The sequence below is a fragment of the Castanea sativa genome, chromosome 12, assembly GCF_040712315.1.
Source record: "Castanea sativa cultivar Marrone di Chiusa Pesio chromosome 12, ASM4071231v1".
Classification (NCBI taxonomy): domain Eukaryota; kingdom Viridiplantae; phylum Streptophyta; class Magnoliopsida; order Fagales; family Fagaceae; genus Castanea; species Castanea sativa.
Window position 1 is genome coordinate 34,561,554 of NC_134024.1, and position 68,516 is coordinate 34,630,069.

Consider the following 68,516-nt stretch of genomic DNA (forward strand, 5'->3'; position numbering starts at 1 on the left):
TAATAAGTTCGTGCACTTTTTGGACTTATGTTAGACTCGTCCACTTTATGGACTTGCATTAATTTATTCTTATGGGATAAACTTGTCCACTTACGGACTAAGTCATGAACCCGCCCACTTAATTATGGATCCGTCCACTTTAGTTATGGATCTATCCCCTTGTAGACTTGATAATATTAGGCCATCCTTGTGGGATGAACTCGTCATCTTAATGGTCGTAACCATGGGCCTGTCCACCTGTGGACTTAATAGTGAATTCGTCCACTCGTGGAATTCATATTGACTCATCCTCACACGATAAGGTTGTCCACTTTTGGACTTAATTACAAATCCATCCATTCGTGGACTAACGACTCCGTCCACTTGCGGACTTGTTAAGCATGTAGAATAAACATGTAGAAACAGATAGATACATTAGCTCTTTCTGAATAAACCCCTCTTATTATGATAATTGTATGTAGAAAATTGTTCTTTAAAGAAAAAAAACCGGCCCTATGGGCTTAAAAAGTACTGTAGCAAAAATTAACTAAAATAAATTAAAGAATGAGGAGTGTCGCTTTTCTTGTTATCATGTCTATTGGTAGTATTTTTGGAGATGCTCGGTGTTTCACGAGTGGTGCAATTTCTGTCCTTCTAGTGTTTCCAAGTGATAGGTGCCTTTCCTCAGCCATGACGTGATTCTGTAGAGTCCTTCCCAGTTTGGGCCGAGCTTTCCTTGTGCGGGGTCTCTGGCGGCACCCATTACTTTTGTCACAACCCAAATCCATGGAACATGAATTTAGATGCATGACTAACCTGCTGAACTTATATAACTCAATAACCATAATTGATCCAAAATAAATTAAAACTCCAAAGAAACAAGTGCTCTTAAAAACCTCTTACAAAAAAAATCTGAACTCCACAATTTGAAATCAATCTCCACTATATAAAACATGCATTACAAAATAAAGGTAACTAAAAATTCTATGAGTCTTTAAGTAATACCGAAGTCGTCTACAACTTTCACGCTCTACCTTGCACCTTACAAAACGATCCAGAGGTTCTATATTCCCAACTATACTTTAATTTGAAAATAGCAATTGATGGGGTAAGTCACACATCTAGTAAGTAATTATACAAAATACACAATAGAATAGAGTCAAGCAAAACACGAGTATTTTTAATTTTCACAAACTCATTCAATGATATCAAAAATAATTATTCCACAAAACATATAATGAATCACTTAATACATATATAATCACATCTTAAAACCATTTGGAATCACATACATATAATTGATCAGAGCACAGTGTCACATATACACATCACATATTCTCACATACAATCCTGTGAGTGGATACCAACATCTAACCCCTGTTGGTGAGGGATCAACACATATTATCACATACAATCCTGTGAGCAGATTTACACATATATTTGATTAATTCTAAAAATACTCATTTTGAGTCACATATCACCAAAAAAAAAAACAAAGTTTATACATCACAGAATAATTTTCATGATATTAACAATTATTCCAACAATAAAGGCATATCGAATATCTCAATATTAAAATCACTTGGTTTCAACAAATTAAAGAACAAGGACCTTTTTAAAGAACTTACTTTGAAACTCAATTATTTTTGGAAAATAGTTTAATTTAAAAAAAAAAATCATCTTTTAAATTAGATTTGGACATTTTTAACGTTATTTAAAATTCGAAGTATCTCTTTAAAATATTATTTTATAGTCAAAATTTCTCTTTCAATGATACAAAAATGCTTTCGATAAACTTTAGAAAGCATAAGCTTAAAAATATAACTTTTGAAAACCTTTAACATCTAAGAACCTAAATGACAAAACTTGTGCATATTATGCATAATTACTTACAGCACTTGAATCACTCTGAAAGTCCAGCTGAAACACCCTCCAAATAGTCTCAAAATACTCTTAAATAGGACCTATAATCAATCATGAAAATTACTTAATATCCTCCACAAAATATAAATCTTATTGAATTATACAAATTGACTCACTAAAATTATACTTTGCTTAACTAAATGATAACATTAATGCAAAGTATCTCTACTCAAGAATATGTTTCCTTGAATTTATCAAAACTCAAAGCCAGCAGCTAATACTTTAGGATTTAATATACGTCCTAAACAAAAGTAATACCTTAAACATGAATTAGGCTCTATAACCGTAACTTTGTTCTAAAATTCACACTATGGTTAAACCTAGGATTTAATATATATCCCAATGAAAACTGTGGGCCAAAACTAATTTGACTTGTTCATGGACTTAATATCTTTGACCCTCATATATTTCATATCTAAGCATTTTGAGATGCAATTAGAATTGGATAGAAGAAACAAGTCTACCATTATCCTTTGAAAGAATTGTAGACGTGTTGATTTCTAATGATTCATTTTGGTAGGGAATAGTCAAAGTCTAGGCAAAGACTACCAATGCATTAATCATCCATCAGAGAACTTGGACTTTGACAAAATGAGATTTCATGTGTGGGGTCAATTGCAATTTCTCTAGCAATTCATAATTAACCCTACGACATAGATCAACAGCCCAAAAGTTCCTATAAACCTTAAAGACCTTATAGTCCTACAAAACGATGCAGCCTTACTCATGCTTTAAATAATTTCGGCTGTTCTTTTAGACTCCGAACAATGACATTCTAGGATTCAAGAATAATTGAAATAGTGTAAAAATCTTAATCTAAGAAATTACCAATTCACAATCTACACATCACTAAAATTTTCCATGATCAAATTTTAACAAACTCATACCTGGAATAATTGATTGTCTCTTCAATTATATTTGTGCTAAACTCCAAGGAAAAACACCTCTTAACCTCTTTGATAAAACCCTTCCTATGAAAACCCTGATTATCTCTTCCTTTACCCTATAGTTCATATTAGAGATGTGGGCTTAGTGGTCAATGGGTTGTAGTTATAATTAAAGAAAACCTATGGCCCATCAATTATATTTTAAAGAAAACTTAATAATAATCTCAAATAAAATTATGTGGGGTATTAAAACTTTCCTCAGGACAAGGTCTCCAACTTTGAAGTCTCAGTGTTTGACTCGGGAGTTGTAGTATTTGGCCATGAGGTCCTAGTATCGTGCGAGTCTCTGTTTAGCTGTCGCCCTGACTTCGTCAACTAAGTCAAGCTGTAGACGTATGGCCTCATCATTCCTCCCCTCATTGTGATTGTTCACCTTGTAGCTCGTGAGCCCGACCTCAGCTGGGATAACTGCCTCACTTTCGTATGTCAGTCAAAACGGCGTTTCTCCTGTGGGGGTTGTGATGTCCCAATTTGATTGATTGTGTGATGTGTGTGGGTGTGTGATGAGTCTCACATCGGGTATTTACTGAGTAGATCTAGGCTTTATTAACAACTATAAGGAACCTTAATTATAACTAGTCCTTTTGAGGTATAGCACAGTTATGGCTAGCGCTTTTCCTTGGGTCATTACATATGATATCAGAGCCGGGCCGGTAACCCTTTGTGGGCTCAGAGAGACTACCCCACAAAGTGGGCCCCAACGAGGATGTTAGGGATTTAAGTGGGGGAGATTGTGATGCCCCAATTTGATTGATTATGTGATGTGTGTGGGTGTGTGATGAGTCCCACATGGGGTATTTACTAGGTAGATCTGGACTTTATTAACAACTACAAGGAGCCTTAATTGTGACTAGTCCTTTTGAGGTATAACGCAGATGTGGCTAGCGCTTTTCCTTGGGTCGTTATAGGGGTTCTAACTGTCGTCTTGTACGCCCATAGGACGCTGGGCAACTCCTCTGGACATACGCCCTTTTCCCCCTCAAGCCAAGTCTTGATGATTCGAAGAAAGAATCGGTTTGTGACTTCAACTTGTCCATTGGCTTGAGGATGGGCAAGGGAGGAGTAGTGGTTCTTGATCCCTAACTGTGAGCAGAAGTCCCTGAAGGAGTCGTTATTGAACTGCTTCCCGGTATCGAAGATCAAGACCCAAGGGATCCTGTACCTGCAAATGATGTTCTTCCAAACAAAGCTTCGTACGTTCTTCTCCATGATAGTGGCCAGGGCTTTAGCTTCTACCTATTTGGTAAAGTAGTCTATGTCAACTATTAAGAACTTTAGCTGTCTCATCGCTATCAGGAATGGGCCCATGATGTCCAAACCTCATTGGGCAAATAGCCACGAAGCTGTTATTAGGATCAGTTCTTTCATCGGCTGTCTAACGATGTTGCTAAACCTTTGACATTTGTCATAGGATTTGACATAAATCTGGGCGTCCTTTTGCATAGTCGGCCAGTAATATCCAACCCGAATCAATTTATGCACCAATGACCGCGACCTTGAGTGATTGCTACAGATCCCTTCGTGTACTTCTCTCATGACATACTTTGCTTCTCCGGGTCCTAAACATCTTAGGTACGGTCGAAAGAAACCTCTTATACAAGACGTCCTTTATCAAGATGAACCATGCCACCTGAATCTTCAGCTTTCTTGTGGCTTCCTTACTGTTAGGTAGTATGCCATCTTTCAAGTAAGAAACTAAAAGGGTGGTCCAATTACTTTCGAAACCTATTTCCTACACATAGATGACATCTATCAGTGGCGAAAGCTGAATAAAGGAGAGTACCTTGTCAGGGGTGATCATGTGTTCTGTCAATGCGGCCTTGGCAAAACGGTCGACTTGCTCATTCTCTCCCCTTGAGATTTGAACAATCTTAGCTTGTAGTTCGTTCACTATTCTCTTTTCTTGCTCCAGATAAGTCTTCATCCTCTCGCCCTTACATTCATAATCACTGTTTACTTGGTTTGTGATAATCTGGGAGTCATAATGGATAATCATACTCACGGCCCCTACTGCCTTGGCGAGATCTAGTCCTGCTATTAGAGCTTCGTATTTCGTTTCGTTGTTGGTTGTAGGGAAGTCGAGACGAATCATGCATTCGATCTCGTCCCCTTCTAGAGAGCGAAGTACAATGCCTGCTCCACCAGCTTGTCTGTTGGACGACCCATCAGTGTGTATACTTCATTGTGGATACTCTCCTGCCCCCTAGCTTTCTGCATTGGTGAACTCCGCAATAAAGTCAGCGACCACCTGCCCCTTAATGGTAGTACGTGAACGGTACTATATATCGAATTCACTTAACTCTACTACCCATAATGCCATTCGTCTGGTAGCGTCGGGATTGCTCATTGCTCACCGCAAGGGTTTGTCGGTCAAGACAATCACCGTGTGGGCTTGGAAGTATGGCTTGAGCTTATGGGCTGATGTGACTAAAGCGAAGGCGAGCTTCTCCAATGGTGGGTGTCTTTCCTTTGCGCCACTGAGAGCCCGACTTGTGTAGTACATGGGTCTCTACACCCTGTCTTCTTCCCTGACCAAGGCTGCGCTGACAACAGCTGAGGATACTGCCAAGTAAAGGAATAATTTTTCCCCAAGCTGGGAGGGACTCAACAACGGAGGGGACGAGAGGTAGGCCTTCAAATGCCTGCTGACACTCTGTTGTCCATTCAAAATATTTCTTCAGCGTGCGGAAGAAAGGTAGACACTTGTCTATTGATCTTGATACGAACCTGTTTAGCGCGGCTACTTTGCCATTGAGGCTTTGTACTTCTTTCACGCTCTTTGGGGGATGTCATCTCTAGTATGGCCCGGATCTTGTTTGGGTTAATCTCGATACCCTTCTGAGACACCATGAATCCTAGGAACTTTCCTCCTGTTACTCCGAATGCGCACTTGTTTGGGTTGAGCTTCATGTTGTAAGAGTGAAGGGTGTCGAAGGTTTCCCTGAGATCTTCTAATTGATCGTCCTCCCTTCGACTTTTTACCAGCACGTCGTCGACATAGACTTGAACATTTCTCCCAATCTGTTGTGCGAACATCTTGTTCATGAGCCTCTGATATGTTGCGCCCACGTTTTTTAGGCCGAATGGCATAACCTTATAACAAAAAAGGCCCTGGATAGTTATGAATGAAGTCTTCTCCTGATCTGCTTCGTCCATTTGGATATGGTTATATCCTAAAAACGCATCCATGAAGCCTACCTCTTATAACTTGCGGACTTTTTCCGCCACAGCCCGGTCTCTCTCTTCAACGAACACCCGTTTCTTCTTATGGATGTGTGGAAAGGAAGGCGACACATTCAACTTGTGCACCATGATTGACGGGCCGATTCCTGGCATATCTTCGTGGCTCCAAGCAAATACATCCCAGTTCTTTTTGAGGAAAGTTGTGAGAGCTTGACGGACCGTCGGACTAGCGAAGGTGCCGATCCTGGTTGTTCGTTCTAGTCGGGAATCGTCAAGAAGTATCTCTTCAAGTCTTTCAACGGGCTCCGCCACTGTTCGATGTTCTTCTATGTTCATGGCTTGGAGATGGTCGTCCATTACCATCATAGTTATGTAACACTTACGTGCAGCCACCTGGTCTCCTCGCAATTCCCCTAGTCCATAGTCAGTAGGGAATTTGATCATTAAATGGTAGGTTAAGGTTACAGCCTTCCACGAATTGAGGGTAGGCCGTCCTATGATGGCGTTGTAAGCGGACGAGCAGTCAACCACAAGGAACGTTACATTCTTAGTGATCTGTTGGGGGTTGTCACCTACCGTTACGGCTAAAGTGACGGTGCTATGGGGGAATACCCTCATTCCTCCAAAACCAACGAGCGGAGCATTCTTCGGAACTAGTCACTTTCGGTTAATCCTCATCTGCTGGAACGCCGATTAGTAGAGGATGTCGGCTGAGCTGCCATTATCAACCAGGACTCGGTGTGTGTTGTAGTCCCCCACCCGGAGGCTAACAACGAGTGCATCGTCGTGCGGGTGGTGGAGATGTTAGGTATCTTCTTTTGAGAATTTAATGACGAGATTGTCAATCCGTGCCATCTTGGGTATGAGGCCTGTTAGATGGACGTTTTGAACCATCCTGAGGTAAGTCTTACGAGCCTTTTTGGATGAACTAGAAGCCGCAATGCCTCCTACAATCATTCTTATATCTCTTATGGGCGGTCTAGGACGCTCATTCTCTCATCGGGGGATCTGCTCTTGTGGTGATCCGTTCTTTCTTTGCTAACAAACCTTTGCAACTTTCCTTGTCTTATGAGTGTTATTATTTTTTGCTTCAAATTGTACCATTCGGCAGTGTCATGTCCGTGGTCACGGTGAAAGCGGCATTACTTGTCTCTGGACCTCTTATTGGGATCTCCCTTCAACTTGCCAGGAAATGTCAAAGCTCATTCGTCTTTGATCTGCATCAAGACTTGGTTGATTAGCGCAGTCAACGGGGTAAAACTTGTGAATTTTCCCCCGGGGGGCTTGGAGCGCCTGTCCTCCTGTCGCTTTCCAGTCTTGGCCATCTTTCAGCCTCTATCTTGCCATACGTCTTCTTGTCTCTCCCTCTTTTTAGGCCTCTCTTCTTAAGTGCGCAACACGACTTCTGCGTTCATGTACTTGGTTGCCCTGTACAACACATCTAACATGGTTTTTGGGTTATTCTTGCAAAGGGAGAATAGAAACTTACCCTTTCATAGTCCATTCGTGAAATCGGCCACGAGTATCTTGTCGTCAGCTTCATTGATGAAGAGGGTCTCTTTGTTGAAGCGAGCTATGTAAGACCTCAACCTCTCGTTTTCTCATTGCTTAATGTTCATTAGGCATGCAGTGGACTTCTTATACCTATGCCCCCTATAAAGTGAGAGGTGAATTGGGCGCTTAACTCCTTGAAGGTACTAATAGAGTTGGGCATTAACTTACTGAACCAAATTCTTACGGGTCCCTTCAACGTGGTGGGGAATGCTTTGCACATGATCTCGTCTGGCACCCCTTGAAGGTGCATCAGGGTCTTGAAAGACTCTAAGTGATCTAAGAGGTCCTTGGATCCGTCATAATTTTCCACCTGCGGCATACGAAACTTCTATGGAAGGGGGAAGGAAGTGACGAACGCTGTGAATGAAAAATCAATTCGGTGGACCAAGTCATCGAGGTCGCTAGACACTCGTCCTCTAAGAGCGTTCATCATAAGGTCCATCTGTTCCTTCATCATTTGCATCTCAGCGACTATGTGAGACGGAACCGTATCGATGACAGATGGCCAGCCTGTGTCACATCGTTCCGGTCTGCTTGGGGCGTTGCTATCCTCCGGCCCTTCCTGGTTCCTTCTCTCAGTGCTGGTGCCTTCTTGGTCTTCCTCCTAAGCGTTAGCGCCCGCATTCCTTTGGCGCATCTATTCTTCCAAATCCTATTCTGTTTGATGAGGCGTTCCATGACGGCGGCTAGAGTTTGGACTTGTCTCTCGAGTGCGGTTGTGCGTGGTTCGTCTCCTTGAGCGTTGTTGGTGGTCGTCATTGAGCGAGTGAGTACCATGCAACTTTTTGTCTGAGAAGTGATAGTACTGCTTTACAAGTCGTTAAAGTTTCCCCACAGACAACGCCAACTAATGATACCGAAAATCGTCAGTGAACCGTACGATCCTTAAGTGCTCCAAGTAGTACCTGTACAACGCAAAGAGAAGAAGAACTTACGAAGAGTACCAGTGTGGTACCAGCCAAAAACCCTCCGACGGTCAAGTTAGAGAAATCTCTTGTTTTATAACTCTAGAGTGCCATAGCTAGGGTAAGTTATGCGTACCTTGGTTTGTGAGGGTTTTGGGGTTTTTATTGTAACGTAGGGTTGACATTCGTGCCTTGATTCAAAAGTTCTTTCCTTTTAGGAGAAAACCTCTTTAATTTGCGTATCTCCTAGAGTTCTTTCCTTCTAGGGATCTTCTTGATTATGGTTAAGCGTGAAGCACAAGATGTTTCCTTACACACACATGTGTGGAGATCAAGTAAGGCCACGTCAGATCCGTTGGAAGTTTGCTTATCCCCTTCAGCTTACCCCCGTCAGCTTCCTGTGTTGTCGTCATGGTAGGGTCGTCAGCTCTGGTGTGGAGCCTTAGACATTACGCTGTTGTCGTCTGTCATGAGCAACGCTGAAGACCTTATCATAACCGTTGTCTTTTGCCTTGTCATGGGTAAGCATTAATATTGCAATTTTACCCTTATCAGTTAACATCACTATGTTATCCCAAGGTTAGACTCGGATCCGGGCAAGGAGTGTAGTGATTTATAGCCACTAACTGAACTTGGCTGAGTTCTTCCCTTAAATATCTTGATTCAAGACCTAATCCCTCACAAATTAAATCCAAAACCCACAAACTCAGCTTCCTCACCTCTGCTGAATAATTACCAACCGCCTCCCTGTAATTTAAGTGGACAAAAAGTGGAGGTTTATCATTATCAACTTTAATTTTTTTTTTTTTTTTTTTTTTTTAAGTTGATGCTGTATTTATGTGAGAAATTGAGTATCAAGTTAAGCGGAATGTAGCATCGTAAAAGCAAAAAGATGAGGCAGATGATATTTTCGGAAATTATAAGGAAAATATTTGAAAGAACTGTTTGCAATACTAGCTAACATAAGTGAACAAATGAAATAAGCTTTGTGCATGGGTACAATCTTTATATATATATTCAGTAAAATCATGTTATATGAAAGAGTGTTACTAGGGGTATTAAAAATTTTAGTGCATAAACCTTACAAATAAATGTGTCACTAATCTAAAATATTAATTAAAATATTTAGGCTAAATTACAAATTGTACCCTCTAATTTTTAAATTTTTTTAATTTAGTCCTCTTATTAATCTCCTCCAAAATTTAGCCATTTAGAACCCCTCAAAAAAAAAAAAAAGTTTTGTTGTGAACAAAGTTGAAAGTTGATAGCGCAATTTTGATAGAGACTAACATAATAACTAAATTGACCAAAAACAAAATTGAAAGTTAGCTAAGGTCTTAATTAAACGAAATTGAAGTTATTAGAATGAATTGAATTTTGGGCAAATTATTTCTCCAAAAAAAAAAAAAAATTTTGGGCAAATTAAGTTAGACAATGCAATTTGTAACTTAGCCAAATATTTATTTATTATGTGTTGAAATAGAACCAATCATATTCATTGTCATAACATTTTGTAAGTTTTTGTAGTAAAATATATAGTATTTTTAGTATTTTCTTATGCCAAAACCATACGAGTTCTTCCATAACTCCAAGGATTTTGACATATGATTGCTCCAACAAAGAAAATGTATAAATCAATCAGTGCATATGCCACTACAGAGAGGTCATGGGTGCATATTAGTCCAAACATACCGATAATGAGGTGGCCTTTCTGGCCAAAATTGAATGTGTTCCTCTAGAGGATGACAAGGGTGTCTCAAAGTATCTCTCCAGTAGTGTACCTTCTCTGAATCATAATCTATGCTTGTGTATAGCCTACAACTTTGCTTGGGGTCCTCAGAATATAAGCTTGCCTTGTCCTCGGCAGTCAGCTCAAAGAACTCCTTGACCACATCAGTTACATCATGCACCAGTTTCTCTGAGGCCCCATGATTAATCAATTGTTTTTCAAATCCAATAAAATGAAATTTGTTTAGAATTCTAACAAAGCTAAACATGGTTCTAAAGTGACTATCAATATTGTAATATGAAATTTTCAGAGAAACAAAATGAAGAAAACCTAAAAGAATCCAAATTCTTGGCTAGCCTGTATAATCTGTTTAATCAGGTGTGCTCGATCAAAACTAAGCTCTCCTTCAAGATCAATGACTGGAATGGACTCACATAGAGGAACTTGTGTCTGTCCTGGTCTACTTTCTGGTGGTAATATGTAAGTTTCCGGCACAAGTTGCAAGTGACATCTGCCTGATATGAGCTTCTCCATTTTTGTCAAATAATGGCCTGTTTGGATGGAAGGGGAAGAAGTGGGAATGAAGGAAAGTAGAGTAGAGTTGACTAAAAATAAGTTAATTTTGTACTAAATCTACTCTACTTTATTCCCCTTCGCTCTTTCTCAATCCAAACGGACCATAAGTGCACTGCATAATTTAGCTTAGGGAAAAGTCAAAAGGATTGATTGCTAGCTAGCTTACTCTTGTAGTTGTAGAGATCTTTGTTTTTTTCAAGTGGACAAAGAAATAGGTATTCAAATCCTTTCAAAAGCATATTCTTTATATGATCTTGCTGACAATTTGTATAACAGAAAGCAAAAACAGCTGACAAGTCACTGTTGCCAACGCGAATAAATTAAAGAAATGGCTTCTACCCCTAATATTTAATCCTTCCCTCAATTTATTCTTGGTTTGGGATGCCTAACACAACAAAGACTGAAGCCAAATGGATTTTTTTTAATCTTTGTAAAGAAAAAGGAAATAAATTATAATAAATATTCTAACCAAGTTTAATTGGAAAAGCATCTTTAAATAATGTACTACACGAATAGGACATATATAACATGGAGGTCTTTATAAGAACAAAGCAAAGCTATCCTGCAGGGACAAGGTAATCATTGCAACTTGATTCGTTTTCTTAGACCTAAATTTATAGGCTTAAACTTTTGAGCTAAATGTAATCTCTATATATTATATTAGCTCCTCAATTAGAGTCTCCCCAAGGTCTTATCTCCCTAACAAGTGATCGCTAATGGTTCAAGATCAATTATTCATTAGTCAGTCTCACCAAGTAGAAAAGGAGGGCTTCTATGTAAGTTCCACCCATAGTTACTATAGTGTCACAAGTGACACGATAAAAAGCTCACACGTGAAGGGGGAGATTTGTTGATTAATATAACATAATTAGACCCAAACTCATAGGCCTAAACTTTTGGGTTAAAATGCATACCTATATGTTATGTTTACTCAATTGAAGTCTCCCGGTGTGCTATCTCTTCAACAACTCACAAAACCTTTGAAAAAAAAAAAACCATTATGTTAGATTGTTAGTTGTTGTAGCAACAATTTTGTTTTTGTTTTTGGATAGAAAATGAAAATTCAAACTAAGAAAGTCAATACCATATTAGTATCAGCGGGTATTAGATAAATATACCGTACCAGCTTAATTGGACATATTTTGAGTGTTTCAACCAATATTGAAGTTGCTGTTGGTACAATAAAAAATGTTAAAATATTTTTTTTTAATAAAAAACTTATTATTTAAGATTTTTAAGTAGAATTTTAATTCAGCTAATATATTGGTTAATTTACTTAGGCTAATATTTACGCTTATAAAATATGTAGATTTTAATTTCTTTTTTTGTTAATAAACATAAAAATTAATAAATTAATACTTACATAAATAAATACAAATACAAACACAAACACAAACATATATATATATATATATATATATATATATATATATATATATATATATATATAACGATAATCCCAAAAGAGTATATTGGTATTTAAATATTTCATTTTTTGGCCAAACTAAAATGGCCTCCGATTTAAAATTGGCTCCCGGTTAAAATGGACATTGAAACAGAATTATTAATTTTGAAAAGAAGTCCAATAATTTGAATGCATCTCCAATAATCTTTGGATCTAAGGGCTAGCTAAGTGAACACTTTTTTAATCCCTACAATAGGTCCATGAGCCAACCTTACCCAACCCACATACCACACGAGCTTTCAATATTCATTCATAAGATCAACTGTATAAAAACTAAAAAGTAGTTAAGCCCACTTAAAAACATCATTCTCGATGTAGCCCATGAAAATTCAATTCTAGTAAGGTTTGGACTTTGGAGGAAGGCATAGATATCCCAATTGGCCAATTCCACATCGTGCTCAGCTCCACCTCTCATATTGAAGGGGTGTTTAGTAGAATAGTTTGAAATGAGATTTTTATAATTTTTTGAAATTTGTGTGGGTGAAAAAGTGTATGAAAATGTGTGTAAAGTTGTTTAAAATATAAAAATGTAAGTTTGACATGTGTTAACAAACAGGCCCTAAAACACTCTTTAATTCTTAAATCACGTGACTGTTTTTTAGTCAGCCCTTAATTAGGTCTGGTAAAGTGGACCCGTTTTCTGATATCACTTTCGCCACCGCTTTAATTTTTTTTGTTTTCTCTCACTTCCCATCTTTGTTCTTCTTCTTCCACGGACCATGGTTTTGTTGTTTGTTTTCTTTTTGGAAGGCCATCGTAGAAGAAAGCTATAGGGGTGTTTGATTGGTGTTTTCAAACAATCATTTTCAGTTTTTAAATAACATTGCACGTATTTTTACACACTTTTTTACTCACACGTATTTCCACAAATGTTTTCAAATAACAATTTTCAGTTTTTAAACACATGTACCAAACAAACCCTATATCTTGGATATTTGCAAGCCTCTTAGCCCTTACAAAATCATATATGGCAGTAAGTTTTTCTTTCTTCTATTTTTTTTTAAATCTCTCTGGGTGTTATTATATAAAATTCTGAGCTGATCATACTTCTAGCATTAATATTTAATTTGATACTTTGAAAATCTAAATAGTATAATGGTTTTAGACAAATTGAATAATATATATATATATAGGTTGATGATTAAGGTGATGGATAATACTATATAATAATAGCACTAAAACACTAAGTGAGCGTTTGGATAAGCTCACGCTTTGCGTTTCTTGCGTTTTAATTTTTTTTTTTTTTTCCAGCTGAACGCCTCTTGCACTGTTGATTGTCTATAAACAATGCATTTAGGCATGTGAACAGTATTTTTTTTTTTTTATTGTTTTCAGTTTTCAGCAAAATAAGTAGTATCCAAAGATTCCAAACAGACCCTAAGTGCGTTTGGATACCGCTAATTTTGCTGAAAACTGAAAACTAAAAATAATAAAAATAATAACAAAAAAGTTACTGTTTGAACTCTGGTTATTGTTCATATGTCTGATTGCACTGTTTATGAGACATGAGCAGTGCAACATGTGTTGGACTTTAAAAAAAAAAAAAAAGGGCCAAAAATGCGTCTGCATGAAACGAAGCTAAGACTGAATGTCCATCAGTCCGAAAATTGATCCATCTGTTATATCTGAATCGATAGAAACTATATTGATAGATGACAAAGATGAAATCCATCCTATTATAAAAAGAAGAGGTGATTCCAAAATTAGGCATGCCAATTTGAGATATTGAGGAAGAAGCATATGATTTTTATAACAATTATGCTAAAGATATCCTGATAAATATGGTGTTGAAAGTTTTTTGGCAAAGCATTCACATCTATTTGCTTCACCTTGTAAGCGTTTATTCCTAAGTATATGAGGAAACTTGTGAAACTTAAAATGTGTTTGTTTAACTCTTTTTGTGAAAGAAATTTCTGATAAGAAATCTCAAAATATCCTCATAGACCAAGATCTTATAATGGCAAAAGCATTAGTTTCACAATAGCCTGAAACACATCATCGTTTATATGTTTAATTAGCATGTGTATCAAAATGCAACGAAATGCCTTAGTGATGTATTTGGAAGGTGTAGAAGTTTTACAACAAACTCTAATAGTTATGTATATGACCATAACAATGATGAGGATTTTTTAAATGCATGGGAGGAGATGCTTGATAAATAATTAAATATGGTCTAAGAATTAATAGTTGGATGCAAAGACAATTTGAGTTGAGGGGGAAATGGTTTTTGGTTAATGGGAGAAGTATAACAATATTTTGTACTAATATGTTTATGCTTCAAATAAGCGAGAGTATGAACAATCAAATAAAGAAATACATTCTCCCCTCTCTCCGTGTGTGTGTTAAAAATATTTAGTATTCTGAAGAAAAAAAAAATAGTTTATAATTATAATTTGCTGCATTTTTTTCATCACTTTTAGAGATTGGTTGATGACAGACATTATAAAGAGTTGAAAGTATTGATTTTCAAGCAACCCAAACTAAACCATCATTGGACTACCTTGTTGAAATATTACAGCATGCAGCAATGTTTATACCCATGCAGTCTTTAAGTTGTTTAGTCATGATTTATGGTTCATTTGGAATTGTGAATTACACAAGTGTAGGGAGGAGGGGGGCTATGACTACATATAAGAGTATTCCTCCTAGTAAATCTTGTCAACACATGATTGAAATTGATCATCGACATCTTCAATACATGTAGTTGTAAAAAGTTTGAATTTGTTGGAAATTTTATGTGCCCATGCCTCAAAAGTTTTATCTTTGCAAAAATGTTAAAAGGTACCTAATCACTATACTATTAAAAGGTGGACAAAAGATGCTAAGGGTGGATACGTGAAAAACACTTACATGTGTGTAGAACCAAATAACCAGAACGTAGATGTGTGTAGTCGTTACAAAAAGTTGTTTAGAATGTATTCAAATTTGGCAATAAGAGAGTTAATGACTGACTAGTCTTTTCGTATGGCTTTGGATGCTCATGAAATTATTTTGAATAAAGTAGATGCGAGTTTGGAAAATTTATCAATTGAAGAGTCTATTGTTGGGGCACCCGTATTAAATTAAAGGCTCAACAAGCTAATTAATGATAGTGTATAACTTATTAGTTATGAAGGAAATAAAATTAAAAGAATAAAGCTTAAAGGAAGACAAGGGGCATCTCGGAAAAATGTGAATTAAAAGCCACCTTCCATGAAGATCCAGGAATAAAGCTTAGGTGGCCTGAATGCATTTTTTTCTATGAGATTTCTCGTCTTTGTTTAAGTTTTATTCTTTTAATTTTATTTCCATCATAATTAATAGGTTGTACACTACATTAACTTGTTGAGCCTTTAATTTAAAATTGGTGCTCCCAACCGTAGACTCTTTTGATAAGTTTTTTAAACTTGCCTCTACTTCATTCAATGTAATTTCATGAGCAATCCAAAGCCATACAAAAAGATTCATTGGTCATTGCAACTCTTGTGGCCAAATTTAAATACAATTTAAGCAACATTTTGTAGCGACCTCCCCCATCTACATTCTAGTCATTTGGTCCTATAAACATGTAAGTATTTTTCCGCTATCTACTCTTAGCATTTTTTATCCACCTTTTAATAAAATAATGATCAGTAGCCTTTTAAAATTTTGCAAATACAAAACTTTTAAGGCATAGGCACATAAAATTCCAACAAATTCAATTTTTTTTTTTTTTTTTACAACTACATGTCACTGTAGATGTTGATGAATCATATTCGACCACGAGTTGATGAGATTTACCAGAAGGAAAAATTTTAAATGTACTCACAGCTCCCTCCTGTCCACACTTAGTAATTCACAATCCTAATTAAGTGAGCCATAATTCGTGACGAAACAACTTAAAGACTGCAAGAGTATAAACATTTGCTGTATGCTAGCTGTAATATTTTCATGAGGTATTCCAATGATAGTCTACTTTGAGTTGCTTGAAAATCTACTTTCAACTCCTTATAACATCTATTGTCAACCAACCTTTGATAGTAATGAAAAAAATGCACCAAATCATAATTATAAACTATGTATTTCTTCATTTGATTGTTCATACTCTCGATTCTTTGAGTGGTAGACATATCAGCAAAAAATATTTTTTTTCCCATAAACCAGAGCGCATTTCTTCTTTAACTCAAATTGTCTCTGCAACCAACTATTACTTCTCAAACCATATTTATCAAGCATCTTTTTTCCTGTATTTAAAAAATCTTCTTAATTGTCATGGTCATATGTACAACTACTAATGTAAAACTACTACACCTTCGAAATACATCACCAAGGTGCTTCACTGCATTTTGATACATATGTCAAACACATAAATGATGATGTGTTTTAGGACATTGCAAAACTAATAATTTTACCATTGCAAGATCTTGGTCTGTGAGGATAGCATGAGGTTCTTATCGAAAATTGCCTTCATAAAATAGTTAAAACAACCATGTGATAGTTTCACAGGTTTCATCATATAATAATGCAGCACCAAAAACTGTCACCCCCCTAACCCAGACAGGGTCTAGGCTCATGGTCAACGTTTACACATTATTGATAGAGTTCTACAGTCCCCTCTTTGGGACTAGAAGCCCCTTTTCTTCCCTTCTTTTATGACGGCTCCTTCTTTAGAATTTAATAATATACTCCCTTATTAATTAGGAGCTATCAAAAGTGCATTGTCTCCTATTTGAGATTATCCCTTGCTAAGGACTAGTTATGGTATGATTGTCTCTTGCTAAGGACTAAATATATCCGACACTGAGCTCCTAATCATGATTTGTCATTGGGTTTTAAAACCAATTCTCACTATGTTCATAGAAAGTCGGTTTCAAGACAGTTCAGTTTCAAATATACTTTGTAAATCTTTCCAAGACACATTGTTTCCAACTATTGCAAGTGCAAATAACTCATATCAAATCATAACACATTTCATGAATGGATTCAATAATTCTTTCTCAAAATAAATTAAGCAAGTCAAAACCATACGATTTTAGAGATGCATTACCACACATATATGAGGTTTAGCTCAACCAACGAGATTTTCAAAGAAGCAAGTATAACAAGTTTTATTAGCAAACATTTATAGAGTATGAAAATAGACAGAGAGTTAGACGTGGAAGGGCTGCTAGGGGGAGATCAAGGTGGACGGTAATGATGATTTTGGCGAGAAAATTGAGTGGTAGAGGGAAGCGAAGTCAGTGAAAAACTTTTGATTCTCATCTTCGTCGTGCAATGCTCCAGCGAAGTCTTCATTGGTGCCGCCTCCTCCAACGAAGTTTGTCTTCATTGGCTTGGAATTTGATGAGGAGAGACGATAGGATTTAAAAATATATTATGACAATTTTGTCAATTGAACAAATTATTGTATTCCCCACCAATTAATAACGTAAGATCACCCCCAATTCATAAGGTAATGTGACATATTTTATAATTTTAGATTATCACAATCCAATGCACAATAAAATAAACTAGACACCATAATGTTCACATTACAGTAATATAACCTTAATGTGATTAACATCACAATGAACCAAATTACTCCTGAAAGTTAGAGTGATGCAAGTCTTTTGCTAACTAATATTTCTTCGAAACGTTAGACAAAGGAAGTTAGTGCTAAGCTAGAAGAGAAAATAAATAAAAATAGATGTGTGTCTTAATATAAGAGGTGAAGTACCCCTCCGTGGGCCCACTAGACGCGAACATTAATGATTAGTCTCTGGTTGAAAGTTTTGAGGAAACACTATGAAAAACCAAAAAAAAAAAAAAAAAAAAGTACGATGTGAGACATAGAGGCTGGGACGGAGGACATGCGTTTGGTTTGGAGTGACTGACATGGCAACCATGCCTTGAACAAGTACATGTGATGCATAAATTTAGGGATTGACTCCATTCAACCACGTGTATGCTTTCAATTGCTGTTTTGCTTTTATGATTGATCATGGAAGGATGACCATGATTTTACAATAGACACCCACAGTCCACAAAACACAAATCCAATCAATAAAATTTTGGGTATAACAATCCCTTGTATTTAAATTCTGACGTTCTCATCGGGATCCACGTTTTGGTGCAATGCTCTCGAGGCACATGGTGATATTAACCTAGCTTTGATACCACTTGTCACAATATAAGGAATTGTTGGCCGGCTACATCTACGATATACCTCAAAATACTAATCAAGTTATAATTGGGTCACCCCATAATAACTTATATATCATAGTTTGACCTAGTAAACACTTATGTGAGACTAAGGCACACCAGCACAACACATACTTACCCAATCTAATCCACATTATATGAGGTATTAGTCTTATTAAGTAAAGAAGAAATACTTTTACTCTAGTTTAGGTACCCACTCTACTAGTAGGGTGTTAAATAAAAGTAAATGCAGTAGTATGTCCAATCTAGTAGAGCTATATATAAATGAAAAGATCCCTAAGGGTTCAAAATTAATTTTTATAAGGTTGATAAGGTACTCAATACCTGGCTACTAGATCCCAGCATAACTCGTGCTTGGGAAGGATTAGCATAGTACAGGTCTAACGTTTGAATCTCAAATCATGATGATGATGTAGTTCTTCAATTAAACGTATATTGTCTCTCCTCCTTTTTTATTATTATTATTTTTTTTTTTAATTTTGTTTGTAATAGGTAAATAGGGGGGAAGGGGGAATGGCTAGGCATGACAAGAGGTGCTGGAACCAGATATCCCTCAAACCCCATATATTGCCTCACCTTAATTGTATCTCGTGCATATATATTGACATGGTAATGTGCTATGCGCTATAAATTGTTATATATTGAGATTTCATGGGAACAGACTACTGCAGTCTAAAACAATTCAGGAAAATAGACGTAGGCACTTCCACAAACTGAAAGAGAGAGCTCCAATCTAATATTTCATACTTTTATAAATATTTCAATCGAAGGACATGATTGCTCTCCATCACCTGCAATTTTTTTTTCACTGCCAACCTTTTGTATGCATAAAAAGAATTAACACCAACCTTGAGGCCACCTATTTTTAGGATCCCACATGCCCCTGCCTCCTGGAAACAATCTCCTTTTCTTTGGATTCAAATCTAACACAATCAGCTTTTTCTTTCATGGGAACTTTAGCTTTGATAAAAATCCTTTCCTGCTGCTGCGACTTGGCGTGGGGGTGGCGTATTCATGAATAGATGCATAAGTATCAGGCTGAGCTGGGAAGATCTCATCACCGGTGCAAATTGTGTTGAGCCTTAGGTACCTCAGTTCAAGTGACTCCTTGGGAATGTTTCTTGCTAACAAGGGAGAGGCACCACCCCAGTTATTAGTGCCCAAAGATGGGTGTTGGGGTGTTCTAAAATCCTGTAGCTCTCTTTGCCTCATTCCTGCCTTTGTCCTTGCCCTTTCAATCATTATGCTAGCTCTATTATTTATAGCTTTGTTATCTTTTTGTTGTACATATATATGGGAGAAATTTCCAAAGCCCCATTGGATTCTTCTTCAAAGTTGCAAGAGTTCAGTTAAATTAGTGGGGAGAGAATCTACAGAGAGTTTCTAGTTTTATAAAATTACCATTCCACCCCCAATATATACCTGCTAGCTGGTAAAGTATATATAAACCCCCTGCAAAAGCCAAAGGTTGGTGTAATGATTTCTTTAGTCTCATGATATATATGATGTAAAACTCAACATGTTGGAGCCACCTCCAAGGAATTCTTCCTTGTAGACTGAGGGATTACACACAGCCGGGCTCAGGAAAATAGTCAGCTGCAATAAAAATAATGGTATAAAGACCAGCACATAAATTTGATTCGCATTTCATATTTACTTCAGTCACACCAAGTAGTGCCGGCCGATTTTGTCATTTACAAGGTAAAGTGAAGACAAAGATGCCGTACGGTTACTTCAAGAATTTAGATAATTTAAATGTCCATTTCTGTAGATATAAGTTCAGATGCTAGCCAACTGGAAGCGAAGAAATAATATTCACCTAATTGGTTGATTCCAAAATCTGATATAGCATTGGTGCACTTTGGCACTGCATATATTTTGGTCTCAAATTTAAGGATTGAAAAACCTAGAACAATAATATATAGACTCTTAAAAAATAAAAACTTGGGATATTGTTGTGCGGATTTTGTTCCTTTGTGGGTGAGTAACAGAAAAAAATGGTAACATGGCTCGCATCCTTTTAAATAAAAAAAGAAGACAGCACACAATACTATTCTCTCTTTCGAAACAACATACAATCCTATTTTCTTTCCTTTATTTTCTATTCTCCTTATTCCACCTCCAACCAAACACACCTAAGGGACAATGTTTAAGATTGTTTACACATTCTCAAATACCCAACAAAAATCAAAAAGTGCCAATCCAGTCTTTTCACAAATGGAAAGGAGGGTGAGAAGACAACAACCAACATGAACTATATTCTGATTCTCATTAAGAATTTTACTCTGTTTGAAGGGTAACTTAATTGCCCCAGCCATAAGGTATGAAGCAATCAAATTTTCTAAATACTTCACCAAAGAGCTGTGCTTAATTAATGGGATGTATTTCAGTGGCACCCCAATTATCTGCATATTTAGAAGAAGGATAAAGATAATTCTTTAAAGAAATTTTACATTAGAACTAATTTTTAGGAAAAAAGTTTCTCTTGTGGTTTTTTTTTTTTTTTTAATTATGTTGAGTTACAATTTTAACCCCATTTTTCATTTTTTAAGAATAAGGATTATCTAATTAGATTATGGTTGTTTTTGACATTTTTAAAAGTTACAACTAACTTTCTAAATCCGCTTAATATATAGAGATTATAAAATTTTATTAGTCACATAATCTTTTTTTTTTTTTTGGTGAGAAACAACTGCATAAGATTGAAGTGTGCCAGCGATGTACATTGTTTGCCAAATTGAAAATGGCGACTCCTGACCCACAAAACTACAAAGCTAACTTCGATGCAGCAGTCTTTAAAGCAACAAACTCAGCAAGTATAGGCGTGGTCATCGGAGATAACATTGGGGATGTCATTGGAGCTTTATCTCTTCCAATTCCACTCTCTCATTTGATAGTTGAACTGGAGGCTCTTGCTTGTCAACAAGCAGTTCAATTTGCTTGGGAGATTGGATTAAGGAGGGTGACTTTTGAAGGCGACTCGACGATAGTTATCCAAGCCATCACTTGTGGGGATCCAAAATTTCTGCCCTTCGGAAATGTCATTGATGATATTCGGTTACAAGCCTCTGCTTTTCAATTTTTAGAATTTTGTAATGTTAAACGCAATTGTAATATTGTGGCTGATGCTCTAGCAAAAAAGGCTAAATGTTGTAGGGGGCTGTAGGTATGGTTGGAAAACCTCTATGAGGATATTGCCCCTTTAGTCTTATTTGATGTTCATTGAGTTTTATGAATAAAGTCTCATGCTGTTTCCAGTCTGATTTCTCTAAATAAATAAATACCAATGATCAAACTGTGACTTCAAAATGTAAAAACTAAAATGGTACCTTCTTGTACTATATACAGAAGCAAAATTTAAAAGAAAGTTAAACCCTAATATTAAGGATGTTATGTCATATAAGCTTAACTGGAAAAATCTCTTGTTCTCAAACAGTACTGTTCATACATCAAAAATCCTAATAATAAAGAGTAATCATCATGAAGTGGGCGCCATAAATTGAATTCTATTGTATCTTTAAAAAATTATTTTAAAAAGGAAAAAAACTCTATCCAAAATTAAGTCAGTATTTTCCCCATTTATAATAAACACCTTATTTAAGCAGTTCCACAATGACATTATTTTTCGATGATGAGTTGCACAAACAATAATTCTAATTTCAAACATATATATATATATATATATATATATATATATATATATATATATATATATATATATGAAATCAAAACTATGTGAAAGCAATTGCAAATTATGATCATTGCAAAGGGGGGGGTCCATTACATTGTGAGTAGCCCCCGATAAAGTTGGATTAAGATGTCTTTTTGCAAGCATTGCCATCCCCGTTGAAAGTAAAAGCATTAAAAAAAAATCCTATAACAGATGAAATTAAATTTTTGCGTGACTTTGTAATCAATATCAATATATATATAAAAGCAGAGACCTCATGCGAGAAAGCATGAGATTCTGCCAAGTAGCGCTATCTATAGCTCTTTTATTTAATCCATCCATCTTTTTCTTTTTTTTGTTTCTTTTTTTTTTCTTCAAGTTTTTACACCTCATCTATTATTACTCCTCCTCACTCCTCTAATGTTTAAACTTTCAAGTATACCATTAATTCAGCACTGCGTCTAACCCTTCATTTGCTTGCCCCTTACAATTATCCAAGTTACATTTTAGGCTTTACCATACTTCCAGCCCTAAGTCTTAACAAAAATCTTAACAATTTCTATCATTTTTTCATCTCTCTTGCCTCTCCTCTTCACTCCGCAACATCACCACCATATCTTAATCACTATTGCCAAACAAATCTACAACTTCACCATCATCCCTTGAGCTAAACTGAAAAAATTTCACAGTAGAAATTGAAAACCCAAAACCCACCATCTAGCCAAACTGAAATCCTAAACCACCTACCACCGCCACCAGACAGCCCAAATCTCCACCACTGTCACCCACGCTGCCGCTGATCTGCAACTTAAACCCAGACCCGCAACCACCACCCAAAGCCAATGCTTTTAACCTGAGGAGGTGGATGGTGATCTAAAAAAGGGTGGGGATCTCTATGTTTTGTGGTTCAAAAGGTAAAGTTTATGGCCAAGAAAGAAGTCTTAAATCTTTGTTTTGGAAAATTTTCTTTCATTACCTTCTCGCATGTTTATGCTCTGTAATTTTTTGGGATTTCAGTTTGGCTAATATGGTGGGTTTGTGAAATCTTTTCAATTATTCTTCTCAATAAGATGATAAGGTATTTATTGAAATCTATGTTAGCAATGTGCAGTTCTCCATTGTTGATTTAAAAAATAAATAAATAAATAAAAACTGGTGCTTCTGCCTCTATGGTGTCAGTGGTGATACTAGGGAGAGAAGAAGAAGAAGAAGGTCATGTTTGAACTTAAAAACTAGAAAGAAAATGAAATAAAACAATAATGAGAAAAACTGTGGTTGACGTTCCTTTTTTAGAAGGCTTTTAGATACAATAGTTGCACGTGTTACTCCTCCCATTATAGACTTACAGTGAGCCTCTCATCACATTTGAATATGGCAAATGTGAGTTCCTCCTAAGTTCTAAGATTAAGATCTTAACATGACATGTATGTACAAACATTCTGCAAACTTTAGTATTTTGTACACCATGTACTAAATAGACAAGAAACAAGAAACAAGAAAAAAGAATTGTACTATTTTAGGGATCTAACCAATCCTTATATGTAGATTCAAAAGTCACAACACTTTGTATTCAATTTTTTATGAATGTTGTGCTCCACTTTATAATCCTAGCAGTGACTTGCTTTAATGGCCCAATTCATTTGGATGTGGTGGTGATTTGTTTGTTGTGAAAGTTTCAGAGTTATGTGGTTGATAAAGAGAGGAATTAAGAGATTCAAGGTATAACCTTTTACAATCACTTCTCTTCCTTTCTTTTTTACATTTCTCCTTTTTTAATTTTTTTTTCTTTTTATAACTCAAAATCTTGATGGATTGTGCTTTAAACAGGTACTCCTAAGGCAAATCTCTAGACTTTGTGAAGTTCAAACATGATGAGTAAGGGTTTGAAATTTTATTCTTTTCCACCTTTTGAAATTTTATTCTAGAAAAGTGATTGCATTCTTTGGTAAATAAGCGGGAACACAAATACAATGCTTTAACAAAAATTAACTAAATTGATTTATTATAAAATTTGTTTGTATAAATCAATAGAGGGTTAGGTTTTAATTATGTTGTTATCAATCTAACTTTAGAGTTTTCAATTTCAATGTGTTGGGTTTTTTGTTGGAGTTACAGACCAATAAAAAAAAAAAGAGTTTTACAAAATCCCATGACAAAGGCAATGGCAAAGGATCCAATCATATCCAATGGCTCAGTATCCAATCATATCCAATGGTTCTCTCTCCATAATTTACACCTTTGCCAAAATCACAGTTGTATCATCAGAATTGGAATGTTCCTTTGAGGCCAGTTTTATTTACCCCATTGTTTCCTTTGGGGTGTTATTTTTAATGTTTTCTAACTAGAAGGAACTTTTCTTTTTTAATTAATAATAATTTATAATTTTAAGGCATGCAAAATTAATGAAGTTTTCTATGTATGATGAAGGATTGAACATTTGAAAGCTTTAAGGGATCATCCAAATTTATATTTTGTAATTACTTTTTAAACATTGTGGTTTATGACTTTCAAATGATTGCATATTGCAAATGGTCATGTTGATATTAGTTTGAGATACTTACAAAAAATAAGAGTGTTTTCAAATCTAAACTTGGCAAATTTGGCACTAACTGCACTCACTAGAATTCTTACTTTTAATTTTGAGCTTTAATAGGATTTAATTAAACATTGACATTGAAATAGGAGTGTTTTTTTATATTTTAAATTTATTTTTTATTTCTCATTATTTCAATTCAATAATTATAACAGATATATGTATGCAATTTATAATTGTTGCTTTTTATGATAAACTCATTACTAATAAAGTTTTATAACAATTATGCTATAATACATGTACAACATTCTCCAAAATCATCTTACATAAAATATTATAACATTATCCGTGCATCGCACGGGTAATTTACTAGTTATTATAAACAAAGACGTTGAAGAACTGAATTGGATGATTCCATACAGGTTTTCCAGCTCCCTTGCTCTGAATAACAAAAATTAGGAGCTACAACAATTTCTATTAGGACTCATAGAGATCAAGAAAAAAGACTGAAGAAGCCATTCTGAGACCTAAGTGAACTTAAGAATTAAAATTAAGGGCAATATTATACCAAAATGTCAAATTTGAGGAAACCAAAAACACTTTGCACCTGTAGAGCCACTGCACAAACCACACTAACTAACTAAAGGCAATGAAATTTTGCATGAGTCAGATATCATTTCCAGAAACATTGCTTACTATAAGCAAGAAATCTGATTTCCCTTGCACTGTCTAACTAGTGTAAACCATCAATAAATGTTTACTAAAAATCATGGAAAATTCAACATTATCAATTTAATGGATTTATTTTTCTCATCTAAGCATTGCAAAAGGAAATAGATCATACGTACGATTTACCTGCTTATTGAAAGCTCCCATTCCCAAATCGGGTTGCTCCCATGCACGCACATTTTCATCTCTAGAAGGTTAATCTTTGTTATCACCAACAAATTGTTAGGGTTATGTGTTTTGGTATTGTCAAACCATGCCAAATTATGTGTCTTTTATTGAGTTTTGATATGTCTTAAAGTTGTAACTGAAGATTAAATTGAAAACACAAAGTTTGCTCAAGAAAAGTGCATTTTCAGTACATTTTTAGCATGTTCCTCAATAGAAGCTTGATACCTCCTTGAAACCTACTGCCTCCTTGATAGAAGTTCGATACCTTTTGATACATCAAGTTTCGCAGATCAGCAAAAATTTGCAATGCGAAAAAACCCATAACTTATCCGTTTAAAGCCCAAATTGAGATCCGTTTGTAGCAGCATTTAAAGGACATTATAAGCCATCTTTTAGAAGGATTTTTAGAGAGAGAAACACTCTGTTTATGTGGCTAAGGTTTTGTAACCAAGTTTTCTCTGTTTCACCATTCCAAAGAGTTTCAAAATAAATCTGAAGATCTATTAGTGAATAAACTGAAATCATAGCAACCACCACAAACTTGCTGTTGTGAACAAAACCTTCAAGAGGTTTTTGAAATCAATTGGAGATTCCAATTATGATTGTGGGTGGAGCGTTCATAAATTAAAGAGTTTAGAGGTTCTGGAGAGGTAGAAAATTTCTGTTGTAAGTTCATTTATTAGGATTGTAGAGTTTAGAAACAAAGGTTTGGTGCTAAATCTTAAACTTTTATTTACTATAGTGGGTTGCTTTTGGGAAGGTTTCCCCCATGTTTTTTTACTATGAAACTAGTTTGTTTCATTGGTTTTCTTTAGTCATCATACCTTCTCTTATTTACTATTCCATTTTGCATGATATTGACATGATATTGATGTTTGTTTGTTTGTCTAACCAATGACTATTTGTTAGGTTCTAAATGTTTAGGAATAAATGTTTAGGTTCTAATTTCATGTAAGTTGGCAAACCAAGAACTAAAACATGTCTAGTTTAAGATTTTTAAGTCTTAGAACAGTGTTAGACATTGCTCATGTTGGTTCAAGTCAAGATTCAAGAACAGTCAAGCTGTAAAAAAAAGAATTCATAATCCGCAAGGCTCAATTAATCGAGAGACAAGCTTGACTGATCGAGAATCGTATTCTGCAAAATTTAAATCAGGCCCAAAGCCCAGGAAAACATTTAGGGTTTGTGTCCAACACTACCAGGTATAAAAGGAAAACCCTAAATATGTTTAAGAAGTTCTTGGAAGTCTTATAAGTTACTCCTGTGAGATTTGTGAGATTTTGTAACCTTCTAACTCAACAAGTATCTACCAGAAAGAAGATCTATACAAGATTAACAATTGTTGATGATCTAAGACTTTGAGTTGGATCTCAGAATCACAAATGTAGGTGTTTGTGTTTAACAAATTCAAATAAAAGAGTCTGTTGATTCAGAGCTGCGTGTGGCCACGTGAGTTAGTACTATAAGAGGTAGCTTTAGATTTAGGGAAAAATATATTGTAAAACTTCCATTCTTTCATAGTGAATTTGCTGCCTTGAGGATAGTTTAGATTAAATCCTCCCCAGGTTTATTACCTTGAAACTGGACAGTTTCATTGGTTTTCTAGAGTCATCATCATATTGCTTGTCTTCTTTACTATTCTGCATTAAGTGATATGATTGTATGTGTTTAACCTAGATCTGAATAATAAACCTAAGTATCAACTTGGTTAATTAATTAGGTTAAACAATTTGAGTGTACAGAGGTCTAAACAAACCAACAACATTCATAATAGATCTAATTAACAACTTTGCTTTAAAACTTGTTAACTCTATCATCCGGGCTTTAAATTTCCCAATACAAATGAATCCTAAACCACCCAAAAATATAAAAACCTGCCTATCAAAATTCTAATGAAATTTAACTTATTGCCATAATAATATGAAATTTAGGCATAAGATTTCAACAAATTTCCAGTCTGTATAAAAATGTGAAATATAGTGACAAGCTTGAGTGCCATTTTAGTTACATACTGTTAGAATAATGTGACCCAACATGATATTTTATGATCTCTCTATTATCAATAAGTAACTACTCAAAATTTCTTATGAAACTATGCAATATTTTTATGATATTTATTGGTATATTGAAATATGTCTACTTGATTTAGTAGACTAAGATTCTGAATGCATTCATTATAGTCCTTGACTTGACCATATCCATTACGATGTAGCTTATTCTTATAGGTAAATTGTTAGACCATGATGAAAAGGAGGTGCAAGTTAAAATTTCTCAGACTATGAAAGACAATAAGAGCTAGTCTTTCGATGATTAGTGCATTATAATCTCAGCAATCCTTCCATAATGAGATTCATGCACAATGAGCATTGACCTTAATAAATATATCATGTCATTGCTAGTAACTTAGCCCCCTATTAGAGATATTAACATTATAGTGATTCTTGATATGAATGATAAATGAATTCATGCTGTGAGAGACCGGGGAAATTTTGGTGCTCTTAAAATAAAATTGGGTGCTTTTTCAAGACACCTCTCTTTTCGGGTAAGTGGTGTGGAGTCGCCACCTATTTTTTTTACAAAAAAATAAGAAAAAATAAATACAACTTTACATGACTGAATTGTTCCATTCTCATTGATTGAATAAAAAAACAAACTTGATAACTTGTGTATTACATGGTTTGAGTCCTAGTTACAAACTACCAAAAATACATAGTTTTTTTGTCCTAGTTACAATCTACCCAAAAATAAAAATAAAGATGAAACCTAGGTTACGGAATGGAAAGGTATAAGGCACCCATTCCTCCCAAACAACGTCTGATTTTCTAAACTCTCATGACCAATGTACCCCTTTTATGCATGATATAAATGATATGTTGCACACATGAGAAACTTAGCTAAACTAAGTCACATAAGTCTATTTATGAATGTGTCCTCTTCTTTGTTAAAAATTTAGATTTGTTATTTTGATATAAAAAAAAATTAGTTTTTAATTCATTAAAAAGAAATCAAATCTAAAATAAAAATAGTTTTTGGTGAAGAAAAATCAGATTTGTTTTGTTAAATAAAAAAATAGTTTTTGCTGCAAAAAAAAAAAATAGATTTTTTTTGGGAACAAAAGAAAAAAAATTGGTTTTTGATTTGTAAAAAAGATCAGATCTGTTTTTTTGTGATAAAGTAAAAAATATTTCTTTTTTAGAAGAGAACCACACTCATAAAATAAACCTACGCTACTTGCATCAAACAAAACAGCACTATTTGTGACCTTCTTTTTAATTTCAAAATTTGCCTTATTTAAAAAATTTAGATCTACATCTAAAGAAGATATAAATCTGTTTTTATTTTAAAAAAAATTCAGATTTGCATCTAAGGAAAATACAAATCAGTTTTTAGTTTTGAAAAAATTCATATTTGCACCTAAGGAAGATACAAATCAGTTTTTATATATTAAAAAAAAAATCAGATCTACATCTAATGAAGATGCAAATCAGTTTTTGTATTTTTTTTTTTTTTTTAATTTCAGATTTGCATCTAATGAAGACGCAAATAAGTTTTTATGAAAAATTCAGATTTGCATCTAAGGAAGATGCAAATCCGTTTTTGAGAAAGATGTGATAATAAGCAGATTTATGAAACTAAAAAAAAATGAATCATGATAATAAAAACATCAAGAACATATTTCAATAGAAAAAATATTGACAATACATGTTACAAGTATTAAAAATTAAAACTAAAAGACTATCTACATCATGCATCATCAAAATTAAAAGAAACGGAAGAAAAAGGGTAAAGAAAAAACAACCTCTTGCATGAACGTACTCTTCTTCTTGAGGGAATATTTAAGGGTTCAAAGAAATTTGTTCAATTATCTTTGAAACCTAAAATATCTTACTTACAAAAAAGAAATTCCTAAGGCTAAAGCCTCCGGATCGTCTTTAACGTAAGGGAGAGAATAATAGAAAAGGGGAGTCAGAAAGAGGGGAATCAGAGAATGTGAAAAAGTGTGCTGAATTCTGAGATCTAGCCTTTATTTATAGAGGTTGGGGCGTTAGAAAATCTAGTAAATGATCAGAATACAAACTGGGACGCATCCTTATCTCTAAAAATCAAAAATGATGAGTTTCAACTTAATCCAAATGCCCCGGGCCAAATCCCAAGGTTGCGCCAACCGGCACTCTAAAAGTGCCAAATGCCAAGCCCGCTTTTGAGTTTTTGTCCATTTTGGACTCCTTTTTTGAGGTTTTTTGAGCCGGTACTTGTGCTTAGACACGTTTTCAATCCATATTCTAAAAATTAAACTCTTTTCTGGATAATTTAGGTCTCTTCAACAACAATTATCTTGTAGATAAATACTCCAAAAAGTCTGGATTATCCACAATTTTATTGTTATACAATTATCCTCTTTAATCCCATGCAAGCAAGCCTATTTTTGACACTAATTATCAACCAATCACAAAATTATTTAATTAATTTTAATTGTCTAACCAATCAAAATTAATTTCAATTAATCATGCGTGGTTGATTGTACCTAAACACAATGCATACTGACCGTGCAAACTTGATCATGCAATATCTTTCAATCCGACAGTCCGATTTGGAAACCGGGCATACCGCCGCGACCATTAGAACCTCAACATCATTATCATGATATGTAATGAACAAATTAATGCATGCAATACAATCATAAATTTCAAGAATACAAGTGGTCATTCTAGTCATATTCCTTGATTAAATTATGGGTGCAAAATCGAGTGTCTACACAAGCGTTAGTATGGAGTTACAAAAGTAATGACACATTAATGAATCTAATTAATGAAGCTGTTTATTAATGAATGTAAATATCTGTTACATGAATTGTTATTACGATAGAAAGGATTTTATGGCTAGTTATGTCATTTCTAAATGTTATAAATATTGTCAAGTACACACTTGAAATGATGGGTGAGAAGGGAAAAGAAAGCTCTTGTTAATACTGACCAGCTCGGGAGAGCATCCTGATTGCTTGTGAGGTTCTTGAATAATATAGTTTAGTAAGAAATTTCTAACATCTTATTGTTGTTTTTTTATTACATATGCATGTAATATAATTATTAACTTTTTTTTTAATTGATAGATGTATTATATTTGTTTCTCTTGAATTACTTTTTGAATAAAACTCCAATAGTTACAAACATGTAGGCTTTGCTTATATTTATGATGACTTCTCTTTGTCTTCATATTTATATATATATATATATATATATATATATATATATATATATAGAGAGAGAGAGAGAGAGAGAGAGAGAGAGGTGTTAAATATATCTTCTTTGACATATGTGATTTTGTTGTGTTATATGTTAAGAATATAATAAATAGTTGAAACAAATGCAATATAACATTGATAATAGTATTAGATAAGTATCAGTTATCATTTGATTTATTTTTTAAGTTTTGTGGTGGGACTTAGAATATTTCCTTATATCTAATATTAGAAGTTAATACATCTTTCATAATTCCGAACCTCAAACATGATGACAACCCCTCAGTTAATCGCATGGATGAGTTAGGATTTTGAGAGCAAGTTAATAAATAAAAAAAGGATTATGTTCCAAAGCTCAAACATGATGGTTAAGCACAAAGATGAGTAAGGAATATGAAAACAATTATAAAAAAATAATGTTATAAAGCTCAAACATGCTGACACCCCCTCATTTTATCACATTGATGAAATGAGACTTTGAAAACAAATTTTTTTATGTGTCCACGCCCCATAGATAAACACTATTTTTAATTATGAAATTTAAACTATAAATACTAATTGATTACATTCTTCCTTACGCCCCAACGGATTTGGGATAAATTTAATTGATTAAAAGATTTTCATAAATTATATTTATAAATTCTTGAAAATTATAAAAAGAATTAATGGCCAAAGAATCGGATTTTAATGCAAATGTTATATGTGTTGCATTTACAAAGAGATGATAAACTCCTCGGTTTCTTTGAAAAAATATGGTTAATATCTTGAAAAAATTGTACACTTTTGGGAGTCAATTATGTAGAGTGGAAACGTAGGGTTGATTTGTACATGGGTTTTATTCTTTTAAATCAGTTTGTCCACCAATGCCCAATGAGGAATCTGTTGAGTTCGAAAAAATCTTCTATAATAAATGGATTGAGGCAAATAACAAAAATGAAAATTTTCATGGTGGGATACATGATTAATTCTTGATGGTTATGAATTACCCTAGTGCTAAATCCATAATTGAGAACCTGGAAGTGAAGTTTGGAAAGAATTCTAGTGCTTAAGAAAAATTCATTACATCTAAATTATCAAAATGAGAAGATGTTCGTCAACATGTGATTAATATTATTCCTTAGCTAGTGAATTAGCCCCTCAAGGAAGAAAGATAGATGATAAAACAAAAATTCCTACACTAGATGACATCTTATCTAAGGTCATGACTTAAGTGAATGCAAAATTTAGAGTTAACAATTGTTCAGTTAACACTGTTGAACAAAAGGATCCTACATTTAAGAATGATAAGTCAGTCCCATAAACCAACAAATCCACAAGACAATAGTTAAGAATAAATTCGATAAAAAATTCTTTGTAATAGTACCATATAATATTTCTGGCTCCACAAATCCACGAGACAATTCCAATCATCCTTCTCGAGTCCGGGTGGAACATTTGCTCGTGCCTCTTCAATTGCTTCACCATATGGCTTAAACCACTTTTTTTTTAGGGAGTCACGATAATTTGAGTAAGAGCTACCCATTTGTCGCCAAACCTCTTGCTCTCGACCCTCAACTTTGAAATACTCCTACAATAGAATTAAACATAAATACACAAATAAAAAAATCATAGAAGCTGCTACTAGATTTTATTATACTACTTACCAATACTTTATCAAAAAGCTTCCTCTTGTTGATGTATGGTACTTTTTTCCAATCTGTGAACTTTAGAGGTACATTTTGTTGTGCCCTAACAAGTGTTGTACATTCATTTATTAAATCACGAGAATGAGGCCCTACAGGTCTTCCATTCAACCAACCAATCTCATATCTTTCCCCTCCCTTGAACTCTTTGGCCAGTTTAAGATTCCGAGTAGGCCCACGCCCTTTCTTCTTCCCTATGGGGAGAAAAATAAAAATAAAGATCATCTCAACTTACTAGAATAGTATCTTCAATACAGTATTAAAGAACTTGAAAGCATAATTTAAAACTTACCTTGATGAGTCAGATTATTTCTACTTCCATTAGCACCACTTGTGCCAACTCCTCCTTTGCTACCTTCGTTTGCCATTAATAGAATCCCCTTACTTTGATCAATCCAATATATGTTAGCACTATTTATCATATGCATATTTAATTAGTTTAGTCAATACACGCATATTACCATATAAATGAAACATATACAATACACGATATAAAACAAATGAACATGTAACTATCTAGATAAGTCAAGAACATAACTTTCAAGTAAATAAATTACAATCATTTTGAAATGTTTAATCTCATTAATTCATATCAACATCATTCATATCAACATCATCCATATCCACAAGTCTGCTAGGTATGTCCACCCTATCTAATGAAATAATAGCATCATCTTGATCATCAGTACTTGTGAAACCCATTTGATGCCCATGTGAATCATTCTGTTGGTATGGCTCTTGATCATCATCTTCTTCATCATCATCATTTTCCTCCTTTGGAGATGGCATATTGTAATAATTTCGAGGTTCTGTTTTTATAACAAAATGCCACTGAGGATTCCTTATGCTTTTCACATAAAATACTTGCTCGGCTTGGCATGCTAATACGAAAGGTTCATTACTCTTTAATGAACGTGTTACATTCACAAGAGTTCGGCCATACTTGTCAACCATAATTCCTCTACCACAATGGTCAACATCCCTCCATTCACATTTAAACATTGCAATCTTATTGCCTCCCATGTAGTGTAACTCAATGATATCAATTAAAACACCATAATAATCACGATTGCCGGTACTTGCATCTCCTTTTACCAAGACTCCATAACTTTGAGTTCTTCTGCTACAATCGACTTCATTTTTTCGAAATCTAAAACCATTGACAATATACCCATTATAACATACAGCTTTTTCTAATGGTCCACGAGCCAAATCAAAGAGTTGCTTGCTCACTTTCCTTTCATCATATAATTGAGTAATCTATTCAAAACAAGTTCAAAATCAATACATCATTATAATTGACTCAAATTAAGCATATAGAACAATTATAATAATTTCCATATAGATAGAACTTACGTGACTTTCAAACCACTCTCGAAACTGTTTTTTATGTCGATTCTCTACATTCTTAACACTTGCTTGTTGAATCATGTACTTGTGCTCCCTAGATAACAAAAGATGCAATTACATTGTAAACAATTTAGAAGTTTAAGAAGAAAGTGAACTCTATGAGAAATTAATATTAACTACATTTCAACTTACTCAATATATGGGAGCACTTCATCGCAGTTTTTCAAGACATATAAATGTGCTTGCATCCACTCTTCTTGACTAAGTTGACGTGAGACATATCCCCTACCTAAAGCACGACCACTTGGAGAAAAAATGGGCAATCCTTCATATGGCTGTAAACGATTTCCATCCCAATTTCGTTCAACTCGATTAAATCGAGTCTCAATACCATGAAAGTATCTTGAGCAAAATGTCAAGTATTCATCTATCAAATACCCTTCTGCAATAGAACCCTCTGGATAGGCAGGATTACGAACATAATTCTTTAGTGTTTGCAAGTATCTTTCTATCGGGTACATCCACCTATATTGGACAGGTCCAGCAATCATAGCTTCACCAGCTAGGTGAATAGGTAAATGCATCATAACATCAAAAAATGATGGTGGGAATATCATTTCCAACTGACAAAGTGCTATTGAAATTTGAGATTCCATTTTCTCCAAGTCATCCACACTTAGCACCTTTGAGCAAAGTGCTTTAAAGAAATTACTCAGCACAATTAGTGGTTTAGACACTTTTGTAGACACTTCTTCTGGCAGCAATCCATCAATTGCTAAAGGAAGTAAGGTCTCTAATAAGATATGGCAATCATGGCTCTTAAGTCCAGATATCTTCCGGTCTTTTAGATTCACACATCTAGCAATGTTTGAGGAATAACCATCAGGAAACTTTACCTCCTTTAAGAATCCACAAAAATCTCTTTGCTCGTCGACAGATAAAGTATAACATGCAGATGGGAGCTTTAAATATTCCCCACACGATATTGGATGTAGTTCCTCCCTAATGCCCATGGCTTTTAGATCAAGACGAGAATTCAAGTTATCTTTTGTTTTTTTCTTAGTACTCATCAATGTCCCGATTATACTATCACACACATTCTTCTCAATGTGCATAACATCTAAATTATTTCTCAATAATAAAGTTCTCCAATATGGTAATTTGAAAAATATACTCTTCTTCAACCAATTATCTTTTTCATTTAACTCATCATGTTTTCTCTTCTTCGCACCGTTCCTAAATATCAAGAATTCAAGATCACATAATTGACTAAGCACATCATCTCCAGATAGTTGTTTAGGGGATAAACCAATCTCTTTCTTACCATCAAATTTCTTAGATTCCAATCTCCATCTATGCTTGATTGGCAAGAAGCGTCGATGCCCCATGAAACAAAACTTTCTTCCATTTTGCAAATAGGAAGAACTTGTTTCATTATGACAAGAAGGACATGCCAAAGCACCCATTGTATTCCAACCAGAAAGAATCCTATATGCTGGGAAGTCATTAATTGTCCATAAAACTACTGCACGCATATTGAAATTTTGATTTCTAGAGGAGTCAAAAGTAGTAACACCAACTTCCCATAATTTGTTCAGCTCATCAATTAATGGTTGCAAATAAATATCAATTTTAATTCCCGGACCTTTCGGTCCTGGAATGAGCAATGCTAGCATAAAATAAGATTGCTTCATACACATCCACGGTGGTAAATTATACGGAACAAGGACAATGGGCCATGTGCTATGAGTGGTGCTCATGTTTCCATATGGATTAAACCCATCACTTGCTAAACCCAACCTAACATTACGCTTCTTAGAAGAAAATGACTCGTGTATCTCATCAAAATTTTTCCATGCCTTAGAGTCAGCTGGATGTCTTAATAGACCATCATCAATTATCATGATGCCAAGTCATGTAGGAGGCTGTCTTTTTTGACAAGAAAAACCTCTTGAGCCTTGGTGTTATTGGGAAATAACGCAATACCTTGTGAGGGACTTTTTTACCCCTTACGCTCCCTTCACTTGATTTCCATCTTGAGAGGCCACAAACTTGACACTCACTTCTGTTGGAATTTTCCTTCCAATACAACATACAATTTCTTTCACAAGCATCTATCTTCACATAATCAAGACCCAAATCCCGAATCATCTTCTTTGCCTCATATAATGAATTTGGCAACTCTACAATAACTTTAGAAAGCGCATCATTCAACAATTGAAGCAATAGAGTAAACGATTTGTTTGTCCAACCACTAAGGCATTTAATATGAAGTAACTTCACAATGAAAGACAGTTTTGTATACTTACAATCTTGAAAAAGTTTCTGCTCGTTATCCCCTAGTTTTAGAAAAAAGTTAGCTGCATCATCATTAGGCTCTTCAGGAGTACCATCGCCACTCGAATCTCCAACTACATTACTGGCTGCATTAAAGGCTGCACAATAATCTTCTACCATCTCACTCAAGCCATCCCCATCTGACTCATCATCACTATCTAAACTATCACATGTTTGAAAATGTCTCTCCTCACCATGTCTAAACCAACGAGTATAACTTGGGAGAATACCAATAGTAAGCAAATCAGCCTCAACATCATCTCTAGTCTTTGCAAAGTAGTTATTGCATTTTTACACGGACAATAAATTTTATCCCCTATTGTTGTATGCTCAAATGCAAAATCAAGGAAGTCTTTAATTCCTTGTCTATACTCGGGAAGAGCTCTATTCCTGAGCTTTACCCAATTCCGTTCCATCTAAAGTTGAATTAAAAGTTTTTAAAAATCTTCAATGAGAGACACCTTAAGTTGTCCTCAACCGGAAAAGAGTACTAAATCCAATGGAAAAGCCTGCATAAAAGAATATTTCAATGTAAAGTTTGAGACATTATATAATACAATAGATAAAAGCTTATTGTCAACTAGAGGAGGCATCCAATTCATATTCATTTGTATAAACAAAATGTCCTCACTATAAATGAAGCAAGGTGCAAGTGACTGTTTCTACGATTTTGAAATAAAAAAGGTCATAATTTCAGTTGTGTGTTACAAAAGAGAATTTGTAAAATCATATCCCAAAAGGCATATGGGATACTATGGAAGGACTCTAATGTGGCTCCTACTCAGATGAAAGTTTATTATAATGGTAGACCCTTAAGGTGATCAAATGAGGAATAAATGTAGATCATATATTGACATTGGATATTAGTAAAGAGGGAGCCTTGACAAACTAATCAAGGTTGGCCATATGTACGAGTAGCATTTAACAATTATCTCATATTAACATAATAGTTTTATATTTATGGAATGATAAAAATATAAAAACCCATATTAATGAAATAATGTAAATTACAATGAAATTCATAAAAATAACAACATGAGCATAATGTGATTGGCATAATGTGATTGGCTGAATTTACACTTTGAACACAACCACAAGGCAATTACTAGGATTATTTAATATGCTTAAGTGCTAAGGTTTGCATTTAAAAAAAAAAAAAAGGAAAAAGTGCTAAAGTTTTTTTTTTTGTTGTCATTTTGAGAAACAAAAGTGCTAAAGTTCTCTGATTGAGCTATAATACATTACTACACTGTTAAGAAAGAAGAAAAGTACGGGCATTAAAGTAATTCATGAATATTAACTATAGTTCAATCTCAACAAACGGTAGGTACTTTTCCTTCTCTACTTTTTTATACTTTTCTTTATATATTTTTCAATGTGAAGACCACCTAACTAGTAGAGCTAATCAGCTAAAATTCAGGATTCAGTTCCCACATCCAGCTTGATCAATATTGAGCTGAGGCACTTACTGTTACTCAATACTGACTACTGAGGGCCCCAGCCTAGAGCATTCAAATATTAAGTCTTTCTTTCTTTTTTATTTTTATTTTTTAATTATTAGATATCAAGTAATGGTACAAGAGATTCAGCAATATGAAAAAACAAAAATACTACAAGAACAGATATAAAACAGTAATGAACTGTTAAGCCTACCCCCCCCCCCCTCCCTCCCAATCAGCACTACCCAAACCTGGAGCCCAGCCCAGCCCAAATCCATAACTAACAGTATCCAATTTATGATTCCACAATCCAAATTTATGATTTCGAGGAGCAGCAGAAATAATTTTGCAAAACAGAGAACTCTTCCTTCTTTTGGCTTGTTGGTTGCTTAGCATGCTAGCCAGAGCGATCATAACAACTACAAAAGTGAATTGGCAAGTTAATGAGTGGACTTTGGACCCAGCAGGCCTCTTGTTACGACGGCTTTTCGTCTGACTCACCAACAAATGTCAACTACTGAATAAAGGAAAGCAACAAATGTCAACTAATGTATAGTGGAAAGCTAGCCTGCCATGATGTCAACACTGAATTAGAACCCTCTCTTAATGACTGAGTTTTATTTTGTTTTAATTATTTGATAGTTGGGATGTGAGGGATTCGAATCCTAGAAGTCTTTTTTAGAAACACTGAGAATAGTTTAGTTACAATGCTCTTGTCGGTAATGACTAAATTAATTATAATTTATCTGAAAACTGGCATCTTATGGTATGGACATTTACTTTTAAAATCATACGTTGGTCCTATTTTGAGAGGAGAAGAGTCTATCAACCACAAAGTCAGAGCGCCAAGATTGGGCTTTCTGATATCTCTAAATTTATTAACTACAAGATTTTTCTCTTTTTCCTTTCTTTTTGTTTCTTCTTTGATCGAGCAGCACCTCCTATTTGTCTATAGTAAAACAAAGTAGCCCACTAACTGACGCTATTGGACCTTAATAGGATTAATATTATCATAACCGAACCCCACTTGACAGAGCTAATGTGGCTTCCCATGAATCCCATATATCCTCCCCATCTCTGTCCCCTCTAAACATTTCTCTATGCATAACTATTACTGTAACTTCTTTTGGCTTCCCCACACCAAACTCTTTGTTTATAGGTAAGATAAAGTTTCATTAGAAAAAAAAGACTACTACATGGAAAAAGAACATGAGGTAGCCAAGAAAGTAGGTATCATAACTGCCACATGGTGTCAAAGTTTTTCATTGGTTCCAAAGCACTTTTGGTGTGAAATAAGTTATCATAGGTTCATTATAAGAACTGATTAGAATGAAAGAAACGAACTTGACTATTCCAATAAGCTATGCTGATCTGTACCATTTCATTAGAAATGCCATAGCCTTTTAGTTTGGACCAGATCTCACTATCAGATTTGAAGTTATTGAATCAAATTCCATTAATAATTGGGTCTGAGTTTGGATGGAGAGATCCTACACAGATGCTTGCTTTTTTTTCTTATGTTATTCTTGTTATTGCAGCCACTCTTTGTAAATTCAGGAATGTGACCATATGGTCATGATCTGTCAAGAAGAAAAGGCTGGGAATCATTCTCAGCATTTTTTATGAGTATGTCTGGGGTTTACAGCAATTTTTGTGGATCGAAAACATGAAGCTATGAGATATGTGCTGTTAACATATTGTTGTGCTGTGTTCCTAATCTTCTAAGCCCTGGTTTCATCAAGTTGTTGGCAAATTCCCACTAATGCTCATCACCTAGAGGACCAGCAGCAATAATTGTATAAAACATATTTACACAATTGGTACCACCCATGTGGGATGCATATTCAAGGTAGGTGGACATAAGAAATTAGGTATAGTGCTTTGGACATAAGAAATTACTTGTTAAAGAAGGACCAAGTTATCAAGTTGAGGGGAGTGCTTTGGACGTGGCATGTTGGAGGCAGACAAGGATGGCAACTCCTGGTTATGCAGGATGTTATACGAATCAATTATGGCATCATAAACCACAAAAGTAAGAAAAAGATCTCTAAAACCCAACACAACAACAAACTCATCTCCAAAATCATGAAAAAACCAACATAATTCTTAGTAGAAGTCAATTTTGTTCAACAACCTAAACTCCCTTTTTTTTTGGCAAAGAGAAGGTCAAAACTGTAACATAAAAAGCTAATGCAGAATGATCACTCAGCAAACATTCATTATGAGCTAACAATTCTAATATGAATCAATGATGGCATCATGAACCACAAAAGAAAGAAAAAAAAAATCTGTAAAACCTAAAACAAATACAAAACCATCTCCAAAACCTTGGAAAATCCAACATACTCCATAGTAGAAGTCAATTTTGTTCAACAACCTAAATTCCCATTTTTTTGGCAAAGAGAAAGTCAAAACAGTAACATTAAAGACTAATGCAGAGTAATAACTCAACAAGCATTCATTCTGAGTAATTAAAGTTAAGATTCTGAGTAACAAAAAATTAAAATAATAATAATAATAATAATTTTTTTTTTTTAAATCTGTAAAACCCAAAACAAAACAAACCCATCTCCAAAAATCATGAAAAAAACCAACATACCCCTTAGTAGAAGTCAATTTTGTTCAACAACCCAAACTCCCATTTTTTGGCAAAGAGAAGGCCATAACAGCAACATTAAAAACTAATGCAGATTAACAACTCAACAAGCATTCATCATGAGTAATTAAGCTAACAATTCTAATACGAATCAATGATGGCATCACAAACTGCAAAAGAAAGAAAGAAAAAATCTGCAAAACCCAAAACAAAAACAAACCCATCTTCAAAAATCATGAAAAAAAAAAAACCAAGATACTCCTTATTAGAATTCAATTTTATTAAACAAACTAAACTCCCATCTTTAATTACACAATAAATGAAGTCAGAAAAAAGTGAATTGCACTCTGATTTATATAAGATCATATAATACAAACAAAGAAGTTAACAAGTTCAAAGATCCGAACTCTCAATATAAATTGCCCAATATATCATTTTAGCATTTTACAAATCCAATTCCACCAAAAGGGTATCGAAATGAAAAAAAAAAAAATTACCTGAATTAGACACAGATTGAAAAACTCAGATTTGGCGTCCGATCGAGCTGAGAGCTGAGAAGAAGGTAACAATGGAAGACCTACAGAATTAGACAAATTGGAATCAAAAAAACAAAAACAAAAACAAAACTAGAGCGCAAGAAACTAACAAATCAGCTCAGAAACAAAAACCCTAGTACAGATAAAAAATGAATAGCTAAGAACCCTAATTTTCAGGAGGAATTAGCTCAGCTTAGCTAGCTAGCGAAGCTCAAAGTCATGAATAGTAAAAACACAAAAAAACGAAAACAGGGTTAGAGACCTATGCTCATGAGGCTTAGAGAAAACAGGGTTCTCACCATGAAAATAATACACACACACACACACACATTTTTCCGATCGTTACTAAATTGGACTCTATTTGTAACAATTAGCAATATATAACTAATTACAAACTAAAAGAATAAAGTAGAGCAGATTTAATTTAAAATTAATCTATTTTAAATCAACTCTATTCTACTCTCCCTCTATCCAAACACACCATTAATTGAGAAAAAATAAAACTTAGGAGGTTAGAAATGATAAAACCCAAAGGACTACCCTTGTCCATTTACATGTTCATGCTTCCCATAAGATGACTGTAAACTACTCATCTACTTTGCAATTGCATCTTCCAAACTGTTGCCAACGGTTCAATGAAGCAGAAGACAAAGAAGAATCCTACAAATCTTTCCAGACACAGTCTCGCGCATCCAGATGAACTTGTCAATTCAAATCCCAACATAACACATTTCACTTGTTCAGTTGTATTGTATCTTTCCATACTAATCATATGCAGAGTTTTCAGCAAATTGGAAGAGAAATGTAGCCAATAGTATTTCAACTAGCATGGAATCAAAGGTTTCAATACAATCTAAAATATCACAATGATAGCTATAGTAAACAAAACAAGCTCAACCATCACCAGACTGCAAAATCAAACGCATTAATTTAGCCACATTTTACATTGTCAAAGTTTAAACTAATATTTCTGATTCTCATAGATACCACATTTTACATTGTCAAAGTTTCATTTAACTTTCAGTAAATAAATTTAATAGCTTGATTTATGAAATACCTGTCAATAAGTGGCCACTAAGAAGGTCACTGGTATTTAGTAAAACAATCTTACAGTTCTACTTTTGCTCATTCATTTAATTTGCAATTCAGGCGACACAACATTAGATTAGCACTAGAGATCTCTCCTCGCAATTTCTAAGTTCTAACATTGATCAGACCAAGTAAACACTTAGTTCCACTGTTCAATTATATAAATGCTAAAGGAGATAGTCAGGCCAACTAAGCATTCATAGTTTAGACTACCACTGATATTTATGCTCAAAATTTCTTGATGTTGGTGCTCCATTGCTCTTCAGAGAAAAAGGGGAATCAAAAAATCATTAATAAAACCCTTAAGCCCACGGCGTTTTAGTTTCTTTGGCCTTTCGGATTTTTCAAGTCCTACAAATTACATAATTGCTAATTCGAGTGCTAATTTTTCCATGAAACAGAATCTGACCATTTGTTTTATATTACCATATAAGAACCAACAGATTAGTGGCACCCAGAGTCTTGCCAAAATAATTGAGACTTTCTCTTTACTTTTATTTTTCATGATTCCTTACCTTTATCTCACTCTACCCATTACCCCATCTGCATCGATTAGTCGCCCAGTCAACCAAGCAAGTCAAAGTGGACAGACCAGCTATGCATAAATATAACTATAAAAAAACACCATTCATGATTCAACCACATTTGGTCCAACAATGGAACCACCACATTAAATAAACAAATACCCATTTCACAACCTTGGAAGAACACCACCGCTTGCAATGGTCACGCCTTGGAGAAGCTTTCTGAGCTCCTCGTCGTTCCTCACGGCCAGCAGCACGTGCCGCGGGTTGATCCTGGTCTTCTTGTTGTCACGTGCCGCGTTTCCTGCCAGCTCCAGCACCTGCGTTTCAATCCAAAAAAATCAAAATCATTAGAGAGAGAGAGAGGGAGAGTAAGAGCTGTTTGGATGCCGAGAAAATGTAGTACAAGAAAGGGATTTGAATTTTGAATCTAAGAATTTTTGTTTTTGTTTATGAAACAGAGAAACCCTGTGACCTAAAATTTACTTTCCCCACATTTATCTCAATTTTCTCTGTGTCCAAACAAGTTTTTACACAAGAAATCAAACCATACTTTGTAGAGAAAACATGAAAAACAATAAAATTATCATTTCCTTTTCCATTTTAATTTTCCCTAACTTTCTCACCAACCAAACACCAAAAAAGCCAAAACGTCTACCAAAATGTGTTTGCCAGAGAGTGAGAAACAGTTTCAATAAACAGAAATATACATTTTCCTTAAATTTTTCCAACAGTTTCTGACCTACCAAACATGAAATCACAAAGAACACATTCAAAACGAACAGAGAGAAAGAACTATACGCCATTATTTTAACAGATTACGCATTACACATCATCACACACAAAAATTTTTAGTGAGAAATGAAACCCTAGATCAATCGCATTACGAGTAAAACACGGATTGTTTGGAAATGGAAAGTGAATTTCGAAAAGCAAAAGCGGCAGAGAGTGAGAAACAGTGCACAGTGTACAGTGAGTTTGCTGGAATATCATTACCTGATGGTGCTGCACAGCTTTCTATAGGGAAATTGATGATGAGCTCCGTTTTCTGAGAAATGTGAAACGAAATCATGGGGAAATTGATGAAAAAGTGTGGGTAAACCAAAAAAACAAAAAAATCAAAGACAAAATTAGGGTTTGTGATTCGTATCTAATCGGAGCTGAGAAACGGTGATCGTCGAGCAAAATCGATGGAGATGAACTCGGCAGAGAGATGAAGATTCACAAAATGGAGATGAACTCATACAAAATCGATGATCGTCGAGCTCTATGAGATCTCCATGATCGACGAGCTATGCTCTGAGAACTTAGCCATTGGAATATCTGCGATTTCTTTGCTCTGAGAGTGAAAGTAGTTATAAGCTCTTTGTTTTTTTTATTTAATTTGTTTTAAATTTATATAATACGGGTATAGTTTTAAATTTAGTTGTGGGCTTTTTGCAAGGGTTGAAAATTTTGTTGTGGGCTTTTTTCAAGGGCTGAAAAATTTGTAATATTTTACCAAGGGTTGTTGGCTGAAAAAATTGGTGAGTTTTTTTTTTTTCCCCATTTATTTCAAGGGTGCTTTAACTTATTTTGAGGGACCAAATAACATTTGAAATAAAGTTTAGTAATAAAGCTCTCTACATTTTTATTTATAGGTTGTATCGACAGATTTTAGTAAACCCTCGATAAAAAAAGGGTTGAAATAACTACACTTTGTTGTAGTGGGAGTTTGTTCCTAAAGGAAGAAAAAGGTTTAAGAAGAAAAGAAAATTCAAATATCATAGAAGTGATTGAAAAAGTAACAAGAGGTCTTGAGTTAAGCCTAATGTTAAGGTCAGATAAAAACAAATTATTTGCTATCATTGTAAGAAACCATAACATAAAAGATTTGAATGTAATTCTATTTTAAGATCCCATGAGAATCAACTTCAAGGTTTTTGCAATCTAATTTTCGAGGAAAATAGTACCACTATTCTTAAGCCGGCTTTTGGTGGGCCAATTCAAGAGTAATTGCTCATACCTTTACTATATACCTTGCAGAGGTTTAAGGAACTAGCCATTGAAAATAAAAGATTGCATAAGTTAAATTTATATGAGAAACGATGAAAGAGTCAAGATTGAAGGTTTTGAAGTTTTTGAAATAAAGCTAAATAATGAATCTAATTTATAATTTAGTTGATTAGAGTTTTAGGATAAATACATTATAGGTTTATATACTAAAAAAAAACTTGTTTATGATTTTTATTTAGGAAATGAATGATTCTTAATGAAGAAAAATGATGTAGTAGTAATACATGGATTTTGAAATAATAATATGTATCAAGTACATGTATATGGCAGTATTGAGTGTAATGTTCACGTTTTTTGGGACTTAAAATTGGGATACGTTAGTAAATGAAAGTTGAAAATGATTAAGATGGGTTTTGTTAAGTGATGTCACATGAGAATATCATCCAACATATGAAAGTTGCATTGAAGGAAAAATTACTAGAAGAGATCACTCTTCTCAAGATTTGGAGCGATTGATACTAATGTTTATGGACCTATGAATATAATTGTTGGAGGACATCATTATTAATTTTACTGATTATTTCTCTAGATATGCAAATTGCTTATTTGATAAAACAAAAATTGGAGACTTTAGAGAAGTTTATTACTAAAATATTTGATGTTGAAAAATGTACAAACAATGTAAATCTATTAATTCAAATAAAGGTGGTGAGTATGTCTCAAGTGATTTTGAGGTTATTGCATGTGCTAATAAAATTTGTCTCACGTACTCCTTGACAAGGTTAGATCTATAATGGCAAGAGCAAATTCTTCAACTTCATATTGGGGTGAATTTATTCTAACTGCTATGCATATCCTAAATAGAATTCTCACTAAAGCCTTAGGGAAAACACCTTATGAGTTGTTTATTGGTAAGATGGCTAGCTTATTTCATATTAGGATATTAGGATATGAGGATGTATTGCTTATGTTTCTTTTTTTATTCTAATAAGGATAAACTGTTATATGAAACAAAAAGAAGTGTTATGGCAAGTTATCCACAAAGGTCTAGAGGATATAGGTTCATATTATCTCAAAAGTTGAGTTATTTTGGAAATGTAAAATTCTTGGACGATTGTTTTGAATTGAGGGTATTGAATATTTTCAAAAGAAATTTTTGGAAGAACAAAGAGATATAGAGTCAATTAAAAGCTATAGATCCAATGGCTTGGAAAAGAAGTACTCGAATTTCTGTGAGATCTGATATGTCTAATATTATCATTTTTATAATAATGAAAACTTTAAGAAGATACTAATCTTTAAAAAAATATGGTGTCCTAGACGGTAATAAAAAGACACAAAGGGATGTAAGTTGTTGGATGCAAATAGATTTTAAAAGAAAGAGAGATGTTTCAAGAAAAGTGGAAAGGTTCAAAGCTAGATTAGTGGCCAAGGGTTATACTCAAGACTATGGAGTTGATTTGTGCTATCTTTCTTTGGTTGCATTCTTTGATTTTGAACTTTATCAAATTGATGTAAAGACTTCATCTTTAAACGGTGATCCTAAAGAAGAGGTTAATATAAAACAACCTAAGGGTTTTATTTCAAAATTATATGAGAATTAGCTATGCAAGTTAATATATATAGGCTGAGGCAAGCATCGAGACATAGTAATTTAAAGTTTTATGAATCAATAATAATGATGGATTTTATACAAAATTCTTCTAAACCTTATATATATGTGAAAAAAGTTTCTACTATTCTTGATATTCCTACACCATATGTGGATATATTTTTCCGGTGGTAATTGATATTGAGATGCTCGTTGTAGTTAAACAATGGCTATTCAATTTTTGAAATGAAGGGCCTTAATGAAGCATCATATATTTTGGGCATTAAAATTACATGAGGCTAGATGAATAAAAAAAATTAGTTTCTCTCAAGAAAAATATTTCAACACGAAAAATATTATATGGTTAATTGTTTAAGTGGGAGGTTTCCTTATCACAATCTTAGGTCTTTTTTTTTTTTTTTTTTTTTTTTTGGAAACTATCAGCAAAAGAAAATTTGGCTAACCCTTTTGCCAAAGGCTTGCCTTTTGTGATATATCAAGCACATGTATTGAGAATGAGGTCATATTAGAGCAAGTGGGAGACTATTAGAATAATGTGGCCCAAAATTATATTTTATGATGTCTCTATTATCAATGAGTAATTGTTCAAAAATTACTTGTGAAATTATGAAATATTTTTATGTTGTAAAATTATGGCATATTGAAATATGTCTACTTGATTTAGCATACAAAGATTATGAATGCATTCATTATAGTCTTTGACTTGACCATATCCATCATGATGTAACCTATTCTTATAGATATATTGTTGAGCCATGATAGAAAGGAGATGCAAGTTAAAATTGCTCAGACTATAAAAGACAATAAGGGTCAGTCTTTCTATGGTTAGTGCATTATAATATCAGCAGTCCTTCCATAATGAGATTCATGTACGTTGAGCATTGGTCTTAATAAATATATCGTGTCATTGCCAGTAACTTGACCTCCTATTAAAGGTGTTGACATTATAGTGATTCTTGGATATGAATGATAGATGAATTCATGCATTAGTATGGAGTTCCAAAAGTAACGACACATTAATGAACTTCTTCATTAATGAATCCAATTAATTAAGTTGTTTAGTAACGAATGTAACATATCTATTATATGAATTGTTATTACAATAGAAATGATTTTATAGCCAGTACCGGCTCAATATACTAAGCAAGTGAGGCGATCGCCTAAGGCTTCTAAATAAAAAAAAAATTCCCCAAATTTTAAATAATAAAGAATTTTAAAGTCCCAAAATACATACATATATATATATATATGTATGAACGTATGTATGTATAAAGAAGCCTCAAATTTTGGGGTTAGATGATAAAATAATATCAATGGTGACCCAAATAAAAACCAAAATCTACTAATTCAATTGTTGTGAAAAATATTATATACTGTAAACATTACTTCTAGCCAATAGGATATCTCTTTAATCTTTCCTGAAAGTAATAACTAAGCCCCCAATTATAATGAATGAATAAAAAGTAATTTTTTTTATCAAAGACAAAACTAGAACAAATAAATTTTTCTTTTGATGCGTAACCTCTCATCTTCTCTATGGGTGTTTTCCATGTAGAATTCATTAACTCCCACAGAGAAGCTGAAAATCACACACTCTCTCTCAACCAAACAACTAAAATCTAAAGACAAAAAATATATTCATATTCAATCTCAAACCTCAATTTTTCTTGTACGAATTGCTAGAAATATTGCCCCACTCTCTATTTAAAGCATAAAAAGAATTTTTTTTTTTTTTTTTGTTAAGTTGTAGCTGCTGCACTTTAGACGTCTTCTCCTCGTTTGAATCTAATTCTCAAGCATGGTTTTCAGACCCGAACCGTTCATTGAACCGTAAAAGGGAGAGGTTCAAGGTTTTTGAGGTCGAACTGAGGTCGAACCGGGGTCAAACCGTGATAACGTCATAATTAATTTAATAATTATTTTAAATATATATATAAATTAAATTAGTAAAAAATAGAAAAATTAACTAAAATAGTCCAATTAAAACTATAAATCCATATTTTAGCTATGTCTAATATATCCATTTCAAACCCAAATATGAAATATCTATCCAATAATAATAATAACCATTTTTTTATTTTTTAAAAAAAAATTAAAAGTATCAGATTTTCTTTCTAATTTCCACTTTCTAATGTCCACGTGACCAACTGTCTAGCTCACATTCACAAACCTAAAAAAGCACTAGAAACAAAAGTGAATGAAATTAAAGGAAGAAATAAAAAATCAATACAAACAAAAGCCGATGAAGAAAAAATTGTTATGTTATATCCACAATATTTTTCGCAATATTTTCACAAGAATCACATCAAAATCTTATGTGGAAACTTGTTACTAGTTTTAATTTGAACTCACTACTAAAATTATTTTTTAGTCACCAATATTAGCTAATAACAATCTATTACTTAAAATTTATTGTGAAAATATTGTGGTAGTATTTTGTAATTTCAAATTCTTAATATTAAATACCACACGTTTGAATCAAAAAAAATAAAAAAAAACACACGATTACGTAAAAAAATAATAATAAAACTAATAGATAAGACTAACCTCCACCACACATTTTTCATTCCCAATTTATTACTCAACCTTCACATTTATCATATACTGATATACTTACTCATTACTCTTAGTATTCACTATTCACATCAGAGAAAAGAGAAAGAGAGAGAGAGGAGAATCTGAAGCGCCAGTGGAGATCGAGGTCGCCGAAGCCAGTGGAGATCGGAGGAGATCGAGGTCGCTGAAGCCAGTGAAGATCGGAGGAGATCGACGTCGCCGAAGCCGGTGGAGATCGAGGTCGCCGAAGCCAGTGGAGATCGGCGTTTCCCATGCGCACTACCTCGTCCACCGCCCCACCGCCGCTCGGCCTCCTCCCCACCACAGTCTGGGTCAGATCGACTTCTTCTTCTTCTTCTTCTTCTTCTTCTTCTTTTCATATTTGCTTGTTCTGATTCAACTTTGTTGTAAGAATTGGATTTTGTTTTGTATTTGGATTATGTGAGATGTTTTTTGAGAGTGAAGCAAAGAGACTGAAACATAGATCAGACGTTTTCTGGGTCAGATCCTCCATTTTCTGATTTCTTTTTACGTTTTCTGTTTGGATATTTTTTTTTTCCGACCAAAAATAGTTTATACTCCGGTATGGTACCGTTTAAGGTTTTGAATTTTTTTTTTTTTTTTTAAAGGGACCTATGAGAACCGCAAGAACCGTTCACGGTTCTCAGAACCGTGAGGTCCGACGGCGATTCGCACGGGTCCTTGATTTTTTCCCATAGAACGGTTCTTAATGCTAAAAGAACCGCAAAAGTGAGCGGTTCGAGGTTTTCCCGGTCGGACTATACGGTCCGATCCAGGTTTCAAAACTATGTTCTCAAGTTGGTTGCTTCTCTAGAAGCTTTGTTTCTTTCTTGAACTTTCTCATTATTTTATTCTTGGTAATTACTTTACATTCTGGCACAGTACATAGGTAAACTCATTTTCATTCATTCATTCATTTAAAAAATTGGTTAGGACGTGGAGTAGCATAGGACCATATATTTATTTTATTTTTTTTAGTAATCATGGAACTATGTTTGTACTTATCTCTTAGGGTTTAATTTTTTAAATAAATTTATTCAGCAAAAAAAAAATTTTAAATAAATTTCACATTCTTTCCTTCTTTTTTTTTTAGAATTTCGTTGATTTTTTATAATTTGAAAAAAATAAATAAACTTGTATATACAAGTATATACTCTTGTATGGGTCCACACTAACACTAGTTGTTATTTGTTAACAAATAAAACTATTTTTGTGAAAAAAATATATTTTTTATATTTAAATTTTTTTTTTATCAACCCCCACTTAAAATTGTTGTTGAGACCCCAAAATACATTAAGCCGGCCCTGTTTATGGCTGGTCATATCTTTTGTGAATGTTATAAATATTGTCAAGACCACACTTGCAAGATAGGTAAAAAGCTAAAAGAAAACACTTGTTAATCCAAACCAGTTGGAAAGAACATCTTGATTCTTGATTGCTTGTAAGGTCTTTAAATAATGAAATTTAATAAGAAATTTTCCACATCTTATTGTTGATTTTTGTTATATTTGCACGTTATATAATTATTAATTGATATATGTATTATATTTGTTTCTATTGAATTACTTTTTAAATAAAATTCCAACGGTCACAAGTATGTAGGCTCTGTGATATTGTTGTGTTATGAGTTAAGAATATAATAAATAGTTATTGATAAATGGTTGCAATAAATGCAACATAACGTTGATAATAGTATTAGATAAGTATCATTTATACCATTACACACCCTTACCGTGATAGTTACTCTACAAGTACAAAGTTTTTGTAGAATGTGAGGTGTGGGGGGTAAGGGTTGGAGTTATTTTTAAGTTTTGTAGTGGGAGTTAGATTTCCTTATATATAATGTTAGAAGTTTATACATCTTTCATAATTCCAAAGCTCAAACATGCCCCTTCGATTAATTGCATAAATGAGTTAGGATTTGGAAAGCAAGTTAATAAATAAATAAATTTAAAAGAAAGGAGTATGTTCTAAAGCTCAAACATGATGACACCACCTTGGTTAATCACATGGATGAGGTAGGAATATGAAAAAAAAAAAATTTAAAATAATGTTATAAAGCTCAAACATACTGACACCCCCTTGATTAATCACATAAATGAGATGAGACTTTGAAATCAAAATAATAATAATTATTATTATTATATCTCCACACCCCACAGATAGGCATTGTTTTTAATAAAGAAATTAAAACGATAAATACTAATTGATTAAAATCTTTCTTACACCCAACGGATATGGGATGAATTTAATTGATTAATAGATTTGTCATAAATTATATTATTAAATTCTTGAATGCTATTAAAATAAGAATTAATGGCCAAAGGATCGGACTTTAATGTATATATGATATGCGTTGCATTTATTCTTTTAAATCAGTGTGTACATGGGCTTATTCTTTTAAATTATGTGTCCATCAATGCCCAATGAGGAATCTGTACGTTGTATCTGATAAAATCTCCTATAATAATTGGATTAAGGCAAATAACAAAAATGAAAATTTTCATGGTGGGAATTCATTGACAGTTAGCTATATGAATTACCCTAGTGCTAAATCCATAATTGATAGTCTGGAATTGAAGTTTGGAAAGAAGCCTAGTGCTTAATTAGGAAAAATGCATTACATCTAAATTATCAAAATGAGAAGATGTTTGTCAACATGTGATTAATATCAATGAATTATCCCTTCAAGGAAGACCGATAGATGATAAAACAAAAATTCCTACACTAGACGACCTCTTATCTAAGGTCATGACTTAAGTGGATGCAAAATTGAGAGTTAACAATTTTTCAGTTAACACTGTTGAACAAAAGGAGTTTGTTCCTAAAATTGTTGGACCATGATGGAAATGAGGCGTAAGTTAAAATTACTTAGACTATGATTGACAACAATAAGGGCTAGACTTTCGATAGTTAGTGCATAATAATTTCAGCAGTTCTTTCATAATGAGATTCATACACTTTGAGCATTGGTCTTAATAAATCCATTGTATCATTACTAGTAACTAGACCTCCTATTAGAGGTGTTGACATTATAGTGATTTTGGATATGAATGAAAGAAAAATTCATGTGTTAATATGGAGTTACAAAAGTAATGACACATTAATGAACTTCTTCATTAATGAATCTAATTAATGAAGTTGATTATTAACGAATGTAACATATCTTTTACATGTATTGTTTTTATGACAGAAAAGATTTTATGGCTGGTCATGTCCTTTCTGAATGTTATAAATATTGTCAATGCCACACTTGTAAGTGGTGGAGAAGAGAAAAAAAAAACTCTTGTTAATCCTGACCAACTAGGGAGAGCAATAGAGAGCCTTGAAAGCATCTCACGTGAGGGACCCTAATGTTTCTCAAATCGACTAGCTAGAGGCTCGAGAATGGAGTGACGGAAGAAAAGACCGAAAGAGAGCAGAAGACTCGCCTGAGGAACCAACCGTTGAACTGATTTTCATCCGATTGGAATGGTGGACTTCGACCGGGCTTTGTTTTGTCCATTCGATTGGCATCTTGATTGCTTGTGATAAGGACGGAGGCAGAACTTAGAATTGAGGGGGACGAGACGACTTTGCTGATGGTTGTGTGCAGTGACTTTGACCTCTGACTCTACTATTGCTTAGCCATTGATTTTTATTTTTATTTTTTGTGTCTTTGAAATGAACGTTGCTAGGTAAAAACAAAATTATTTTGTTTAAAAATTTTTAAAGGGTCAAGTTGTTTGTTTTTTGTGAAATTTGTTGATTAGGTTTAATTTTTTTTAGTTTTACTATTGGTCATTTTTGTTGTTGAACTAATTTTTTTGGGCTTATATATTTTGTTTTAGATTTTAGATCTATAAATTTTTTAATGGTCTTTAAAATGAGGAAAATTCTAGAACTACAAATTTTTTTACAAATTGCTGATGTAATGAGTAATTTTTTATAAGTAAAAAAATAATGTAAGCAGTGGGCCCAAATGCAAACCAATAAGAATTTGCTACCTTAATTGTTTGTAAAAAATATTTTAGAAAAAATTTTGGCTATAACAATACTCTTAAAAAGAATCATTGATATTGTAAAGGATGTAAAAATGTACTTTTACAAAACAAAATTGCTAAAATTAGTGCTCATATATATAATAATATTTTTTTGAAAAATAATGAGGGGGCCATTACCCCCCAAGTCCAACCGTGGCTCTCCATCCATGGCTTGTGAGGTCCATAAATAAGAAATTTCTCACATCTTATTATTGATTTTTGTTACAAATGCACGTAATATAATTTTTGATTGATAGATGTATTATATTTTGGTTCTCTTGAATTACTTTTTAAATAAAATTCCAACACATAAAAGTAACAAGTACAACTGGCCAGTGTATACGTCTCAACTGTATTTTAAAGTATAGCACCCTACTCTTTTTATTCCATTCGCATTTGGACCTTGCATCAAATCGCAATTATTTAGTTTGGAATTTTTCAAGAAGATGATGCTATCAACTTGTAAGCATAATCAGTAAAAGACAAGTCCTCATTCATGAGTATAGATGCATTTGTGCTTCAAGCCTTCAACTATAAATTAACAAGCAAAGGGTGACCAAAAAAAAAAAAAAAAAAAAGGGTGGCACATATATTCAAGACCTATGGCGCCGATGGTAGGTAAGATGGGCATGATCTATCGGAGATTTAAGCCACACATTCTCATGGTTCTGATTCATGTAGGTTATACGATTATGTACCTCATTACAGATGCTGCCTTCAGCCATGGGATGAATCCTCATATCTTTGTAACTTATAGACATGTTCTAGGTGGTTTAGTGATGTTTCCTTTTGCCTATTTAATTTCTTGAAAGGTACAGTTCTAATCTACATCCATATACACTCACACACTGGTTACATGAATAATTATCTTCAAGTATGTACATATTTTGCATCTAAACAATTAAAACACATTTGCAAATAGTCATAACAACGAAATAATATCATTTAATTGGAATTTATTCAATATTTGATTTTTCGTTTTCTTTCATGCAGAAAAGTAAGGCCAAAGATGACATTAGCATTGTTTTTTGAGATATTTCTGCTTTCTCTGGTAGGGTACGTAGGCTGTCAAGCACCACTCTTCAGTATCACATGAACGATAATTAGAGATTTGTGTTTACTCAAATAAAAAGCACTTACAGTTTTCTTTTCCCTGATGTTAAACAGGGTTAGCTTAACCCTTAACATGTACTTTGCAAGTTTGGAATACACTTCTCCAACCTTTGGCACATCCATGATCAATGTAGTTGCGTCATTGACTTTTGTAATTGCAGTTGCACTCAGGTGGAGCTTTACACTTCGTGAACATGTCTCTCTTCGTTTGATGAGAAAACGGAGACTACATGAACACCATTTAATCAGTATTTTATGTAGGTTGGAGGGCCTTGATGTTAGGAATGCTCGTGGAATAGCCAAAGTCCTGGGAACCTTAATATCGTTGGCTGGGGTCATGACCATGACTTTGTATAAAGGACCTGAAGTTCAAACTTGGAAGGGTGCTCCCATCCGCTTAAACAGAAGCAATTCTGTTCATGAGAACTGGATTAAAGGACCAATTCTAGCTGGTGCAAGTTGCATATCATGGTCTTTATGGTACGTTAGGCAGGTACATAACTCTACGTACAAAAAAACCTTCCCTCCTGACTGTTGCAAGTTGTGCTATATATGTCCACTGCTCAACAGTACAGTCATGAGAAAATAATTATAATAAGAGACTACATGATCTAATTTACAAGCAAATATTAAGATCACCAAAATCTGCTATGCATGAACTGATATATAACAGAAAAGTGAGGTAGCCAAAAAAAAAAAAGGAAGTATTTTTCCCCAGGAAATAAAAGATGATAGTGTATCCATGTGAACCATGCATGCATTTACTCTGAAGAAGTATCCTGCGCAACTGTCATTAACTGCATGGATAAACTTAATCGGTGGAGCACAATCAGCTGCCTTCACAGTACTCATACAACACAAACCGGCAGCATGGTCCATTGCATTCAACAACATTGACTTCTGGTCCATCGTATATGCAGTAATTAAAGAATGTGAGAATTTCAAATTCTTGTTTTGTTTCAAATGATGTTTTAAACGTTTTATATGTCAAATGGCAGGGAGTTGTATGCTCAGGTATAACAATCTTCATTCAACTATGGTGCACTGAACAAAGAGGACCAGTTTTTGTGACCATGTTTAATCCCCTTGGAGCAGTGTTGACAGCGCTGCAATCATACTTTCTTCTTGGTGAAAGACTGTACATGGGAAGGTATAATCATCAGAGTGTTATATCCACTTTCAGGAGCCACACACACACAAGGGTTTAGATGGCTCTAACTTGATATATGACCCATTCAGAATACTGGGAGCAGTTGTTGTTATCATTGGTCTATACTTGGTGTTATGGGGCAAAGAAGGTGATCAAAATCACATCAAGTTCCAAGAGAAAACTGATCTGACAAATGATGAGCTGCAGGGATGCCAGTTACAACAAGGAACTTCAAAAAGGGATGTCCCTTGAAGAGTGAACAACAGCATTGGGTGTTTTCACTTTTACTTCTTTACCTGCTTTGCTTGATAGTTGTACTTTTCATTCATTTTAGTTCTGTTGTTTTCATGTTTAAATCAGCACACTTCCTGTGTACTTTGGCTGTTTGTATTTTTTTTTTTTTTTTTTAATTATGAATCATGATGATGATGACATATGGAGAAAATATAAACAGAGAATAGTTCCAATCCATCTCAATCTTCTAGGGAGAAAACCCAAGAGGGAAGAGAGGAGATGGCCATGGACCCATCCCAGTTACAACTAGCAGCCCAATGGGCAAAATTATGGGCAAAAAATTTACATCTCTCGGAATAAAATAAAATTTCCAATAAGACAGAATTAAGGGCAGCCTTTAACTCTAGAAGAAGGGGAGCAATAAACTACACAGGAGGTCTTGCGGAGTGGAGGTCTTGAAGAGCACCAATGACACCTTTTGAGTCCCCTTCAAAGATAATAAAATGGAGTCTGTGAGAAATTGCCAATTTGATGGATCAGATGGAGGGAGAAAGTTTGTAGTTGATTATTCTCATTCCATGAAGTGTTAATGTTATGAAAAAGTGTACCAATGAGTCAAGGAAATCAACCTTTGCAGAGACATAAATTGATGGTACTACAATAGCCATTCCAAAGCTGGTGCTCAAATTGTGCGGGGACTTCCATGTGGGAGCAATGTATAGTGCCCTTTTCATACATAATGCTAGTCTCCTAACATACCTAGACACATTACAGTTCACATAGCCATACATAAGATTAGTCAGCTAATAAGCATTTACTCAGGTTTTAGGGAATCATCTAGCTTACACTGGTCCCAATCAATAAAAACACAAAATACCAAGACATTGACCCAAGGGAAAACTTCCCAAGAAGTCGAAGAGCAGCTAAACCTCTTAATAGAAGAGCAGCTAAACCTCTTAATAGAATTAGTTCCGGAATGGATTTCAGAAAAGTTGGCATCTGGAGGGGATTTGCTCTTCTGGTGAGCTTTGTTAATATGTGATATGGTTGTGGATGGATCCATTTTAATTGTTATAGAGAACAAATGGATATTCAAATATTTGTCTTATAGAAGATCATAAATTATTCTTCAAGAGACAAAACTTATTCAAATTGTTTGATGTCATTATCTGTTCTTTTTCGCAGTATAAATAAAACGTCAAGTCCTGGGTCATTATGTGCACGGCTTGAAGAAGCAAAGTGAGGAGAAGCATGAAATAGATTTTTGGAAATAACTGTAAGAAGCATGTGGAGGAATGGTTTAAAATTGTATTTGTAAATGTTAATTCTTTGTTGTTAGCTGATCTGCTTACATAGGAACTTTTATGTATTAACTTTAAGACAATAAGTTGATCATACAAAAAGCAAGCTTTCTAATAATCTTGCCATGTAATTAACATATTTCAGAAAGACTTCATCTTAAGCTCCTGAGTCTACTTCCAAAATCTACTCTGCGATCATCTTCCAAAAATCTATTTCATGCTTCTCCTCACTTTGCTTCTTCAAGCCGTGCACGTAATGACTCAGGACTTGACATTTTATTTATACTGCAAAAAAGAACAGATAATGACATCAAACAATTTGAATAAGTTGTGTTGCTTGAAGAATAATTTATGATCTTCTACAAGACAAATATTTGAATATCCATTTATCCTCTATAACAATTAAAATGGATCCATCCACAACCATATCACATATTAACAAGGCTCACCAGAAGAGCAAATCCCCTCCAGATGCCAACTTTTCTGAAATCCATTCCGGAACTAATTCTATTAAGAGGTTTAGCTGCTCTTCGATTTCTCCTGCAAACACAAATGAAGAGGATCACCAAAAGCTCCCAGAGAGAAGGGAATTATATCCTTGTGGTACAAATGCTTACTTCTGTCAACAATATCACAATGGCTTGCAATTATCTTGTGTATAAGCTCCTCTTTTGTGATAACAGACCGCTTAATAGACTGAAATAAGAAGAGAATCATGTTGAAGAGCTTAGGCAGGCTAGCAATCATTTGTCGCCTCCGTTTTGCCCGTGAGATTGCCGGATTTCTCTCTTCTACTGCCTTCCTCTCTTTCTCTATTATCTGCAGCAAGAAAACATAGTTATAAATTCTAATGATGCAATCAGAACAAACTTTAATGTCTTTGTCCAGGTTCAATATGTTCACCTCCAAACAAATATTTAGGTATGTTCATATTGTAAACTAATAAGGCCAGGATAAATGCAAACATAATGACTATACACTGATATCCTATCCTTGATTTAATTTCCATTTGAAGCAAAATGAAATTTATATGTTGGTTATTGCAGTCAAATAACAATAGAAGAAAAAAAAATGATAGCGCTTGGTAAGGATGAAAGCATAAGGAATTCACAATGGGGCTTACCGATTGCAAAATATTCTCAGGAAGAATATCAAAAACATCATTATCAACTGAAACACCTCCAGTGTCATCCATTTCATCACCAACATTTCCATTCTTTATGGGAGTGTCAAATTTTAACGATCTTGAACGGGGTGGACGCCTTATTAACTTGTTTGGTGAGCTAGTGGAATCATTCTCTGGGCTCATATAACATCTCTTTGGTGGATACAATGTGGGCGTGACATTCATCAGCCCAGCTGGAGTGAGAACATGTTTTGCAGGAGTCGAATGGATATTAGCAATTTCTGCGGGAGATCCATTCTCATTATTCATGGCATCTATCTCTTTGCTTGGGGTTGCTGGTGGGCAAGATTGTGGCAAACGAGCAGGGGAAGCATGAACTGCTAGACATTTTTCATTGCCGGTTGATTCAAATGACAGTTTTGATGGGGATGGAGCACCAGCAGCAGAACTACTTTTCTCTTTGGAGGAACTTTTTTTAAGTGGTGACTCTGGAACAGGAAGAACTAAAGATTGGAGATCAGTCTTTGATAAGTTTAGAGGATAGATCTGTACTTCATGGCTAATGACTTTCTGTGAAAAGCGCTTGCAGAAAGATCGGGAGAGATGTGATGCTACCACTGGTTGCTGTTTTCTATGTGCTTCGATTGATGTCCCGAGGGTAAATGTCATGTTGGGAGAATTGTTTATGTTTGAATTCAGATCTTGCTCTGTTCCTTCTGCAATTTCATCATCCCGAATGTAGGTTTCTGATACTGCTGATTGCAGAGCTGTTAGTGCAACAGTTGATGAGGTAGGTGTTTTCATGTTGGAATGGACGTCTAGCTTTTTACGGTTGAATGGTTCAGGCAACAGTTCCTCTGGAATTTCATCCACCTGCATGCAGAAGAAAAATCTTAAAGTGCATTCTAGAGCATTGCTTAAAACAACCAGAAATCTTCATATCAAATATATATGAGTAAACTGACAATAATTTTTCATCTCAAATCCATATTATTAGTTACAATTTTAAGTGGTAGTGAATATCACGCTGACAGCTACCTTTATGGCTAACATTTGTAGTGAAAGAGAGGTCAAAAGCAGCTAGAGCATAAAGTTGATTTTCAATTGTATGAAAAAGGAACACTTCTATAATGGAAACCATAGAATATGACCCTAATCAATATTATATTAGATTATGGTATTATCTTAACCCAGTCTCATTAGGTGACCACAAGTGGCAGATGGAATATTGTACTAAAGTTTATACATAAAAGTGTAAAACAGCTATAGATAGATAGGAATGGAGGGAACAGATGAAACAGAGGCATCACAATGCAAGAATGTCCTAAGAAAAGAGAGAATATATGCCCGACAGTTTTTGTGCATTATATTCCAAAGCGCACTCCCCTTTTCAACTGGCTAGGAAGGCATTATAACCAGAGAATCAAAGTAACTTATATATACATATAAAAAATGTAGATGATTGGCAACTAATGTTGTTCTAGATGTGATCATGAATACAGAACCAACAACAATTTAAGGATATATCCCATGTAATATACAGAAAGTACAGAACAAGAGTACCTCAGGACAGGATTTTGAAAAATCTGCAAGCCGCGATCGTAACACCTTCCTCAAATGCATATTCCCGCTTTCAGATTTCAACTTCCCATCATTTTCCACTGCATCAACGTTGATGGAAACATGGAGATCCGGCTTCATACAACTTGTCCGCTCATCGAACACAAGTACCCTCTTTATCTCAATCGCATCGCGCAAAATAAACTTCAATTGAGCCAAGTGCCTGTGTGTAAACCTCCTGAAAACATTTTTTTTTTTTTTGAACATACAAAACAATCGTAAGATTCATTAATCTCATACAGCTAAGTGTAGTCAATGTATCAGGTGAGTTGCTTAAGAAATATCAAATATGCAGCGTGGTAGCAAATTTTTGAAAACTGATCTAAAAAAACAGAAAATTTTGTGTTTTGAGAATACATTTTCCCTCTTAAAACTTTTTTGGCAATGTGTTTCTATTTTGTTTTCAAGTGCTGGAATTACATGTTAAAAACACGCTTTTCCCAAGTCCAAACAGACGTTTAAGGTTCTATTTTCTAAGCAACCAAAAAGAGGGCAAACAAATTTGAAAACAAATTCACCTCCAAAACCAACAAATTTCATAACTTCATACCAATCATCATCGCTATAAGACACAGAATGCAATCATTTCCCAGCCAAAATTGTACTTTCTTAGAAACCAAACAAAACCCCAAAAAATTTTAAAAATTAAAAATTTACCTATCAGTTAAACACTCAATTTTGGGGCAAATGTTGGTAAAAGAGGATGAGGAACCCTTCAACCGCAACAACCGAATAGAACTATCCAAGCTATCAAAAAACTGAGCAAGAATCTCATACCTGCATATAGAACAAATAAATACCCAGAAACATTAATTAAAAGCTAAAACAAATAAACCAATCAAATCACCGTATAAACAAAAAAAAAAAGCTCATACTTTTGGGGTAGCTTAGTGGGGTGGGGGAGCGGTTTGTTGGACTTGTGGGGCTGGGGGATTTCTGGGGAGGTGGGCCCCCAGGATTGGATCTGCCTTCTGGCGGAGGAGTTGGGGCGGAGGGTTTCGGCGACTTTTCTGACTTCGTTGACGGAGAGGGCGACGCCGCGGTTGCGCAAGCGGTTGCGGCGGGGGAGCTGTGTGGGCTGCTTTTCTGGAGTTTTGGAGCTCAGCTGCTCGGGTGAGTTCAAGTGTTTTGAATGTGGTTTCTTGGATTTTGATGAAGATGAAGGCTCCATTGGCATCACAGTGAGAGATAGACAGAGAGAGAGATTTGTGAGAGGAAATGAAGTGTGGATTGATGGAGGGAGGAGAGAGAGAGAGAGAGAGAGAGAGAGAGAGGAGGGGGATGTATGTATTGTAGGGGTTTTTCTTTGGAGGGAAAGCTGTGCTGGAGCAAGGCGTGCTTGGTTGCCACGTTGGATTCCCGCCTAAATGGCCCGTTGCTTCCCGCAATTTCTTTCGGGTCTGTTTGGGAAGTAGGTCTAGTGAGTCAGGCAGTTGAGCTTGAGTAGTCTTGTCCGCTGCCAGGGAAATGAATGGAAACCTCTTTGGGTTTTTTTTCCTTAAAAGGTTTGACCATGTCCATGATTACGACAATATGAAAAAATATAACAAATTAAAGCACTTTCAAAGAAAGGACAAAGGAATAGAAAAATAATAATATAAAAGAGAAATAAAGCTACCAAAAAAAATTAAACAAATCAAAAATTCAGTCTCTGGCCCAGGGAAAGACCCCTAATTTGGGGAGATTTTTTTTTTTTTTTATAAAAATTTTTGGTAGATATTAAAAAAAAAATTAGTTTTCATTTTTTTTTTCAATATTAAAAATGCCAAAATATTAAGTAATGCTAGATATAGAGATAAGACAAATTTAAATAAATAAGCCTTACAAATAGACGTGTTACTAATTACAAGTAATTCAAATAGAAAATTGTTAAAAATATTATAAATTTTCCTACATAACTTTTATTTTTTATTTTTTTTTTATACAAGATAAAAATTCTACACTAGCCTAATTTAAGTGTATATGTGTGTGTGAAATTCCCTCCTGGAGATTTGAAACCCAGTCTTTACCCCTCACACCCCACAAACACTTATACTTGTAGAATGATCACTGCGCCAAAAGTCTACGGTGGTCTACATAACTTTTATAATTTGATGTGACAATGAATGTGATAGGTGGATTTCAACAAATTATTGAATACATTTTTGAATCATTTTTTGTAATTGGTTATATATCTTTACAATTCGCATGTTGTAAATTTTATAATGCCTCTAGCATTTTTGTAAGCCTTATGTCACTGATCACATCCATTACAATATCAATTTGAAGTCAAATTTGTTATAACTTTAGCATTTTCTCAACAACAAAAAAAATCATATTAAAAAGTAAAAAGAATGAATTTTAAAAAATTATTATATAAAATACTAGTTAAATATTATTTAAATAATAATGTAAGGTCACAATTTGCACCCAGACCCACAGTGTGAAGGGGATAGGCCAAAAAGCCCAATACAATGAAATTTATAAAGAGTGAGCTAGAAATCTAGGTTCTAGTGATGTTAGATAACTAAAAATGATGGGCTCAATCACGACATTACACACAAGGAACTATTTATATGAAAAAAATTTATCCTCGGACGCAAGCCGAGGATGATTTGTATTAACTCTTTCAAAGATGGATTACAACTAAAGATGATGATGTATACAGTCTTTTTCTCTTTGTTTTTCCTCCCCCATTCCCTAAAAGTCCCTTCTTCCTTTTATATCATTTTCTTCTTCTCCTCACCCTCCACGTAAGGGTTTGATTGCTGGTTTCGATACTTGTCCCATCTCTCTCTCCTGAAGTCTTTGGAGGTAGGTATAAGGTTCAAACTCTGATGCTCAGGTATCACTTCCCCACCAGTGTGGCCATAGAAGCAGTTGTAGTGCATTTAATGCAGGGCGGTGGTAATAGCTTTATCTTAGATATTTCACCGCCCTTCTTCTTATCTTCCATATTTACCATGCTTACCCTTACCTATAGGGTCTTCTAGAATATTGCTTACGGCTGTTAACCAGCCCTTCTCCTACCTCGGCTTCACATAGCCGAGGACATAATCTTCCCCGGACTATCTTATTGGATATACTTGTTCAAGTATCACCTACTTACCTTTTAGTATTACTTTGTGAGTTGACATTCTTATGTCCTCGGACCATTCAGTGTTCTCGGATTGGGCCTTTAGCCAAACAAATACTCTTAGGCCAACCCCACACATATTCTTGGGCCCATTGACCCTACAATAGCCCCTCGAGATTCTCATTTTTGCTACCTTGGGAGGAAAATAGGATCTCGACAGCTGTCACCACTAACTTATGTACACCACACATCTTTGCTGACAGGGATGATAACTTTTGAACTGCCCATTGCGCTTTCCTGATGTTTCGACATGCGAAGCGTCCCCAAATTAAATTCTGACGTCTCTCTATCCCCCACACTTAGCGACATGACGCGCATCCAACGATTGAGGATTGCATTGGGACATAGGCGGGAAATTTCCCGCTTCATAACTCCCACTGATATAAATACTAACAATTTAAACCCTCACACACTACAACACTCATACAACGTATCTTCCAACCTTTGCGATATACACGCGCCCTCACATTTATCAAGAATTAGGCCAAGGCGACTTTGTCATTCTTGAAGTAAGTTCTCCCAGACTCCCTCTTTCATCATTTTCCTTTTTCCTTTTCTTCTCTCTTCTCTTGTGCTTCTTTCTCCTCGGCTCACCTATCTTCTTAGTTTTTTTCACCATACCCATTCCCTACTCCCACAAATGGGTAGATTTGCATCCCTAGTAGATTCAGATGAAAAAATAGAACAATTTAAGGCTAAGTATAGAATTCCACCGGGGGTTTCCGTTACATACTGTACGGAAGGGGAGTGACATGAAAAAAGACAAATGGGAGAGGTGATAATCCCGATGATAGCATTCATAGAAGGAGGGATGAAAATCCCAATGGGGACCGTTACAAGGGATTAGCTTAGGGTTTTTAGATTAGCTCCTACCCAATGCGCCCCAAATATGTTTAGGATTCTGGGTTCCATAGATGCACTAAATGAAAAGATGGACCTAGGACTCACCCATCATGACATGAACTGGGTTTATAATCTCCACCACCTAAAGGGACAGGGATATTACCTAAAATCTAGGTATCCAGAAGTTAGACTAATCCAATACCTCCCTGAATCCCACAAGGGTATGAAAAAAGACTTCCTAATCATATCAGGGGATTGGCATGACGGTGTTCCCTGTCCGACAAGGGAGGGGGAATCAGGTGAAGTTCTGGATCTGATTGAACTATTCATAACCATTCTTTTTATACCTAGATTTATATAAAAGCATTTACTTATTCTAACCTTGTTTTTCTTCTCAACGATCTTGCAGACCCACATGCAGCGATTCGCCATTCCCATCTCATTGATTTCGCAAGATTAAACAGAATATTGAAGGCTGAAGTGTTTGTGCACACAGACAACCAACTCCGAGCAGCTCACTTAATCCTCGGCTACGATCCTATATCCAAAGCTTTCTAGGCGCCGAAGTGCGTGATCAGAGCAAAGGACCCATGCTTACATCGGATTAGCATTGTTGCCGAGGGTTTTCTTATACGTGAGGGCGCCCCCATTCCTCAAGGCACCCTCGTTACACAACCCATACAACTCATACCAGACGGTATTCCCCTCATCCCAATTCCAACTCAACACACAACTGGTAAAGCAACCTCCTCTCAACCCAACATAAAGGAAGAAGAAGAGGTTATTGAAGTATCAGATTTCGAGGACGAGTTTAAAGTCTTCAATCAACCCCCTTCCCCTGAGGATCGAGTTGCTATCCTCGGCACCCCCTCTTCAAGTCATCCACAAGAAGACACCCATAACCTCGACACGATGGGAATTCAGCACAAGCCTAAACAGAACCTCAAAGATACAATGGAAGCCCAAGTGAGAAACCAAGAGCTCCAGAAGGTGGCTCAAACCAAACTTCCTCAGACAAAGGATAAGGACCCAGAGAAATCTTCTCAACCCAGACTCCCTCCTCCTCCACCTACCCAACCCCAACGCACTGACCAAGCTGATCACAAGAGAAAGAGGGATCAGCATAAGGGGAAGGATGTGACTAAGGGAGGGAAAGACCTCCTTCCCAAGGAGGTGGAGCCTGAAATAGGAGGAAAACAAGCTCGCACAATGCAAACAAGGTTGGAAAGATGGACCGAGACTCATGCACTTGTATCCGCCCCAATCTGGGCTCCCCCAATGACCATGGATGACCATGCGGTTACCGTCAATGCATCCATTAGGGGTTCAGACGCAGGAACAGCTGCCTGTGTGGCAGATGCACTTGAACAAGCTCTTTTACTGCCCGAGGACATCCATGAGCTTAGGCAGATGAGGGACCAAAATGTCTTTATGACATTGAAAAAGGAGCTTGCCATGGTAAGATCCTATCTACCTTTCATTCGTTTCATTTCTCTTTTGTACTTAGGTTTTTTCTTTTTACTTTGAACATATTTATGTGTTCCACCTTGTCACTGTCCACAGGCTGTCCAATCTCCTCACAGAGTTGAAGTGATTATTATCAGCACATACAAAGCCTTTAAAGATGAGGAATCAAGGCGCAGCTATAACTAGAAGACCCTTGAGCTAAAGGAAAAGAAACTACAAGAGGTGACTACTCAATTAGTCAAGGCAGAAAGTGAATGGAAGAGTGCTGATGCAGCCTTAAAGACAACCGAGAAACAGGCCGAAGCCCAATGTCAACAACTTCGCTAGGCCGACGAGGAAAACGCGGAGGCAAAGAAACAGATAGAAGCCTTAAAGAAAAGTCTAAAGGATTCTGAGAATGCTAGGGAAGAGGCCAACAAGGCCAAGGAAGAAGCTATAAGAGCCAAAGAAAAGGCTGAGAAGGCATTGAACAAAGCTGAGCAAGATGGATATGAGGTCAGTGTGGCTGAGACAACGGAAGACCTCAAATCACAGTTCTCGAAGGTATGTAAGCATTACTGCCTCCAAGTGTGGAATAAGGCACTTACCCAAGCTGGGGTTGATGCCTCTTCTGCCCATTGGAGGGTAGAAAATATCTACTACTCCCCAGCCATCCGAGCTTCTACTTCATCTAGCCCCAAGGATGGCACTGCTACTCAAGGAACAAATGCCGAACTAGGTACCTCAGCTGAAGCCCTTGCCTCCATTGAACGTGAGCCCGAGGACGCTGAGCAATCTGAGGCCACCAAGAAAATTGCTAAACCAGCAAAAGGAGTGGCCCATGATGATACCCAACCTCCCAATGCTCCCAAGGAACCTACCAAGGAAAAGGGAGCTACCGAGTCATTGGAGCTTGTCCTGGCTACTGTCCCTATCACCATCATGGAAGATCCAAAGGGCAAAGGGATTGCCTCTGATTCCTCGGCTCCAATCTAGCCTCTAAAGGATCCCAAGGGCCCTTTGAAAATAAAACTGAAGCCATGATTGAGCCTCGTCCTTTCTTCACCCTAGCTTAGTTGTCCTTTTATTTTGATGTAGCTCGGTGCTCTGTAAACAATTTGTCTTTCTAAAAAGACTTTAAATTAATGAAGTATCGAGTTATTTCCTTTACATGTTTGATGTTTCCTTATTATTTATTATATATAAATATATATATATATATATATTTTTACAAGGTGAGGCATGAACCAAACAATAAACATGTTTAACATACTTGCAAATGCTTTAAGTGATGCTCATGAACCCCCATTTATTCATCATTTTTGGGATTCTTTAAGATATGCAACCAGAAAGGCAAGAAATATAGTGCCAAAATCCACATTAGATACAAATTGACCCAAGAATGGATCGACCGAGGATTAAATGTAATCAATATTTTACAAGATATGTGGTCTGAGGAGCCAGATATGATCAAGTTTGAAGTTGATATGTAGAAAAAATGAAAAACGGAAGTGTTAACTTTCCCAAAGTAGATGATCCGAGGACCAAACATAACTAAGGTTTTGTTCAACATTTAATAAAATATCAATTTATTACAAGGCATGTGGTCCGAGGAACCAAGAATGACCAAGTTTCAATTTGATACTTAGAAAAATGAACTGAAGTGCTAATTTCCCCAAAGTAGATGATCTGAGGACCAGACATAACTAAGGTTCTATTTAGCACTTAATAAAATATCAATTTATACAAGGCATATGGTCCGAGGATCTAGGCATATGGTTCGAGGATCTAGGCATGGCCAAGTTTCAATTTGATACTTGGAAAAATGAACTGAAGTGCTAATTTCTCCAAAGTAGATGATCCGAGGACCAGACATAACTAAGGTTCTGTTCAACACTTAATAAAATATCAATTTATACAAGGCATGTGGTCCAAGGATCTAGGCATGACCAAGTTTCAGTTTGATACTTGGAAAAATGAACTGAAGTGCTAATTTTCCTAAAGTAGATGATCCGAGGACTAGACATAACTAAGGTTCCGTTCAATATTTAAATAAAATATCAATTTATACAAGGCATGTGGTTTGAGGATCCAAGCATGGCCAAGTTTCAGTTTGATACTTAGAAAAATGAACTGAAGTGCTAATTTTCTCAAAGTAGATGATCTGAGGACCTGACATAACTAAGGTTCTGTTTAACACTTAATAAAATATCAATTTATACAAGGCATGTGGTCCAAGGATCCAAGCATGACTAAGTTTCAGTTTGATATTTAGAAAAATGAACTGAAGTGCTAATTTCTCCAAAGTAGATGATCCGAGGACCAGACATAACTAAGGTTCTGTTCAACACTTAATAAAATATCAATTTATATAAGGCATGTGGTCCGAGGATCCAAGCATGGCCAAGTTTTAGTTTGATACTTGGAAAAATGAACTGAAGTGCTAATTTTCCCAAAGTAGATGATTCGAGGACCAGGCATAACTAAGGTTCTGTTTAACACTTAATAAAATATCAATTTATATAAGGCATGTGGTCCCAGGATCCAGGCATGGCTAAGTTTCAATTTGATACTTGAAAACATAATAACCAACGCAATACAATGTCAACGAAAATAAAATGATAAAAATGTTTTTCATTAATAGTAGTACCTTCGTAGATTGTTTACATTCCAAGGACGTGGTACAACCTTTTCATCTAAATCTTCAAGATAATATACCCCTATACCAGCTACAGAGGTGATACAATAAGGTCCTTCCTAGTTACGTCTCAATTTTTCCCATGCTGGGTTTTTAGGAATATCCAAAACTTTCCTCAATACCAAGTATCCAGGTGCTAATGGTCTTAGTTTCACATGGGAATCATATCCCTACTTGAATTTGTGCTGATAATAAGCTAGCTGTACCATGGCATTTTCTCACCGTTCCTCCACTAGGTCTAAGTTTTTTTCCAATAAACTGTCATTACTGCTTGGGATGAAAGAGCTCGTCCTCAATGTTGAAAACCCAGTTTCTAGAGGAATCACAGCCTTGGCTCCATAGGTCATAGAGAAGGGTGTTTCCCTAGTGGATCTTCGAGGTGTAGTTCAATACGTCCACAAGACATGTGACAATTCTTCCACCCACCTCCACTTAGCATCATCCAATCTCTTCTTGAGCCCATTAACTATAACTTTATTGACAGCCACGGCTTGTCCATTCCCTTGTGGGTAAGTTGGAGTGGAATATCTATTCGTGATGCCTATATCACAATAATATCTCCTAAAGACCTTACTATCAAACTGTAGGCCATTATCTGAAATAAGAGTATGAGGAATTCCAAATCTGGTAACAATGTTTTTACAGACAAATTTCTTCACATCCACATCCTTAATGCTTGACAAGGGCTCAGCTTCAACCCATTTAGTGAAATAGTCTGTTCCAACAAGCAACCACCTCCTATTCCCTACTACTTTTGGAAAAGGTTTTACAATGTCTAAGCCCCATTAAGCAAAAGGCCAAGGACTAGACAGAGAATTAAGGACCCCCCTGGTTGATGGATGTTAGGAGTCAATCTTTGACATTGGTCACACTTCTTTGCATAACACGTGCCTCTCTCTACATATTGGGCCACTAATACCCTTGTGTAAGATCTCTATGAGATAAAGACCTTCCTCCGGTGTGACTTCCGCAGATCCCTTCCTGTAATTCTTCTAAAAGTAACTTTGTTGCTTCAGGGTGTATACATAGCAAATATGGCCCTGAAAAAGAACGTTTGTACAACTTATGGTCCTTGGACAGCTAGAACCGAAGTGCCTTCCTGTGTACTTTATCTGCTTCAGTCTTCTCCTCGGGCAAGATATCATTTTTAAGGAATGACACTACAAGATCCATCCAACTAGGTCCCAATCTAATTTGATGAACTCGAATAATGTCACTAGTTGTTCCAGTGGGTTTATACAGATCTTCAATAAAGATGACCCGAGATAAGCATTGTGCTGAGGATGTCGCAAGGGTGGGTAGGGAGTCAGCATGGGTGTTCATACTCCTGGAGACATGTAACAAGGTAAAAG

The 68,516-nt window shown here is 35.0% G+C and overlaps 5 protein-coding genes across 5 annotated transcripts; 2 read left to right on the top strand and 3 right to left on the bottom strand.

The window, feature by feature from the left end:
* Window positions 1–21,163: 21,163 nt before the first annotated feature.
* Window positions 21,164–21,586, top strand: LOC142620574 (uncharacterized). Its single transcript, XM_075793930.1, has one exon. The coding sequence runs from the start codon at window positions 21,164–21,166 to the stop codon at window positions 21,584–21,586; it is 423 nt and encodes a 140-aa protein (XP_075650045.1).
* Window positions 21,587–32,003: 10,417 nt separating this feature from the next.
* On the bottom strand, window positions 32,004–32,835 carry LOC142620575 (uncharacterized). Its single transcript, XM_075793931.1, has 4 exons — window positions 32,734–32,835; window positions 32,403–32,635; window positions 32,123–32,326; window positions 32,004–32,027 (listed from the first exon to the last, which is right to left on the bottom strand). The coding sequence occupies exons 1-4, from the start codon at window positions 32,807–32,809 to the stop codon at window positions 32,004–32,006; spliced, it is 537 nt and encodes a 178-aa protein (XP_075650046.1). The 5' UTR covers window positions 32,810–32,835.
* Window positions 32,836–33,023: 188 nt separating this feature from the next.
* Window positions 33,024–41,249, bottom strand: LOC142620576 (uncharacterized). The gene is made up of 6 exons (XM_075793933.1): window positions 41,240–41,249; window positions 40,661–40,740; window positions 35,888–36,395; window positions 33,984–35,661; window positions 33,798–33,885; window positions 33,024–33,701 (listed from the first exon to the last, which is right to left on the bottom strand). The coding sequence occupies exons 1-6, from the start codon at window positions 41,247–41,249 to the stop codon at window positions 33,024–33,026; spliced, it is 3,042 nt and encodes a 1,013-aa protein (XP_075650048.1).
* A 12,093-nt stretch (window positions 41,250–53,342) lies between these two features.
* On the top strand, window positions 53,343–55,347 carry LOC142618757 (WAT1-related protein At3g18200-like). The gene is made up of 5 exons (XM_075791771.1): window positions 53,343–53,574; window positions 53,686–53,802; window positions 53,893–54,124; window positions 54,630–54,781; window positions 54,871–55,347. Exons 1-5 carry the CDS (start codon window positions 53,528–53,530, stop codon window positions 55,031–55,033), a joined length of 711 nt encoding a protein of 236 aa, XP_075647886.1. The 5' UTR covers window positions 53,343–53,527; the 3' UTR covers window positions 55,034–55,347.
* A 957-nt stretch (window positions 55,348–56,304) lies between these two features.
* Window positions 56,305–60,316, bottom strand: LOC142618756 (CDT1-like protein a, chloroplastic). The gene is made up of 7 exons (XM_075791770.1): window positions 59,938–60,316; window positions 59,720–59,839; window positions 59,006–59,240; window positions 57,440–58,315; window positions 56,934–57,135; window positions 56,766–56,856; window positions 56,305–56,601 (listed from the first exon to the last, which is right to left on the bottom strand). The coding sequence occupies exons 1-7, from the start codon at window positions 60,237–60,239 to the stop codon at window positions 56,544–56,546; spliced, it is 1,884 nt and encodes a 627-aa protein (XP_075647885.1). The 5' UTR covers window positions 60,240–60,316; the 3' UTR covers window positions 56,305–56,543.
* Between the last annotated feature and the right edge of the window lie 8,200 nt (window positions 60,317–68,516).

What these genes read in the sequence shown, in the direction of transcription:
- LOC142620574 (XM_075793930.1), top strand. Translation starts at nt 21,164, where the DNA reads ATGGCGACTCCTGACCCACAAAACTACAAAGCTAACTTCGATGCAGCA.
- LOC142620575 (XM_075793931.1), bottom strand. Translation starts at nt 32,809, where the DNA reads ATGGCAAACGAAGGTAGCAAAGGAGGAGTTGGCACAAGTGGTGCTAAT. An exon ending in AGCTTTTTGATAAAGTATTG is followed by an intron (nt 32,327 to 32,402) that starts GTAAGTAGTATA and finishes ATTCTATTGTAG; the next exon opens with GAGTATTTCAAAGTTGAGGG. An exon ending in GGAGCCAGAAATATTATATG is followed by an intron (nt 32,028 to 32,122) that starts GTACTATTACAA and finishes TCTTAAATGTAG; the next exon opens with GATCCTTTTGTTCAACAGTG.
- LOC142620576 (XM_075793933.1), bottom strand. An exon ending in AGATGCTTGTGAAAGAAATT is followed by an intron (nt 35,662 to 35,887) that starts GTATGTTGTATT and finishes TAAGACATCCAG; the next exon opens with CTGACTCTAAGGCATGGAAA. An exon ending in GAAGTGCTCCCATATATTGA is followed by an intron (nt 33,886 to 33,983) that starts GTAAGTTGAAAT and finishes TTTGTTATCTAG; the next exon opens with GGAGCACAAGTACATGATTC.
- LOC142618757 (XM_075791771.1), top strand. Translation starts at nt 53,528, where the DNA reads ATGACATTAGCATTGTTTTTTGAGATATTTCTGCTTTCTCTGGTAGG. An exon ending in CTTTATGGTACGTTAGGCAG is followed by an intron (nt 54,125 to 54,629) that starts GTACATAACTCT and finishes GTCAAATGGCAG; the next exon opens with GGAGTTGTATGCTCAGGTAT. An exon ending in GAAAGACTGTACATGGGAAG is followed by an intron (nt 54,782 to 54,870) that starts GTATAATCATCA and finishes TGACCCATTCAG; the next exon opens with AATACTGGGAGCAGTTGTTG.
- LOC142618756 (XM_075791770.1), bottom strand. Translation starts at nt 60,239, where the DNA reads ATGCCAATGGAGCCTTCATCTTCATCAAAATCCAAGAAACCACATTCA. An exon ending in CCCACTAAGCTACCCCAAAA is followed by an intron (nt 59,840 to 59,937) that starts GTATGAGCTTTT and finishes TTCTATATGCAG; the next exon opens with GTATGAGATTCTTGCTCAGT. An exon ending in TTGTGATATTGTTGACAGAA is followed by an intron (nt 56,857 to 56,933) that starts GTAAGCATTTGT and finishes TTGTGTTTGCAG; the next exon opens with GAGAAATCGAAGAGCAGCTA.